The 72,089-nt window shown below is 35.6% G+C and overlaps 5 protein-coding genes and 1 pseudogene across 6 annotated transcripts in view; all 6 read right to left on the bottom strand.

Moving 5' to 3' along the window:
- The window catches only part of LOC149021697 (subtilisin-like protease SBT4.3), a 12,233-nt gene extending 5,453 nt beyond the window's left edge, over positions 1 to 6,780 (bottom strand). Inside the window, exon 1 of one of the 2 annotated variants that reach the window (XM_089147161.1) lies at positions 6,742 to 6,780. Coding sequence is in view for 1 of the 2 variants with exons in the window: in XM_089147160.1 (XP_089003286.1) it covers positions 172 to 267 (96 nt within the window). In the remaining variant the exon portion in view is untranslated. Of the gene's footprint in view, positions 1 to 171; positions 268 to 6,741 lie in introns of those variants that run through there. The other variant, XM_089147160.1, reaches the window with a different exon arrangement.
- Positions 6,781 to 13,020: 6,240 nt separating this feature from the next.
- LOC149021696 (cationic peroxidase 1-like) lies at positions 13,021 to 16,077 on the bottom strand. The gene is made up of 4 exons (XM_089147477.1): positions 16,029 to 16,077; positions 14,016 to 14,185; positions 13,668 to 13,859; positions 13,021 to 13,575 (listed from the first exon to the last, which is right to left on the bottom strand). The coding sequence occupies exons 1-4, from the start codon at positions 16,075 to 16,077 to the stop codon at positions 13,021 to 13,023; spliced, it is 966 nt and encodes a 321-aa protein (XP_089003603.1).
- Positions 16,078 to 19,311: 3,234 nt separating this feature from the next.
- Positions 19,312 to 25,222, bottom strand: LOC149021695 (subtilisin-like protease SBT4.3). Its single transcript, XM_089147476.1, is given in 13 exon segments — positions 19,312 to 19,422; positions 19,425 to 19,475; positions 19,477 to 19,614; positions 19,616 to 19,857; positions 19,944 to 20,157; positions 20,246 to 20,357; positions 21,053 to 21,265; positions 21,454 to 21,551; positions 22,379 to 22,871; positions 22,987 to 23,233; positions 23,316 to 23,407; positions 24,659 to 24,750; positions 25,127 to 25,222. Coding segments are annotated over 13 exon segments (2,199 nt in total).
- An 8,232-nt stretch (positions 25,223 to 33,454) lies between these two features.
- Positions 33,455 to 44,983, bottom strand: LOC149021694 (cationic peroxidase 1-like). Its single transcript, XM_089147475.1, has 5 exons — positions 44,736 to 44,983; positions 40,760 to 40,779; positions 34,450 to 34,619; positions 34,102 to 34,293; positions 33,455 to 34,009 (listed from the first exon to the last, which is right to left on the bottom strand). Exons 1-5 carry the CDS (start codon positions 44,981 to 44,983, stop codon positions 33,455 to 33,457), a joined length of 1,185 nt encoding a protein of 394 aa, XP_089003601.1.
- Positions 44,984 to 46,369: 1,386 nt separating this feature from the next.
- On the bottom strand, positions 46,370 to 51,489 carry LOC149021693 (subtilisin-like protease SBT4.3). Its single transcript, XM_089147159.1, is given in 11 exon segments — positions 46,370 to 46,911; positions 46,999 to 47,212; positions 47,301 to 47,412; positions 47,594 to 47,715; positions 47,717 to 47,807; positions 47,994 to 48,091; positions 48,684 to 49,176; positions 49,284 to 49,530; positions 49,613 to 49,704; positions 50,926 to 51,017; positions 51,394 to 51,489. Coding segments are annotated over 11 exon segments (2,199 nt in total).
- An 11,250-nt stretch (positions 51,490 to 62,739) lies between these two features.
- On the bottom strand, positions 62,740 to 68,334 carry LOC149021692 (cationic peroxidase 1-like; annotated as a pseudogene).
- Positions 68,335 to 72,089: the final 3,755 nt, after the last annotated feature.

The following is a 72,089-nucleotide window of genomic DNA, read 5'->3' as shown; positions in this document are numbered from 1 at the left end:
ATGATAATGTCTCTATCAATACTTATATGTAATTCTCCGTATCATATTGATTAAATAATTTGCCCTCAAGATCAGCATAAGAACCATTAACATAGATAAAGATTTCACATCTTACAGGCTCATTGGATAGAAAAGTGCAAGGATCATAATAGAGATTCAGATATTACTTGCCTTTCTATCTTCTCCGATGGCACCACACAAAATGCATATTGCACAAATGAAAACCGCAAGAAAAGGAGAAAATGATGGTGCAAGGAAGTAAGCCATTCCTAAGGGTCTGCTCAATGCTCAATTAGAACAAGCTTAAAAGCATTCAATGAGGAGATTTATTTTTTTAAAGGGGCGAGGTGCTCATATATAGTAGACAGAATATCGTTTGGTTGGTAAGTTGGCGCATTTACAATCCCTTCTGTTTTTCCTATTTTAGTTTAAGAATATTGTTTGGTTGGTAAGTTGATGCATTTACAATATCTTCTGTTTTTTCTATTTTAGTTTAAGAATATTGTTTGGTTGGTAAGTTGGTGCATTTACAATCTCTTCTGTTTTCCCTATTTTAGCTTGTCATCCGTACCCATATATTGCTTTATTGCCATATTTTTTATCAATCAAATATCAGCCTACTTTGTATATACTCCCAAGACATTAACTACTATATATATTTATCAAATTTTTAGCAGTAAAATAAAATTTATTATTAGATCAGAAAAAATAAAATCTATTTGAAAAGGCACATGCTTGACACAAGGTACATGATTGTTTAGTGGATCTCATAACTAAAGAGTGGAGTTGGGCTACAATGTAGTTCAAGCTAGGGAAATAGAGGAATTTCCCACAAAACTCAATTCTTTTAGTCCAAAATTAAACACACAATCTTCAAATTTGCTAGCAAGCACATCATTTTTTTTTAAATGAATTCAACAACCACATCTATATCCTCCACAATACACCGGATCCCAAGTGGGCTTACTGTCAAACCACTTTATTTGTAATTGCAACAGAGGTGTTAAGTATTTCTTTGTTTTTTAATTTTAATTTATTGGAAGAAGTTAAACATTTCAGTTCATTTTGAGTATTATCATTAACATATATATATATATATATATATCTAGATTTATGGGGAAAACATCCTCTACTATGGCATCCTCCGCTATGCACGTGCACATATATACCAAATGATTGGCTGAGAAAACAAAGTAAATACAAGACTATTGAGGATTTTTAAAATTTAAAACTAAGCTTTTAATCTCAGCCAGTCATTTGGTACAAAAATGCACTGTTGTGCATAACAGAGAGATTAAAAGGTTAATAATTTTAAAATTTAAAAATCCTCAATAGTCTTGTATTTATTTTGTTTTCTCAGCCAACCATTTGGTATATAAGTGCACTGCTGTGTAGAGCAGAGACTTGTGCACAATAGAGGATGTTTTTCCAGCAGAGGATTTCCATCAATTTGTAACCAAAATTGAATTTCAAATCCAAAACCAAACCAAATTAACTAGGCTAGACCTAACCAAATTAAATTGAATTGGATTTGGATCAATAAATTGCAATCTTAATCGAGGATTCAGTTCAAATAGGGGTGTCAAAACCTAACCCGAACCGTTAAAACCGGACCGAACCGGCCCGTTATAGCCCAAACCGGCCCGCACCGAAGCTCAATGGGCTGTGTTTGGGCTGAAACCTCAGCCCGCAATGGTTCGGGCTGGGTCGGGCTAGTCCGTGTGTGGCCCGCTAGCCCGAACCGTTTGGCCCGAAATCGGCCCGAACCCGAACCAAACCGTTAAATCCGTTATAAATAAATTAAATAAAATAAATTTAAATGTAAAAGACAAGAAAAGCCCCAAGTTTCTATTTGTTTTCTTAATTGTTTTACTTTGGAATATGCAAACAACAAGCCTATCAAGGCCTTCACCATTTGGAAGACGGACTTAGTAAATATTTAGCAAGTGTATTATCATTTGAAAATTTTTTAATGTTTTATTTTGATATATTTTTACAAGCGTTAAGAAGGGAAAGGAGAATAAGCAAATACAATCCACTAAAATTCATCAAGATGCTAGCTTTCTTTTGTGTATTTGTTCTATAATTTTTACTTGTATATTGTAGAAAAAAAGCTTTTGGTTTTGAACACCCAACACAAGAGATTTGAAGAGAACTTAATGCTTACATGTGTTTATATGCTCTTGATAAATTCCACACATCAACAAGGTACTCAAAACATAGTGCTAGTAAAGTTAAACATCAATCTCCTCTGAGCGGTCTCACTCACTCTCCCTCACAGCACTAGAGCACGTCTTTTGGGTTCTCCGCAATAGTTGGGTAAAGTCATACAAATCCACGGTTGGGGGTGTAAGTCACCACTCTCTCACATCACCGTTTGGCATGAGATTTAACACGTATTAAGAACAACTCTAGGCCCAATGCATAGTCATACAGTCTTGTACTACATATGGTCCAGATATTTCCCCTCATGCCTAGTGCCCTTTAGGTTCAATATCCTTCCCCACCTAGAAATGGTATCCTCAGTGGGAGGCATTTTTGGATTCTATTCCCCAATCCAATGGTCATCCACATATAATAGACAAGATGTTCTCCATTTCCTCTCACGAGTTGGGTACCGGTCTTGAGCGTCTATGAACCCTTATCTATTATATGCAACTCTACCATTCCATGATAACAGTGGGCATGTTTGGTAATCACAGGATCTAGCAATTGACATCACGGGTTAACGGTTTTAATACTCCTACCGAAAGGGTAGTAGTACTCATATGGTTATCTAGCCAAACACTTCTAGACACCTAATATTCATGTACCTAGGTCTAGATGCACATTTATATAAGGTCACTAGGGTAATGGGCGAACCCACAATCCTAATTGGTAATTAGAAATAAGAGAACTAAGTCTCAAACCAGTCCCACACATTCTTATATCATCCACCACAAGATTCGAAAAGAAATAGAAATAACCATACATTCTTACCTTTCATTTGTGCAAAAGTCACACACACAATCACATGATAATAAATATAATAAATAAAGCAAGATATCAATAATGGAATTGAAGTAACATTATCAAAAATATAAGATATGGTTAAGTATATTCCTCACCTTGTAAGTTAGTTACGCTCTCCAAAGTCTCACAAGGTGCACCCAAGAGTATGTAATTAGACCCAAAATAACCCTAGTTGCATAAAAGGAAAACTATGTATTAATTGGGAACCAATTGGGGTTCAAAAGAGGTCCCAAAAATACCTCCCGGATATGACCCGTTGAATGGTAGGTTGCATAGACTTACAAGACTAGTTGAACGGCCGATCAACCCAACATCAACCTAGTTTTGAGTAAAAATTCATATTTTGCCTCTGATTCGAAATTGGAGGCCAATCAACCGGTTCTTGTTTGCCCCCCTCCCCCCTCAGCTGGGGCCCGATTTCAGTGATTTTTTGTTGAAAGAAAGGTCTTTCAAGGGCCAACGTTTGAGTATAATTATCTCATCATTTGGATTCTCCTTCATCGGTTTTACGGATGTGCCAAAATCCCTTCTAACACCCTCGTGGTGGACTTTCTCTCTCCTCCTAAATTTAAAAGAGTGGTCATGTCATCAATGGGGTCATCCACTACCATGGGATACATTTTCGATCCTTTGTGCTCGATTTGAATGGTCCACAATTGTTGCCTACAAGAGTTCTGGGTTCGTGGTCCTGAAACCATGGGTAAGAGGGTTAGAAATCTAGGGAATTTCACACCATGACCCTCTAACTATGGAGTGTGAGTATGGATTAGAAGAGGTGCAAACAAAATTGCATGAATTAAATTTAGCTAAGCCCTTTATTAGGCAGCTCGCACCTTGCCTATCTAAATTAATGAAAGGGAAGGTCAAAACCCAAACCTTTTAATTGAGGAACATAGCTTGTAACTTAATCACTACTTTGGAAGTGGCTTCGACCAATAGAAGTCACTCCTATCGTTGATGTTTGTGAGGCAACCCAAAATTTGAGCCTTTATCCTTCTTCTTCTTTTTTCTTTCCTTCTTTTTTTTCTTTTAGTTTCTTTTCTTTTTTTCTTCTTTCTTTCCTTTTTTTTTCTTTTCTTTTCTTTTCTTTCTTTCTTTCTTTCTTTCTTTCTTCTTCTTTTTTCCTTTTTTTTTTTTTTTTTTTTTTTTTTTTGATATTCTTTTCCTTACGTTGCTGTTTGTTTCTTTTTCTTTTCTTTTTTTCTCTTATTTTTCCAGATTTTTTAGGGAATGTAGAGAAGAGAGCAAAGTTGGACTAAAACCAACTTAACTAGGCAAAACCTAAACAAGTTAACTTTACCAAAAAAAAAAAAAAAAAATAATACAAACCTAAACAAATTAACTGGGCTAAAACTAACCAAATTAAATCAGATTGGATTTGGATCATTGGATTGCAATCTTAATGAGGATTTGGTTCAGATCCGGCTATAATCTAGAACCTAACTAAAACCAAATTGAATAACCAAATTGATTTGACCTATTCTATGTTTTTTTCCAGAGGAATATTAATGTATTACCATATTGAATCTATATCGTATCCTTCAATTGTTTCATTAACTAATTGAAATTTCAACAAATATTTTAATTAAAAAGTATAATTAGTGGCTAACTATCTTAATCTTTTAACTTCAAATCAAGAGTTCGAATACCCTCGGGGCTAGGGGTGAAGCCTATCTTATATTTAAGTTATATGTAAAACCTTAATGAGGAAGAAATCTAGCAAGAAGGTGGCCATGGCCATCAAGATTAATCTTGAAAAAGCCTATGATAGAATCAAATGGAGTTTCATTGAAAAATCTCTTCTTGCAGTGGGTATTCCCAACAAGTTAGTAGATGTAATAATGCTTTTTATTACAACTTCCAGCATGAAAATACTTTGGAATGGGATTCCAATAGAAAGTTTCAGACCTTCAAGAGGCATTCATCAAGGTGACCCTCTTTCTCATATTTTCATCAAGTGCATGGAACGGCTAACCCACTGTTTCCAGGATATTGTAGCTAGTGGTCAGTGGAAACCTCTGCAGGTAAGGAAATAGGGACCCCAAATTTCCCATCCTATGTTTGCTGATGATATCGTATTGTTCACAGAAGCAAATAAAAGCGTGGAAGTGGTGCGAGATTGTTTACATAGATTTTGTGGAGCATCTAGGACTAAGGTTAGTGGTGCAAAGACGAGGATTTTTTTTTCTCTAAAAATATTAATAGGGGTTATCTCGCGATATTATCTCTCCTAGTGGATATACTGATACAACCGATATAGGTCGATATTTGGGTGTGTTAATCTGGAATGGAAGAAACACCAAAGATAATTATAGTTATATTCTATCTAACATGAGAGATCGTCTGTCTAATTGGAAAGCTAATTCACTCTCTATGGCTAGAAGAATTAGTCTAGCCAAGGTAGTTATTATGTCAATTCCCATTTATTCTATGTAGTCAGGATCCATACCAAAAGGGGTGTAGCAGGAGGTTGATAGGGCTGGATGAGGTTTTATATGAGGTGATTCTACTAAACAACACAAATCACACCTATTAAGTTGGGACGAATTGTGCACCAAAAGAGGGTGGAGACCTGGGATTCAAGTAGTCTCATGAAATGAATGAAGCATTCCTTATGAAGTTAGCTTGGAATTTCTATGGGGGACAATATCCTCATATGTGAGCTACATGCATGACATTCATGCAGGATTATAGGAGGCTTTGAGGTGTAGTTTCATGATGGTGGAGGTTGGGTCTCCTTCGCTTAATGCGGTTCAAGGCCTTAATAGTGGCTTTGTCGTTCCCTAGTTTGCCATGGGGGTTGTGGAAGACATTAGGAGGTTGATGGATTCTTTGGTCAAAGTGCCAAGTGGTTCACCAAATGCATGAGACTAATCAATGTACTGAGATTTTTAACGAGCTTAGATGCCTTCGGGGATTCCCTTGGACATGAATGGTCTGCCTGATAAGCTTCATAGGTTGGTCTGTGAAGAAGCATGGGGTATGCGGTTCTTCCACTACTAGTATTGTAATCTTAAGTATTATTATATAATATATTCTCGCCTTTGTCCAAAAATGTTGCTTTAAAATGAAAACATCAATTTACCCAAAAAAAAAAAAAAAAAAAAAATGAAAACATCAAGCAATTCTGCTATCCATCGCTGATCCCCCAAAAAAAAACTAAACTACTCTGCATCCATTATAGTGATGGTGTTCTCTATGGGCAATGGGTCATTTGTGTGTATATAAGAAACAATCGAAACAAGCACATTAGCATTGTGACAAGGAGATTCACCTTTCATAAGGTGAGGCTGTCATATATGGAAGACAAGTTATTATTTGGTTGCCTAGCAGGTCATACTCACAAGCTGCTTTATATCCTCTTGTGCTTTCCCTGTTTGAGTTTATCATCTGTATCCATATATTGCTTTCTTGCCATATGCTCTTCCAAATCAAATATCACCCTACTATGTATAAATTATTGTACATGTTTAATCATTGTTTTTGCAATGAAACATAATTTTTTAGAAAAGGAACATTGCTATGCACAAAGTATAGGATTAAGCTCGAGGGGTTGCTCAGTTGGCAAAAGACCAGCGCCTCATAGTATGAGGTAGAAGTTTGAATCCTCTTGGAGCCAAGGGCAAAGTGTCACACCCCGCCCGCCAGGCCTGGGTTACCCGCCGGACAACCCGTGGGTGCGATCCGTCACAGGATCCATGGTTTTAGTCTATCAATAATAATAAATACAAATACATGAATCAAGAGCAAGAATAGTATAATAATCAATAAAAAGGTTACAGGAGTCCAAATACTCCAATAAAAATCCAAGAACGAACGAAAGAAGGAAGATCAAGAATCAAAAGTAACATCGAGTTCAGCGGAAGCAAAATAAGTAACTAAATAATCTTCATCTTCAGGAGGCTTCATGCTTTGCAAGTTCATGTATCACTGTCTGTGCCACATCAGCTTCAAACGAGAAGGCTCTTTCATACGAATCATCTCCAACTTCTGACGTTGTGCAACCATCTGTACAGTTTATATAATACATACAATGAAAGGAATGAGTTCCAACGAACTCAGTAAGGAACAAGCAATTCTCATATATATGTCAATACAATCCACGAATGCACATATGAAATGATATGGATGATATGCAGAAATATGAATGCTACTAAGATCTAACTATGCAAGTCTCTAATGGCTGACATGCTTTAAGATATACACCAGCCCTCCTTTGGGTAAGTCTCATCACTCCGATCCGGCAAGGACCGGTTACCTCTGTAGGGATCCCGGGCAAAGGGGTAAGTCCACACCGGCTCTCAAAACCGTGGCTGGGGGTTAAGTCAACACTCTCTCACCACGACCATTGGCAATGAGTACTGGCGCATGTCGGGGTTTCTAATCCAATGCAAGGTCATAATGGTAACATACTATATGAAGTCCAGATACTTCCCCTATGGCACCAACCAACTCGGTTCAGTATCCTTTGCAACCTAGGAGTAAGAATCCTCACGGATGCGCTACCTCTGTTGGACTCCACTCCTTAACCCTATGGTCATCCACATATTATTGGGGCGGATGCTCTCATGACTCCTCGCGACACCCGGTCCGCTCCTTGGACGTCCATGAGCCCAACCCTAACATATGCAACCCTACCATTACATGACCAATAGTGGACCACTGAGTCTCCGCACGGACTGGTTACCGCTGTTGGATGAAACATAGTCACGTCACCATTGTCACGGGTCACCCGGCTTCAATTCCCCTGCCGAAAGGGTAATAGCATGTGGGGTACCTAGCCATGCAATTCTAGACTCCCTAAGTATGTCATCAAGTAATCATGATAGTGCTGGAGACATCAGCGAGGCATGTGTCCCATTCCACAAACCTTCGATATCCCAAGCCAAGATATCCCAAAGGAATACCCCTTCCATCACAACTACACTACAATCACTCTTTATCATACCATGAACAGTTGTGCAATATCATAAAAGATGAAGTACATCAAAGAACACCACTAACAGCAAGTATACAATAAGATTCACATGCTTTATACAATTACAGCAAGTTACATGATCAAAGAATAGTAAATAGAACAACTGAATCATCATGTATATGTAATTGCATATAAATAAGAATGCATGTCCTTACCTGTAATTTAGTAGAAGTCCTCTAACTTGCAATCCAAAAACTATTATAAGACTTTTATTTGAAACAGAGAACACCTAGGCATAGGGTTACAAGAATGTATAAGAGTCAAGAGTCAAAACAATTCAAAAATCAAACCTACACGATTCTTCGGAAACCAGCCGGTTGCTTGTGGCGGTTGCTTAAGTTAAGCGACCTCCACAAGCGACCGCCTGCTTCTTTCAGACAGTTTCCAACTCCGAAAATCAGACTTTTTATCATCCGATTTCAATCCGTTTTGGGATGATCTTAGTCCGAAATTCAAGCTTAATAAGTCTAGAACAAGGGGGTAACAAGAAACCCTAGAATTAACAAAGATTTATTACCCAAATCATTCCCCTTGATGGGATCCATCCATTAAACAAATGCGGGGATTCGTTTTCTGGACAGGATCTCATCAAGAACATTGAAAAGGGAGATACAACAAATCAATTGGGTAACCACCAACAAAAAGGGGATGGGTTCAAATCAATTAGAGGTTAAAAGAAGAGAATTGCAGATGGAGATTCATTACCTTAATCAGAATCACCAAGAATAGAAGAGAAAAGGTTTTATATCACTAACAGCACTTCAGACCTGAATCCTGCACGATTCCACTGCCGCCTAATCGCCCAAAATAGCAATCCCGAACATAATAATGCATTAATAGGGCGAGGGATGCTATTTATAACGAACAGGGGGCAAAAGAGGGCATTTTCCCGCAAGCAGAACCGGGCGGTCGCTTAAGGCGGTCGCTTGGTTTAATCAACCGCCACTAGTAACCGCCCCCAAGTATATTGCTATACAAGGGTGCTTTGCTCATGGGGTTGAAGACCAAGTACAACCAAACCCAAATGAAGACATGGGGGAGATCATAGTCCGAAAAATCAATCATAATAGGTTTGTAACAAAGAGGTTAGGGTTTCATCATAATATATGGCTCATGAAAAGGTTATGATCACGGAAAGAGAGGGAATGATTGTTATCAAGAAAATAACAAGAAATCATAGGAAATCTAGTTTATGTTAACAGAAACATTACCCATGAGGTTTCCCTCACATGGAAGGTTACAAGAGGTTTCCAGAAAGATCATTCAAGGGTTAGGGTTAAGGTTTCAAGAATCTATTAGCTAGGGTTAAGATCATGATAATGATCATAGATCTCAAAGAATAGAATGAGATCATGGAATAGATGGTTGCAAGAATGCATCATCTTCTTCCTGATCTCAAAAAGAACAAGAACGAAGAAAGAATAATTAGAAATCCTAATTAGGTTAAACATGGATCATGAAGAAAATATAGTGATCAAGTTTAGGTTAACACAAATATCACCCAAGGGAAAGAGAAACAAAGAATGCACAATCTGAAAAAGTGTTGGGAAGTTTCCAACAAATAAAAGAACAATAGGGTTTCATATATGGTTACCTCTCATGAGAGTTGGTTACCTCCCATGAGAGTTACCCATAATTAATTCTCATAAAAACAACCCAAGATAGATAAAGGAAAATCTCATTAGTATTTCAAAATAAAGAATGGAATTAGAAAGGGTCTACTAATGAGAGAAAATAAGGTTCTTAATTAAAGTGAAGGGAAACAAATTCAAATCATACAATTAGGGATTTACTAACAAGAATCCGTGTATCCCACGAAAAGACTAAGGAGAATAAAGATTCACCCTTAGGGCAAGGAATTTACAATCAAGAAAGGTTTTGGGGAGGGTCCAATGAATTAATAGAAAATAAAAGGGTTGCCAATTGTTCCAAAGAAAAACAAGGATCAACTCCTCAATCATGAGGACACAAGGGAAGGTCATGGTAATAATATGAGACCTTCCCCACAATAATAAATATAGGTAGGAAATTAGGGAAAGTATCATTAAGAGCTTTGGTGGAATCAAATTCAAGGATCATCGCCATATGGCTTCAAGATCATAGAGTGAATTGGGGGATTCACTCTAGGGCTAAAAGAATTAAAGAAGAGGTCATTACAGTAGTGTAATACCCTTCTCATGATCAGAAAATCAGAAGTAGAGAAGAAAGAATGAATTAAAGAAGAAGCAAATTGAATACCAACCTTTTAGAAGAGAAACCGCTGAAGAAATCAGAACAGATGCTTGAGGATCTTTCTTGGATTCGAAGGAGAGGATCTAGGGATCTTCCCACGTTCTCCCAAGGCTTAGAAACAGATTGAGAGTGAAACACATGGAGTTCCCCCTTTTAAATAGCACAAAGAGTTCAAGAGTTACTAGGGTTTCACCAAACTGACCAAACTGACCCTGTTGGTTGATTGGTTGCCAAAGAGGAAGTTCAAAGGTCGATCCCATGCTATCAAGAGGTTTAGAAACATGGTGGGAATAGTTTACCACGAAATTAAAAGAAATAAAGCTTTTGAAAACCTTCAAAACAGATATTTACCAAAATGCCACTGCCTGGACAGCTTATTCAAAACAAAGGATTTAATGGGCCAAACTTCAATATTTTTGGATGGGCTTCTTTCAATACATCGTACTACTTACCTAGTATGGAGGGATGTCTTCAAACTAGGTCCAACTAAGCTTTAGGTCCATCAACCAAGTTCTTCTTCACAAATAAATAGTTCAACACCAAATCAAATAAGGTTTCCATAAGGAAACACCATCATCAATATCCATGGGTTTTGGGTCAAACACCATATCTTCTACTGAGATGGCCCACAAAGACATCTTCCTAAGATTTTAAAAGATAGTAAAACTGAAATCACGGTCAAACTTCGAAGTCAACATTAAACAAAACCTACTTCACGCAAAACAGATCGGGTTTCCGGGCTAGATTTGGGCTGGGTGTCACACAAAGTCCCACCTAAATTATATGTAAAAATTACCCCTCTGCTTTGAGGATGTAGTCAAGGTGTGTATAAACTCGCATGGGTGATCCTCATGTAAATAAATAAATAAAAGACGCAAGGTATAGTATTATCTAGAAAATCCTATAGACAAGGAGTATATTGGGCACAATGTCTTGCAAGCCCCAAAACAATCCTTCGAGTCAGGAATCATCTACAAAGTTCAGTTCTCTTGGCACAAAAATAAACACATGATCTTCAAATTTGCCTCCAAACACATCTATATCCTCCATGAACAAATTCGGCCCAAATGGGTTTCCTGCGGCCAAGTTAATTGAATTGTAAATGCAACAGAGCATTGAGTATGTCTTTGTTATTTATTCTGCAAGAAGTATATTTCAATTCATTTTTGGCATAATATATTAGGGTGTAACTAAATCCAAAACCAAAAAAAAAAAAAATTAACCTGATTCGAGACCTAACCAAATTAAATTGGATTGAATTTGGATCAACAAATTGCAATCTTTCCATTGATTTATAAACTAAAACTAAATTGAATAATTGAGTTCACCCGAAAAACAAAAAATTTAATAATCGAACTAATTTGACTTATTCAATGTTTTATTTTTTGAAAAGCTTTTTTCGCTAAAAGGGTCATTTTATAACGAAAATAAGAAAAATAAAAGAAATACAAGCAATTAGTAACTACCTTGCTCACCCGCAACAACAATTTGCCCCCCAATACACCTTTCCTCACTGGTTCCTACTCATAATTGACAACAACTAAGTCATCAGAAACGAAATGTAGGACGTCTAGATGCATCCAAATCAAGATTTTTAAGAAAAGCTTCGTAACAATAGTTACATAGCAGCACTATCCTTTCCCAATGGGAGGGTCTGATGCACTATGGATACTTTCGCTAAAACCGCATCTACCTTCTTGAATTCCTCTCGCTATAGAAACCTTTTTACTTGTTACTACTTTCTTCACTGCGTGAGCCTTTTTTTCTTCGGACGACCAGGTTTCCGATGAGGAGAACCTTCAGCCCGCACTGATATAGACGAAGACGAAAGTGGAAGAACTACGTTCAATTGCAAAGTTTCATCATTGGCCGCCTAAATAACATGTTAACAGAACTTCATCTTATCCTTTGAAAAGCATTAATTCATTGCCAATTAAGTCTAATTCTTATCCTTTAAAATGTTAACAGAACTTGATCTTTTTTATGGTGTGAGTACAAGACACTCCATAATAGTGAGGCTCAATACTTGGTGGTATTCTTTCCCCAAAAAAAAACAAAAACAAAAAATACATGGAGGGATTGATAATGCTTTTTCTGAAAATACTTCCGGTTCTCATCAATCAAAACCCATTTTCCTTCTCTACTATCAATCCTTCTCTCGTATTTCCATTTTTAAATCTATCCTTAACTTTCAAAACCAACTCATTCTCGATTATGCTTTCCACAATGAACAAGCCAGCTTTTGAAATACTTCCCTTGGCCAACGATCACGTTCCAAATTTGGAATGACCTAGAACAGAAATGTTGGAAAAGTTAAGAAGCTATCTCAAGTTTTTCATTCTGGTTACTTAATTTCAACCTGATTGCATGCTTTTGGTTTGAGGAAAAAAAACATTTGGATTCATTTTATGAGCCAAAATTAACCGAAAAAATTTCTTATTCGCTGTGTTGTTCCTCAGTGCTTGCTGACTTTGCTAGGCTCGTCTCTGTTTCGCTCTCTTATATTCTCCCTCCCTCTCCTTTCCTTGCTTTGGTTATGAACTCTTTATTCATGAAGAAAACAAAAATGAATACCTTAATATTAAATATATACTTAAATTTGGAATTTGATCCAGAGGCCTTCAGCAGTTGAGCTTCTATTTATGGATCTATACGCGAATAGAAAATGCAAATTAAGTCTCATTCTGGGAGCAATAAACACAGTTTAATAAACCCTTATAATATTAACTACATATATTGTTTCAGTTCATGCAGTTACAATCGCATTATTTATAAGTAGACAACAAGACTTTATACTACTAATGATTCGTCTTCCTGCAGTTGTTTCTGATCTCCCCATCAGTACCAGTGAGTGGACCCAGATCTCCCATTTTCAGGATTGCATTCGCAAAATCAAACAAGAAAGCAGACGAGTTGGCACCGTAGGTGATGACCTGAAAGTCTGCAGACCCACCATTGTAGAGCTGCTGATCAGAATGCAGCAGGCCCTTCAAGCTCAGTAGGTCCTTGTAATAAGCATTGTCAAAAGTTCTTTTGCTTATTTTATCAAGAGGAGACAGATTCTCGTCACCCCCGGTAGCTGGGCAACTACTCTTCAGGGATGAAGCGAAGGATCTATCAATGTTTTTCTCCCCGTAGATACGAGCTCTAAAATTTAAACACCTAGCTTGTCCTATGGTGTGAGCTCCTGAAAGAGCCACCATTTCCTCCATAGTGAAGCCTTTGTTGGAGAAACTAAAGATGAGATCACTCAGATTCGATGCTGGGGAAGGGAGGTCAGTGTTTGCTGTGCTAAAGCTTGCTGTAGTCGAATCTCTTCTTCCCAACTGAACCGTCCATGGAAGCCCACCCAACTGCAAGACATGCACAAATCTTGATAAATATGAAAGCATATACATACGAAACAACCACTATAAGCTAGCTAGAGGTGATGAGTGATGCTTACAGCTACAACCGAGTCGCGAGCAGCAACGGCGACAATATCAGCACACGAGACCACACCAGGGCAGATGCTCTCGACTTTGGATTTTATGATGTCTATCTCATCAAACCCTCCAAGTGAATTATTGTTTGGCTTAGCAGTCTTCTCTCCAGTGAAGGTTGGGGTGTCGTCCAAAAGGACAGATGCATCACAACCCTGTAGCACATACACGTAAACATGCAACATACACTGCTGTTAATATCTCTGAAGTGCACTGTAATGAAAATATATACTGGAGAAACAGAAGGAATGGAAAAGAAATGCTAAAAAAGAACGAAGATCGATCGATGGAGGTAGGGTAGAAAAACTTGCATTCACGAAGCAGTCGTGAAAATGCAGGCGTAGAAAGTCAGCACCCGTCTGAGCTTCTTTGAAAAGCAGGTCCTCCACAGCGGACTTGATGGTTGACAGAGCATTGGGACATGAAGAGTCATAATAGTTGGGGGATAGCTTAGCAGAGGCCACCCCCAGAACCAGAAACACTGAGAAAATTGCGACCAAAGAGGAAGAAATACAAGCCAAGACTTATGAGTCTCAAAGAGAAGGAAAACAGTGGATGAAAAGCACTGCCTCAGAATCCCATTATTTATAGACCCTGCGCGAGGGAGAGGGAGAGAACCGATCACAGTTGGCCTATCGGGCTACTCTCAGTTGGATAGATATACTGATATAGCACTGAGGAAGTTGAGTGGAAATTTCCTTTTTACAAAAATAGATAAAATAAATGGAAATTAAGAAGAGAAATCACCCCTCACAAACATTGTCACTTAATGCAACATTATCTCTTCTACTGTATCGGCTAAAAATAGTTCAGAGGAAGTGCAGGAGGAGATAATTTCCTATCTACAAAGATAGATCAATTAAATAAATGTTAGGAAAAGACACTACCCCTCACAAACATCGTGACTTACAAAATCATCTCGTCTACTGGATGAAAATGTTGCTTTATTTGACATCCATGATCGAATCATTGGTAGTTTTGATAATTGTTTTAATTTCTTTATTTATTTTTTTGAGTTTCTTACATGGGTGTGTAATGGTGCCAATTTATTACTCTGACCAATCCCAGTCAATTTGAGTATGCAAAGCAGAAAGTTCAATGTCAGCTGATGTCTCATAACGGATAATTGGTGTTAATTTATTTTAGTTTCTTGCATCACTTTGCTTCCAGTGTGGGTTTGATTCTCCATTTAAGTATATGAGAGAATAAGTTATCCATACCATTGAGGATATTATGGTTTTACCAACTATTTGAATTGTAGTCAAAATTACTATATTATCTCTCCATAATGCTTTTATGCATGTTTTCATTGGCCTCTGCATGCATAAAAGAGATCATCACACCAATGTGAATCACCTACTTTCAAGGATATTATTGTAAACTACCTTTTATGTATACTCTTTACCACAAAATCACATATAAATCTCACCTTTGAAATTGGATAATTAAGGTAGGATTGATCACCCTAAAGTATGGTGACTTGAAAAAGAGCTATTCATATGACATCAGAAAATAAAACTAATTCCAAAATTGTTTTCTACCTTTTTATTTATTGTCCAACCCAACTAAGGGAAGTGAGTTTGTTTTGTGTCATTCTCATGCAATAACCATCTACCTACACATAGGCATTTTCTTTTTCTTTTTTTTTGTTGAGGGGGGGGGGGGTAAATATCTACACGTAGGTTGATGACTATATAAGTCACCTTCAACATTAAACTATTAATAATTTTTTTAAGGAATAATTAAGTTTATCTTATATATTCATTCAAATGGTTGTTTTGAACCAACCAATCAGGAAAGGCAAGAATTCTCAATGCATTCTAATTATGGACCAAATGTTTTATCTATGAAGAAGATTTTGAAGAAAAATCAACTTTGAAGTGAAGAAAAGCATGTGGGGACACAAAGATGATGCAAAGCAATTATGCCTTAAGTTCTCTTCGTAGTAGCAGTAGTACACTAATGCTAGTATATATGTGGCTAATATCCTAGTTTAATGGATTTGTCCATTCATCTTATTAATTCCAAATAACTTTAAATCTTATGTTTACAAGATGTATGAATATTATTCTGACCAACTAGTTGGATCGGATCACCCATTAATCGAGAGTCAGACTGGACTTGATTGTGTTCAAAAACAAAAAAAGTCAGAGTGAGCTAATCGTGTTGATCGACAAAGCCACCTTTATTGCCAAACTTAAATTGTGAAGCAATACCATTAGCATTGCGGTTTTAAGAAATCAAAGTGCTTAGACAATTAGGAATTTAGAGTTAGGAGTGTGTACTGTGCATTGCATTGATGGGGATATTTCTACTCACCTTACTTATAGTAAACGTGTAGGACACATAAGGCTCCCGTCTGATTGTCCACATAAGACAAGGTACAATGGATGAAGAGTTTGATATGAAATGACATGCAAATGATGTTAAAGATTAATAAGTCTAGATGGATATATATATATAATACATGAAAGGAAAGAAAATTAATTACGTTAATCTAAATTCAGGTTTTTAAGGGTACTGTTGAGGAGTACTTGATCTTACACTGCATGTGAACTTCCATCATCTTTGGTAGATAATAAATGACTTTAAATAAATGCAGTTTTCCTTCACCTAATGTACAGGAGAATCTTTTACAATAAAGAACATTGCCTCAATTTAGTCTACAAAATCAGATATGAGATCAACTTGCTTGGTTAATTCAAACAATCCAATTCTACTTTTAGAGTTGTTCTACCCAATTTTTTCAATCAAGTTGATCAGTAAAAATCTCATCATAGTTAATGCATGTGAAAATAATTGGAGCTCTTAATGGAGAAGCATCTCTCTCAATAATTGGAGCTCTTAATGAAAAAGCATATATCTTTCTTTCATATTAATCGAAGAAATTTTTATCTTTTATATCTTGGCCATGGAAAGAGTGGGGCTGTCTTTTGAATTTTAAAATTTATATATATACTAAGATGTATAGCACCATACGTATGATATTAGTCCTACACGAGATGGATGGGCCTTCCTAGCCAAAGCATCAACAAATGAGTACGATGCTCGTAAAACATGTTGAAAATAACAGCAAAAAAGTGCTCAATGTCTAATAACTTCATCCAACACGCATCTCACATCCATAGGTATCAAAATAGTATGGGCACACAGATAATTGCTTGGGAGCTATCTGAAGAGACCAAAACACGAGATTTTTATTTGTTGCAGCAGCTGCACCCTGTAGCCAACCGTATGAAAAATGATCCAATGGTCTCAATATCAATTGGCGGGGTATATTTATAGAGATAACTTTTTATTTTTACATTTAAGGATTTAATCTTGTACAAATTTACAAAATAAAGACCCTGACTCTACCCGATCCCAAACTCCTATTTCTCAAGCCCTAGTTGGATAGTTGGAGAGTAATATTTGACTGAGTTCTTTTATTCAAGAATTAGCAATTCACCCATACTCAGAGATTAAACCTCATTTTCTCTAAGAATCGACGGATTAAATACAATCTCTAAATTAACATAAACCTGTGTAATTTTCGCACGGGATCTTAATTTGTTCACTGTCTAACTTAACCATAGGAGGCGGTTGTCCGGCATACGAGCCGGCCCGCGTCTAACCTTTCTTGTAGGACTCATCGTCTTGGGAAATAGAAGGAGCTTAGTCAGCATCATAATAGTAACTGAAACGCATCAGTAAGAGGTCTTAAAATCAGAAATGGGGGGCCAACCATATCACCCATCTCATGTTTGTGGATGATACAATCCTCTTTTCTGAAGTCAAGCTTGCTATGGTGAGAAACTTAAAAGGTTGTATTGACATTTATTGCAAGCAAGTGGTTAAGTTGTGAATCTTAAGAAGTTTACACTTGGCTTCAATGCCAATACTCATACAAAACTCAGACGTTGGTTCTCTAGGGTGCTTAAGACATGAGATGGGGCCGAGAAGTACTTCGGTTTACCCTCTTTGAGAGTGTAGTCAAGGTGTGCGTAAACTCGCCCGGGTGATCTTCAGTTAAAAAAAATAAAAAGAATAAATAAAAAAAAGGTATAGGATTATCTAAAAAAATCCCATAACCATGGAATATATTATGCACAATATCATACATGCTAACAATCCAACCCTCCTAGCCAGGGAGTCATCGACAAAGTTTTGTTTTCTTCTTACGAAAGTAAACATGTGATTTTCAAATTTGCTTGTGAACACATCTATATCCTCCGGAATACACCAAATCCCAATTGTTCCTTCGAATTAAGTTAATTGAATTGTAAATGCAACAGAGTCATTGAGTATTTCGTTGGTATTTATTCTGGAAGAATTTGAATTCATTTTTATAATTGATATATTTAGGGTATCAATTTGTGACCAAATTCAAAACTAAACCAAATTAACCGGTCCAGACTTAACAAAATTAAATTAATGGAATAAATTAACCGATTGCAACCTTAATCGAAGTCTGATTTATAAACTAGGACTGTTGGTTCTAACTAAAAATCCTTTAAACTGAATAACAGATCTGATTTACCAACTTAGAATGAACTGGAACAGGAATGTTGAAAAAACTAGAAAGCTATATATGTCAAGGTTTATGTTCTGGTTAATTAAATTAAACCTGATTCATTTTGGTTAGAGGATAAAAGCATATGGACTATAGAGCTTTAAAGCATAGTTGCACAGGTGTGGCAGAATCTTGAGAGTGACTTGACTTGTAGCTCAAACCTATTTGAGCTTCCATGGAATCTTCAAACTCAACTGCTGCAATTCTTATCAGGGTTTTCCACTTGATCTGCGTCCATGGAAATCTTCTTGTAACTTCAATTTTCTGGAACTATGTAACGGATAAACATACACACCCAACTCCAAGTCCAACTCCATAGTCTCACTCAGTAGAGTCTACATTTTAATTGCTGTCTCACCCTATTGAAGTGTTGTGATTTAATAGAATCATATCTAACTAATCTCATCATAAATATAGGATCTCGTCGTTTTCTAAGGGCCTGTTTGGTTATTTGAGTCTGTAGATTTCAAAAATTTAGAGATTTCAAATCTACAGACTTCAAATCTCTAGAGTCATGGTTCGTCAAATTAACTGTTTGGTTAGTTTGAATTTTTGGAATGAAATTTCTAGATTTATCCTAAAAAAATATTTATTGAATTATGGTTCAAATCTTTAACGCTTTGATAGTATGGGTGAAATCTCTGGATTTCACCTCATACCCATAAATCTACAGATTCACGTTTTTAGTGTAAAAATGTGAATCTCTAGATTTCATGAATCTAGGAATTCACACAACCAAACAGGTAAAAATCTCCCATTTGTGAATCCAGAGATTTGAAATCTCTGGATTCACTTAACCAAACAGGCCCTAAAACATTCTTCCAGATCTCCAGTTTTTTCTAGCTATATTGAAGCCAAGATGAACGATGCTTCAATACCATGTTGGTCTAGCTAGTTCATTATCTTTTTGTTCGTAGGATCAATTTCAACCTAAGGAAGCAGTTGCATTACAGTATGCCCATAAATAATCCAACTGTTTATCATAGACCATGAGATGGATTACAGAAAATAATAAAAACACAAGCAAAATATTTGTTAATATCATGAATATGAAGTTAGAAGCTGTTAATCGAGTGAACAACAACCGGACTTCTGACAGTATGAGTGCCATCTGACCACTCCAGGGAAGCAAACGCAGCAAAAGATATCTGGAAATTTGGTCCCGAAAAACAGTGACCATAAATGATTTAACCCGACTCAATGACTCGAAATGTAGAACAAGTAGGATTAACCGTGACATTAAACACAGACTGGGAAGTGATGGATGTCTTGTATGTGGAGTTTGCTGAGCCAACATTCTTAACTGTCCTTGTAAAGTTACGAACAAAAGGCTCATCTTGTTGAAGAAAAGCTGTCATTGCTTGGATAATTGAGATCCAGCTCCGTTCCATTAGTTCCTGCTGCTTCACAAGTAGTGTTGTTATCTCCTGCTAAAAGTCTTACTCTCTTGGTATCCCAGCCTATATTGCAGAGGAATTTGATATAATCATCTTCTACAATTTCATATACCAGACCCGGATTTATTGCTTTCACGGGATCGATATTCCCAGCCCCATATGCAAACTCAGCATCTGGGTTCTTGGTGGCATTCATCCGCAAAGCTGTAGAGATTTTATGAGAAAGAAAAGTCGGATTAAAGCCAATAAATACAGCAAGCAAATTAATATAGATAGAACAAGCGTATCACCAGTGGTCATGAGTGCAGATTTGATGGCGGAGGGCGACCAATCCGGGTGAATGGATTTAACATAAGCAGCAGCCCCAGTAGCATGAGGGCACGCCATGGAGGTTCCAGATATTATACTGTACTTCACACTCCTTTCATCACCTTCAACGGTTGATGGTGAAGCAATAGGTGAATATGCAGCCAAGATATCTACCCCTGGGGCGCTTATATCTGGCTGTAAGATTAGAGAGGGAGACCTTGTGATCAGAAAGATATACTAAATGAATGAGAGGCAATGAAGCAACACAGAGAAAGAGAGAGACCTTGAGAATAGATGGTGTAATGCCATTTGGTCCACGAGAAGAAAACGAAGCAACTTCTGGAGCAGATGAATCGTGTATCGCCTCACTCTTCAAGATGTTTGCAGTAGGATTTCTATAGATTAAAAAGTATAAAAATGCTAATTAATTGTGCTTAACTAATTATCCTAATAAAATCTTAAAAATATCTACTAGTCTAGAACCCACATATTGACCAGCTTTACCTATGTGGCGATCGAAGAGCAATTTTCACTAAGTGAAATGTTCCAAGGTCCATTTCAGGGACTAAACATGCTTGGGTGGTCGATTTTTTATCTTGGCGATTCCTGTATTGGCATGGATCTTGTTCAGAAATTTGAGTTCTTCAAATTGACTAGTTGAGGAGGTCATGTGTTATCCATTTTGAAAATTTTTGGGTACAGGGGTATTTCAGTCTTTCTACTGCTTAAAGCCCACATACTGACTAGTTCTACCTGTTGTGGTGAAGACCAATTTTTATTCTGTCACCGTGTGAAATGTTCCAGGGCTCATTTCGGGGCCTAAACTCATCCAGATGGTCATTTGGTAGCCACGGCTAACAAGGTTAGAGCCTTGTTCAAAATTTCAAGTTTTTCGAAATGACTGGTCATGGACATTATGGAGAGGTCATGTGTTGTCCTTTTTAGGTGTTTTTGGGTTTTAGGTGCATTTGGCTCTTTCTATCTACAGGTCTAAAACCCACTTGTTAACCAGTTTTACAGGTTCCCAAAACATCACCAAATAACCAATATTGATCATTAATTCATACTCAAATCACTATTTTGAACTTACATTGTGGAGTTAATGTAGGCCTTGACCTGATCACCCTTTTGGAGGATCAAATGTGTTGCAGCAATAGGAAATACAGAAGAGAAGTCAGAAAATGCATCATTTAGTACTATTGTCCCTGAAGCACCAGCTCGAAATGGTTCTTCCCCCAAACTCAATTCATCACATAGCACAATCTTTCCTGTCACATTCGTCAAGCAGTTACCCCTGCAAAGTCTGAAACACAAAAGAAAGTAATCTTTGCATATTATTGTCAAGTAAGATCTATACACAATCTACGCTTCCTTGTTTTGATTCTTTCATAACAAAAATGATCCGTTTAGATTTTTTTTTCTTTGTGTGTGTGTGGGGGGGGGGGGGGAGGAAAAAAGAGAGGTAATCCAAGGGGTTAGTAAATTCATTACCGTGCTTCCCTTTCATTACATGGTCGTGATATTGCATCTTTTCCATATACTAAAGGAAGACTTGTTCCATTCGAAGTAAAAGAATTAATTGCCATACCCTGACAACAAAAAAGACAACACTTGAATGTGACCATTATAAATTTGAAGCCTACAACTTTTGGTAATTGACTCTTCTCCCAGGAGGAAACCTCCTAATGAGTGCCCAATGAGATATAGATTCAACCATATATAATATTCTAATCCAAGAGTAGTTATTAGATTTGTCATAACTCTAGGATTAAAATATTACATGCGGATGAATTCTCTGACACATTGAGCACTCATTCTGTTGCTCAATGAATATCTGAAGTAAAACAGAAATTTTTATAAGTGAGCAATAAAAGATTAAAAATAAAATAAAAGCCACAATAGATTTGGTAGGCATGATTTCTTGATTATCGTCTGCCTGTAGTGCACTTTGTTTCTCCCATTAATGCCATGTAGAGGGTGGGGTATGGAATTCCACTGTAAGTGTTTTTATTGAGCTTGCCAAATTATTAGTATTATATATATATATATATATATATATATATATATATATATATATATATATATATATATATATATATATATATATAGGGTATGGAATTCCACTAAGTGTTTTTATTGAGCTTGCCAAATTATTAGTATTATACATATATATATATATATATATATATATATATATATTAATATATATATATATATATATATATATATATATATATATATATATATATATATATATATATATAACTATTATTTTTCCCTCTAATAATGAAGAATAACATATGGTCACTTAGATAGTGCTAGTACCTGAATATAGCAATAACATTCATCCCCACCCTCCCTAAAGGATAAAAAGAAATAGAAAAATTGCTGATCAAAGTTGCATAATGCTTCTTACCTGGATGACCTTTCCATTCCCAAGAACAACCTCATTAAATAAACGCCGGTCAGTATTACTTGCTGCAACAGATAGTATCCAAGGTGCCACACTTGCTATTGTTCGCCTGATAGGACCACTATTTCCACCAGCCTGTGATGTGAGGATTCCTTTCTGCATCGCATGAAATGCCCCTATTGAAATAGGATCAGCATCGAATTGATCAAATAAACCCGGTCCTAACGAAACTGAGATGATATCCACTCCATCCGCAATGGCATCATCAAAACCTGCTAAGATATCACTCGTATCACAACCAGTATCTACGCAAACTTTGTAAGCTGCAATCCTTGCTGATGGTACACCACCCTTTGCATTCCCTTGTGCCAATCCATAAAATCCCACATCATATACCAAGTTACCAGCAGCTGTGGAAGCAGTATGTGTTCCATGTCCATCTAAATCCCTTGTTGAGTTATTTTTCTTGGCATAAAATCGAGCACCAATAATCTTGCTGTAGGAGATTAATCGAAAATTGTTACAATACATATGCTTTCTTACAATGGACTAATGGAGATAATATATTATAATCGACTAATATTAATGGACTATTAGACCAAGAGATTTACTTGTTGCATGTAAAATTAAAGCCACCTTGACAAGCACCCTTCCATTTCTTCGGGGGAGCACTAAATCCTTTATCACTGAAACTTTCTGATTCTGGCCATATTCCAGCATCAAGAATGCCAATAATTAGATCACTCTCAGCTTCAGGTTTTCTTATCACAGCACTAGAAAAACCAATGAAGTCCCAAGATCTGGTTGTTTGTAATTGGAGAGTGCTACTAAGAAAAACGGATACCACACCTTCTTTGCCTGTCATTTCAACAAAGATATTATGATGATATTGTCAAAAACTGAAATCTAATTTATAAATTAAAGTTCTTTGGTTAATAACTGGCAAGCCTTTCTCTTTCTTGTTCATTGAGCTTTGCTGCAAAGCCATTGAAACTTCTATGATAGCTTCGCACAAAGCTATTTGTTATAGAGCTGCACAAAAAGGTTGATATATTGATAAGAATTTTATAATATTTTTTTAGGTTAATTTAATTGTAGCAAACCATGGACATACATAGCTGTATCCTCAAATAAACCACTTAATTATTATATATGAAATGAAAAATCTTTATCAAGAAGATTTGATTGTTGATTACTTTGCTACAATTTTGTATTAAGTTGACATTCCCATATAACCATTTTGCTCATATTCTTTTATGCTCTAGATTTCATGTGGCTTCTATGAAATTTCTAAAAGAAATAAATTGATCAAATTTCATTCCAAAACCTGAAATAAATAAGAAAGCATATTCCAGAATGGCATTAGGTTCATCAACAGAAATATAATTGTAAAAAAAAATGCTTTGGGGAGGAGACTTATGGTTAAGATTTTGATTGATCTATCCTATATTTTTCCCAAAGGAAAATAAGGAAAAAGACTAGACTCAACTTATCTATACCTTTGCTTATTCTCTATATACCTTTACTCCTCACTTGAAAGTTTTAACTTTGATTCCCTCCAAATAAGGAAGTCTTGCATATTCTTCTCCTCTAATGTTTTAAAATGGCTAAATTACCTTCAAATTTTATCCCCTTTGTCAATTGAAGTAATTCTTTCTATTTTTTGTGTTTCCCTTCCTCACTTTTTCTATATATGACTAGCTATGTTTTTATTTCCATTTGATGGCTTCTAATAAAAGTGGGGGGGGGGGGGGGGGAGTACATCTAATGTTGCTTAAAGGGTTCTGATAAAAGGAAGTAAGAAAAAGAATTACATTTAATCGCATTGGATGGAATCTTGTTAAATAAGGAGACAAGAAAACTAAAAAAAAATAATAAAAAATAAAATCCTAAGAAGGAGGAAGAAAAAAATATAAAAAACGAAAACTTATATCCTCGTTTAATATTCCATTAAAGGAGGGAGAAAATAAAATAAATAATGTATCAAAATAACCAATTAAGAGGGTAAAAATACGAGGTAATTTGGCCAAAATATTAAGGGAAAAAAAGAGAGGTATCATACATTTTTCCCAGGGGGAGGGGGTGGTAGTAGTGAACTTTTGAGAGTGAAATTAGAGTAAATAGAGAACAAGTACAAGGGAGAGATTGAAAATTTTTCACGGAATAATAATCAACTTCTCAAAGAATTAGCATCTCAAAATGAAGAACAAAGATCACCTAATATTGCTTGAACATGCATGATTGATAGTGAAAAACATTTTAGATAATTTTTAAAAGTATTACCTTTCCTCGAGAACTTCTGCCAGCATGCTTAGGTGGTTAGATGTAGGAGAATATGCTCCTTTAGGAAGTGCACCCATGTACACAATATAGATCTGCACAGATTATCAATATATGCATGCTGATCAACAACATGATAGAGCCATGAATACAATTTTATTCATCAAATGCATAATATCCATTCTAACTTAGTTAAGATATGATGAATTATATCAACTAGTACTTAAGGATACCACTAATCTCATCAAGTAAATATTAGTGACATTGGCCACATAATTCAGCATGATCAACAATCCTACAATGATAATGTCTCTATCAATACTTATATGTAATTCTCCGTATCATAATGATTAAATAATTTGCCCTCAAGATCAGCATAAAAACCATCAACATAGATAAAGATTTCACATCTTACAGGCTCATTGGATAGAAAAGTGCAAGGATAATAATAGAGATTCAGATATCACTTGCCTTTCTATCTTCTCCGATGGCACCACACAAAATGCATATTGCACAAATGAAAACCGCAAGAAAAGGAGAAAATGAAGGTGCAAGGAAGTAAGCCATTCCTAAAGGTCTGCTCAATGCTCAATTAGAACAAGCTTAAAAGCATTCAATGAGGAGATTCATTTTTTAAAGGGGCGAGGTGCTCATATATAGTAGATAGAATATCGTTTGGTTGGTAAGTTGGCGTATTTACAATCTCTTCTGTTTTTCCTATTTTAGTTTAAGAATATTGTTTGGTTGGTAAGTTGATGCATTTACAATCTCTTCTGTTTTCCCTATTTTAGCTTGTCATCCGTAACCGTATATTGCTTTCTTGCCATATTTTTTATCAATCAAATATCAGCCTACTTTGTATATACTCCCAAGACATTAACTACTATATATATTTATCAAATTTTTAGCAATAAAATAAAATTTATTATTAGATCAGAAAAAATAAAATCTATTTGAAAAGTCACATGCTAGACACAAGGTACAGGATTGTTTAGTGGATCTCATAACTAAAGAGTGGAGTTGGGCTACAATGTAGTTCAAGCTAGTGAAATAAGGAATTGCCCACAAAACTCAATTTTTTTAGTACAAAATTAAACACACAATCTTCAAATTTGCTAGCGAGCACATCATTTTTTTTAAAATAAATTCAACAACCACATCTATATCCTCCACAATACACCAGATCCCAAGTGAGCTTACTGTCAAACCACTTTATTTGTAATTGCAACAGAGGTGTTAAGTATTTCTTTGTTTTTTAATTTTAATTTATTGGAAGAAATTAAACATTTCAGTTCATTTTTAGTATTATCATTGACATATATATATATAACAGTATCAATTTGGGGAAAACATCCTCTACTATGCACAGCGGTGCACATATATACCAAATGATTGGCTGAGAAAACAAAGTAAATACAAGACTATTGAGGATTTTTAAACTTTAAAACTAAGCTTTTAATCTCAGCCAGTCATTTGGTACAAAAATGCAATGTTATGCATAGCAGAGAGATTAAAAGGTTAATAATTTTAAATTTAAAAAATCCTCAATAGTCTTGTATTTATTTTGTTTCTCAGCCAACCATTTGGTATATAAGTGCACTGCCTGTGCAGAGCAGAGACTTGTGCACAGTAGAGGATGTTTTTCCAGCAGAGGATTTCCATCAATTTGTAACCAAAATTGAATTTCAAATCCAAAACCAAACCAAATTAACTAGGCTAGACCTAACCAAATTAAATTGAATTGGATTTGGATCAATAAATTGCAATCTTAATCGAGGATTCAGTTCAAATAGGGGAGTCAAAACCTAACCCGAACCGTTAAAACCGGACCGAACCAGCCCGCACCGAAGCTTAATGGGCTGTGTTTGGGCTGAACAACCTCAGCCCGCAATGGTTCGCGCTGGGCCGGGCTAGTCCGTGTGTGGCCTGCTAGCCCGAACTGTTTGGCCCGAAATCGGCCTGAACTCGAATGAAACCATTAAACCCGTTATAAATAAATTAAATAAAATAAATTTAAATGTAAAAGACAAGAAAAGCCACAAGTTTCTATTTGTTTTCTTAATTGTTTTACTTTGGAATATGCAAACAACAAGCCTATCAAAGCCTTCACCATTTGGAAGACGGACTTAGTAAATATTTAGCAAGTGTATTATCATTTGAAAATTTTTTAATGTTTTATTTTGATATATTTTTACAAGCGTTAAGAAGGGAAAGGAGAATAAGCAAATACAATCCACTAAAATTCATCAAGATGCTAGCTTTCTTTTGTATATTTGTTCTATAATTTTTACTTGTATATTGTAGAAAAAAAGCTTTCGGTTTTGAACACCCAACACAAGAGATTTGAAGAGAACTTAATGCTTATATGTGTTTATATGCTCTTGATAAATTCCACACATCAACAAGGTACTCAAAACATAGTGCTAGTAAAGTTAAACATCAATCTCCTCCGAGCGGTCTCACTCACTCTCCCTCACAAAGACTAGAGCACGTCTTTTGGGTTCTCCGCAATAGTTGGGTAAAGTCATACAAATCCACGGTTGGGGGTGTAAGTCACCACTCTCTCACATCACCGTTTGGCATGAGATTTAACACGTATTAAGGACAACTCTAGGCCCAATGCATAGTCATACAGTCTTGTACTACATATGGTCCAGATATTTCCCCTCATGCCTAGTGCCCTTTAGGTTCAATATCCTTCCCCACCTAGAAATGGTATCCTCAGTGGGAGGCATTTTTGGATTCTATTCCCCAATCCAATGGTCATCCACATATAATAGACAAGATGTTCTCCATTTCCTCTCACGAGTTGGGTACCGGTCTTGAGCGTCTATGAACCCTTATCTATTATATGCAACTCTACCATTCCATGATAACAGTGGGCATGTTTGGTAATCACAGGATCTAGCAATTGACATCACGGGTTAACGGTTTTAATACTCCTACCGAAAGGGTAGTAGTACTCATATGGTTATCTAGCCAAACACTTCTAGACACCTAATATTCATGTTCCTAGGTCTAGATGCACATTTATATAAGGTCACTAGGGTAATGGGCGAACCCACAATCCTAATTGGTAATTAGAAATAAGAGAACTAAGTCTCAAACCAATCCCACACATTCTTATATCATCCACCACAAGATTCGAAAAGAAATAGAAATAACCATACATTCTTACCTTTCATTTGTGCAAAAGTCACACACACAATCACATGATAATAAATATAATAAATAAAGCAAGATATCAATAATGGAATTGAAGTAACATTATCAAAAATATAAGATATGGTTAAGTATATTCCTCACCTTGTAAGTTAGTTACGCTCTCCAAAGTCTCACAAGGTGCACCCAAGAGTATGTAATTAGACCCAAAATAACCCTAGTTGCATAAAAGGAAAACTATGTATTAATTGGGAACCAATTGGGGTTCAAAAGAGGTCCCAAAAATACCTCCCGGATATGACCCGTTGAATGGCAGGTTGCATAGACTTACAAGACTAGTTGAACGGCCGATCAACCCAACATCAACCTAGTTTTGAGCAAAAATTCATATTTTGCCTCTGATTCGAAATTGGAGGCCAATCGACCGGTTCTTGTTTGCCCCCCTCCCCCCTCAGCTGGGGCCCGATTTCAGTGATTTTTTGTTGAAAGAAAGGTCTTTCAAGGGCCAACGTTTGAGTATAATTATCTCATCATTTGGATTCTCCTTCATCGGTTTTACGGATGTGCCAAAATCCCTTCTAACACCCTCGTGGTGGACTTTCTCTCTCCTCCTAAATTTAAAAGAGTGGTCATGTCATCAATGGGGTCATCCACTACCATGGGATACATTTCCGATCCTTTGTGCTCGATTTGAATGGTCCACAATTGTTGCCTACAAGAGTTCTGGGTTCGTGGTCCTGAAACCATGGGTAAGAGGGTTAGAAATCTAGGGAATTTCACACCATGACCCTCTAACTATGGAGTGTGAGTATGGATTAGAAGAGGTGCAAACAAAATTGCATGAATTAAATTTAGCTAAGCCCTTTATTAGGCAGCTCGCACCTTGCCTATCTAAATTAATGAAAGGGAAGGTCAAAACCCAAACCTTTTAATTGAGGAACATAGCTTGTAACTTAATCACTACTTTGGAAGTGGCTTCGACCAATAGAAGTCACTCCTATCGTTGATGTTTGTGAGGCAACCCAAAATTTGAGCCTTTATCCTTCTTCTTCTTTTTTTTTTTTTCTTTTCTTTTTTTTTTTCTTTCCCTTTCCTTTTCTTTTCTTTTCTTTCTTTTCTTTCTTCTCTTTTTTTTTTTTTTTTTTTTTTTGATATTCTTTTCCTTACGTTGCTGTTTGTTTCTTTTTCTTTTCTTTTTTCTCTTATTTTTCCAGATTTTTTAGGGAATGTAGAGAAGAGAGCAAAGTTGGACTAAAACCAACTTAACTAGGCAAAACCTAAACAAATTAACTTTACCAAAAAAAAAAAAAAAAAAAAAAAACCTAAACAAATTAACTGGGCTAAAACTAACCAAATTAAATCAGATTGGATTTGGATCATTGGATTGCAATCTTAATGAGGATTTGGTTCAGATCCGGCTATAATCTAGAACCTAACTAAAACCAAATTGAATAACCAAATTGATTTCACCTATTCTATGTTTTTTTCCAGAGGAATATTAATGTATTACCATATTGAATCTATATCGTATCCTTCAATTGTTTCATTAACTAATTGAAATTTCAACAAATATTTTAATTAAAAAGTATAATTAGTGGCTAACTATCTTAATCTTTTAACTTCAAATCAAGAGTTCGAATACCCTCAGGGCTAGGGGTGAAGCCTACCTTATATTTAAGTTATATGTAAAACTTTAATGAGGAAGAAATCTAGCAAGAAGGTGGCCATGGCCATCAAGATTAATCTTGAAAAAGCCTATGATAGAATCAAATGGAGTTTCATTGAAAAATCTCTTCTTGCAGTGGGTATTCCCAACAAGTTAGTAGATGTAATAATGCTTTTTATTACAACTTCCAGCATGAAAATACTTTGGAATGGGATTCCAATAGAAAGTTTCAGACCTTCAAGAGGCATTCATCAAGGTGACCCTCTTTCTCATATTTTCATCAAGTGCATGGAACGGCTAACCCACTGTTTCCAGGATATTGTAGCTAGTGGTCAGTGGAAACCTCTGCAGGTAAGGAAATAGGGACCCCAAATTTCCCATCCTATGTTTGCTGATGATATCGTATTGTTCACAGAAGCAAATAAAAGCGTGGAAGTGGTGCGAGATTGTTTACATAGATTTTGTGGAGCATCTAGGACTAAGGTTAGTGGTGCAAAGACGAGGATTTTTTTTCTCTAAAAATATTAACAGGGGTTATCTCGCGATATTATCTCTCCTAGTGGATATACTGATACAACCGATATAGGTCGATATTTGGGTGTGTTAATCTGGAATGGAAGAAACACCAAAGATAATTATAGTTATATTCTATCTAACATGAGAGATCGTCTGTCTAATTGAAAAGCTAATTCACTCTCTATGGCTAGAAGAATTAGTCTCGCCAAGGTAGTTATTATGTCAATTCCCATTTATTCTATGTAGTCAGGATCCATACCAAAAGGGGTGTAGCAGGAGGTTGATAGGGCTGGATGAGGTTTTATATGAGGTGATTCTACTAAACAACACAAATCACACCTATTAAGTTGGGACGAATTGTGCACCAAAAGAGGGTGGAGACCTGGGATTCAAGTAGTCTCATGAAATGAATGAAGCATTCCTTATGAAGTTAGCTTGGAATTTCTATGGGGGACAATATATATCCTCATATGTGAGCTACATGACATTCATGCAGGATTATAGGAGGCTTTGAGGTTGTAGTTTCATGATGGTGGAGGTTAGGTCTCCTTCGCTTAATGCGGTTCAAGGCCTTAATAGTGGCTTTGTCGTTCCCTAGTTTGCCATGGGGGTTGTGGAAGACATTAGGAGGTTGATGGATTCTTTGGTCAAAGTGCCAAGTGGTTCACCAAATGCATGAGACTAATCAATGTGCTGATTTTTAATGAGCTTAGATGCCTTCGGGGATTCCCTTGGACATGAATGGTCTGCCTGATAAGCTTCATAGGTTGGTCTGTGAAGAGGCATGGGGTATGCGGTTCTTCCACTACTAGTATTGTAATCTTAAGTATTATTATATAATATATTCTCGCCTTTGTCCAAAAATGTTGCTTTAAAATGAAAACATCAATTTACCCAAAAAAAAAAAAAATGAAAACATCAAGCAATTCTGCTATCCATCGCTGATCCCCCAAAAAAAAACTAAACTACTCTGCATCCATTATAGTGATGGTGTTCTCTATGGGCAATGGGTCATTTGTGTGTATATAAGAAACAATCGAAACAAGCACATTAGCATTGTGACAAGGAGATTCACCTTTCATAAGGTGAGGCTGTCATATATGGAAGACAAGTTATTATTTGGTTGCCTAGCAGGTCATACTCACAAGCTGCTTTATATCCTCTTGTGCTTTCCCTGTTTGAGTTTATCATCTGTATCCATATATTGCTTTCTTGCCATATGCTCTTCCAAATCAAATATCACCCTACTATGTATAAATTATTGTACATGTTTAATCATTGTTTTTGCAATGAAACATAATTTTTTAGAAAAGGAACATTGCTATGCACAAAGTATAGGATTAAGCTCGAGGGGTTGCTCAGTTGGCAAAAGACCAGCGCCTCATAGTATGAGGTAGAAGTCTGAATCCTCTTGGAGCCAAGGGCAAAGTCCCACCTAAATTATATGTAAAAATTACCCCTCTGCTTTGAGGATGTAGTCAAGGTGTGTATAAACTCGCATGGGTGATCCTCATGTAAATAAATAAATAAAAGACGCAAGGTATAGTATTATCTAGAAAATCCCATAGACAAGGAGAATATTGGGCACAATGTCTTGCAAGCCCCAAAACAACCCTTCGAGTCAGGAATCATCTACAAAGTTCAGTTCTCTTGGCACAAAAATAAACACATGATCTTCAAATTTGCCTCCAAACACATCTATATCCTCCATGAACAAATTCGGCCCAAATGGGTTTCCTGCAGCCAAGTTAATTGAATTGTAAATGCAACAGAGCATTGAGTATGTCTTTGTTATTTATTCTGCAAGAAGTATATTTCAATTCATTTTTGGCATAATATATTAGGGTGTAACTAAATCCAAAACCAAAAAAAAATAAAAATTAACCAGTTCAGACCTAACCAAATTAAATTGGATTGAATTTGGATCAACAAATTGCAATCTTTCCATTGATTTATAAACTAAAACTAAATTGAATAACTGAGTTCACCCGAAAAACAAAAAATTTAATAATCGAACTAATTTGACTTATTCAATGTTTTATTTTTTGAAAAGCTTTTTTCGCTAAAAGGGTCATTTTATAACGAAAATAAGAAAAATAAAAGAAATACAGCAATTAGTAACTACCTTGCTCACCCGCAACAACAGTTGCCCCCCAATACACCTTTCCTCACCTGGTTCCTACTCATAATTGACAACAACTAAGTCATCAGAAACGAAATGTAGGACGTCTAGATGCATCCAAATCAAGATTTTTAAGAAAAGCTTCGTAACAATAGTTACATAGCAGCACTATCCTTTCCCAATGGGAGGGTCTGATGCACTATGGATACTTTCACTAAAACTGCATCTACCTTCTTGAATTCCTCTGCTATAGAAACCTTTTTACTTGTTACTACTTTCTTCACTGCGTGAGCCTTCTTCTTCGGACGACCAGGTTTCCGATGAGGAGAACCTTCAGCCCGCACTGATATAGACGAAGACGAAAGTGGAAGAACTACGTTCAATTGCAAAGTTTCATCATTGGCCGCCTAAATAACATGTTAACAGAACTTGATCTTATCCTTTGAAAAGCATTAATTCATTGCCAATTAAGTCTAATTCTTATCCTTTAAAATGTTAACAGAACTTGATCTTTTTTATGGTGTGAGTACAAGACACTCCATAATAGTGAGGCTCAATACTTGGTGGTATTCTTTCCCCAAAAAAAAACAAAAACAAAAAATACATGGAGGGATTGATAATGCTTTTTCTGAAAATACTTCCGGTTCTCATCAATCAAAACCCATTTTCCTTCTCTACTATCAATCCTTCTCTCGTATTTCCATTTTTAAATCTATCCTTAACTTTCAAAACCAACTCATTCTCGATTATGCTTTCCACAATGAACAAGCCAGCTTTTGAAATACTTCCCTTGGCCAACGATCACGTTCCAAATTTGGAATGACCTAGAACAGAAATGTTGGAAAAGTTAAGAAGCTATCTCAAGTTTTTCATTCTGGTTACTTAATTTCAACCTGATTGCATGCTTTTGGTTTGAGGAAAAAAAAACATTTGGATTCATTTTATGAGCCAAAATTAACCGAAAAAATTTCTTATTCGCTGTGTTGTTCCTCAGTGCTTGCTGACTTTGCTAGGCTCGTCTCTGTTTCGCTCTCTTATATTCTCCCTCCCTCTCCTTTCCTTGCTTTGGTTATGAACTCTTTATTCATGAAGAAAACAAAAATGAATACCTTAATATTAAATATATACTTAAATTTGGAATTTGATCCAGAGGCCTTCAGCAGTTGAGCTTCTATTTATGGATCTATACGCGAATAGAAAATGCAAATTAAGTCTCATTCTGGGAGCAATAAACACAGTTTAATAAACCCTTATAATATTAACTACATATATTGTTTCAGTTCATGCAGTTACAATCGCATTATTTATAAGTAGACAACAAGACTTTATACTACTAATGATTCGTCTTCCTGCAGTTGTTTCTGATCTCCCCATCAGTACCAGTGAGTGGACCCAGATCTCCCATTTTCAGGATTGCATTCGCAAAATCAAACAAGAAAGCAGACGAGTTGGCACCGTAGGTGATGACCTGAAAGTCTGCAGACCCACCATTGTAGAGCTGCTGATCAGAATGCAGCAGGCCCTTCAAGCTCAGTAGGTCCTTGTAATAAGCATTGTCAAAAGTTCTTTTGCTTATTTTATCAAGAGGAGACAGATTCTCGTCACCCCCGGTAGCTGGGCAACTACTCTTCAGGGATGAAGCGAAGGATCTATCAATGTTTTTCTCCCCGTAGATACGAGCTCTAAAATTTAAACACCTAGCTTGTCCTATGGTGTGAGCTCCTGAAAGAGCCACCATTTCCTCCATAGTGAAGCCTTTGTTGGAGAAACTAAAGATGAGATCACTCAGATTCGATGCTGGGGAAGGGAGGTCAGTGTTTGCTGTGCTAAAGCTTGCTGTAGTCGAATCTCTTCTTCCCAACTGAACCGTCCATGGAAGCCCACCCAACTGCAAGACATGCACAAATCTTGATAAATATGAAAGCATATACATACGAAACAACCACTATAAGCTAGCTAGAGGTGATGAGTGATGCTTACAGCTACAACCGAGTCGCGAGCAGCAACGGCGACAATATCAGCACACGAGACCACACCAGGGCAGATGCTCTCGACTTTGGATTTTATGATGTCTATCTCATCAAACCCTCCAAGTGAATTATTGTTTGGCTTAGCAGTCTTCTCTCCAGTGAAGGTTGGGGTGTCGTCCAAAAGGACAGATGCATCACAACCCTGTAGCACATACACGTAAACATGCAACATACACTGCTGTTAATATCTCTGAAGTGCACTGTAATGAAAATATATACTGGAGAAACAGAAGGAATGGAAAAGAAATGCTAAAAAAGAACGAAGATCGATCGATGGAGGTAGGGTAGAAAAACTTGCATTCACGAAGCAGTCGTGAAAATGCAGGCGTAGAAAGTCAGCACCCGTCTGAGCTTCTTTGAAAAGCAGGTCCTCCACAGCGGACTTGATGGTTGACAGAGCATTGGGACATGAAGAGTCATAATAGTTGGGGGATAGCTTAGCAGAGGCCACCCCCAGAACCAGAAACACTGAGAAAATTGCGACCAAAGAGGAAGAAATACAAGCCAAGACTTATGAGTCTCAAAGAGAAGGAAAACAGTGGATGAAAAGCACTGCCTCAGAATCCCATTATTTATAGACCCTGCGCGAGGGAGAGAGAGGAGGGAGAGAACCGATCACAGTTGGCCTATCGGGCTACTCTCAGTTGGATAGATATACTGATATAGCACTGAGGAAGTTGAGTGGAAATTTCCTTTTTACAAAAATAGATAAAATAAATGGAAATTAAGAAGAGAAATCACCCCTCACAAACATTGTCACTTAATGCAACATTATCTCTTCTACTGTATCGGCTAAAAATAGTTCAGAGGAAGTGCAGGAGGAGATAATTTCCTATCTACAAAGATAGATCAATTAAATAAATGTTAGGAAAAGACACTACCCCTCACAAACATCGTGACTTACAAAATCATCTCGTCTACTGGATGAAAATGTTGCTTTATTTGACATCCATGATCGAATCATTGGTAGTTTTGATAATTGTTTTAATTTCTTTATTTATTTTTTTGAGTTTCTTACATGGGTGTGTAATGGTGCCAATTTATTACTCTGACCAATCCCAGTCAATTTGAGTATGCAAAGCAGAAAGTTCAATGTCAGCTGATGTCTCATAACGGATAATTGGTGTTAATTTATTTTAGTTTCTTGCATCACTTTGCTTCCAGTGTGGGTTTGATTCTCCATTTAAGTATATGAGAGAATAAGTTATCCATACCATTGAGGATATTATGGTTTTACCAACTATTTGAATTGTAGTCAAAATTACTATATTATCTCTCCATAATGCTTTTATGCATGTTTTCATTGGCCTCTGCATGCATAAAAGAGATCATCACACCAATGTGAATCACCTACTTTCAAGGATATTATTGTAAACTACCTTTTATGTATACTCTTTACCACAAAATCACATATAAATCTCACCTTTGAAATTGGATAATTAAGGTAGGATTGATCACCCTAAAGTATGGTGACTTGAAAAAGAGCTATTCATATGACATCAGAAAATAAAACTAATTCCAAAATTGTTTTCTACCTTTTTATTTATTGTCCAACCCAACTAAGGGAAGTGAGTTTGTTTTGTGTCATTCTCATGCAATAACCATCTACCTCCACACATAGGCATTTTCTTTTCCTTCTTTTTTTGTTGAGGGGGGGGGGGGTAAATATCTACACGTAGGTTGATGACTATATAAGTCACCTTCAACATTAAACTATTAATAATTTTTTTAAGGAATAATTAAGTTTATCTTATATATTCATTCAAATGGTTGTTTTGAACCAACCAATCAGGAAAGGCAAGAATTCTCAATGCATTCTAATTATGGACCAAATGTTTTATCTATGAAGAAGATTTTGAAGAAAAATCAACTTTGAAGTGAAGAAAAGCATGTGGGGACACAAAGATGATGCAAAGCAATTATGCCTTAAGTTCTCTTCGTAGTAGCAGTAGTACACTAATGCTAGTATATATGTGGCTAATATCCTAGTTTAATGGATTTGTCCATTCATCTTATTAATTCCAAATAACTTTAAATCTTATGTTTACAAGATGTATGAATATTATTCTGACCAACTAGTTGGATCGGATCACCCATTAATCGAGAGTCGACTGGACTTGATTGTGTTCAAAAACAAAAAAGTCGAGTGAGCTAATCGTGTTGATCGACAAAGCCACCTTTATTGCCAAACTTAAATTGTGAAGCAATACCATTAGCATTGCGGTTTTAAGAAATCAAAGTGCTTAGACAATTAGGAATTTAGAGTTAGGAGTGTGTACTGTGCATTGCATTGATGGGGATATTTCTACTCACCTTACTTATAGTAAACGTGTAGGACACATAAGGCTCCCGTCTGATTGTCCACATAAGACAAGGTACAATGGATGAAGAGTTTGATATGAAATGACATGCAAATGATGTTAAAGATTAATAAGTCTAGATGGATATATATATATAATACATGAAAGGAAAGAAAAATTAATTACGTTAATCTAAATTCAGGTTTTTAAGGGTACTGTTGAGGAGTACTTGATCTTACACTGCATGTGAACTTCCATCATCTTTGGTAGATAATAAATGACTTTAAATAAATGCAGTTTTCCTTCACCTAATGTACAGGAGAATCTTTTACAATAAAGAACATTGCCTCAATTTAGTCTACAAAATCAGATATGAGATCAACTTGCTTGGTTAATTCAAACAATCCAATTCTACTTTTAGAGTTGTTCTACCCAATTTTTTCAATCAAGTTGATCAGTAAAAATCTCATCATAGTTAATGCATGTGAAAATAATTGGAGCTCTTAATGGAGAAGCATCTCTCTCAATAATTGGAGCTCTTAATGAAAAAGCATATATCTTTCTTTCATATTAATCGAAGAAATTTTTATCTTTTATATCTTGGCCATGGAAAGAGTGGGGCTGTCTTTTGAATTTTAAAATTTATATATATACTAAGATGTATAGCACCATACGTATGATATTAGTCTAACCATACGTTGACGTTAAGCCTCTATTATGTCACGTGTTTTAAAAGAAAAGGAGGTTTAAGACTGATGTGACCATTACATGAACTCATGCAAGGATTAATAATTCATTTTACTTGAAACTGATGGTGGTGTGATAGGTAGGGAGTTAAATTTCTTAAGTGTAAACATAATAGTTTGTCACTGAAAGGATATATATAATATATATATATATAATTTGTTTTTTCTATATATTTTTATGTAACCCAAATATTATTAATAACTGAGGTAGCTGAAATTTGTGGAGCACTACCTCAAACTCCCATTACTTGTAGATCTCAATTCTTAATGATCGAGAGAGAGGGAAGACAAAAGGCAATCACAATTGGACCATAATTGGCCATGAAAGCATATTGAGCTACGCTAGTCAGCCTGTCACAATGAGGAAGCTATAATAATAACTAAATCAAGAGAAAGTTTTCTTTTTATAAAAATAAATAATCAGGAAAAGAAAATTCCACCTATAAATATTGTGGTTTGCATGTCCATTTCTCTCGTAGGGTAGATTAAAATTTTGGTTTCTAACCCAATTACTGTAGTTTTGAAGTTCTTTAGATTAAAAAAAAAAAAAAAAAAAAAAAAAAAAAAAAAAAGGCTTCTTGCAAGGATTGTAATGGTGTCAATGGGTTAGTCTAGACCAATTCAATTTAATTTTTAGTATGAGAAGGAGAGAACTCAACATATGATATCCCATATAGAATGGTCAATTTAGTTTTGATGTTAGTTTCGTTTCTTGCATTACTTTGCTTCCACTTCGGGTTTGTTTTGGGTTTTATTTGCCATACATATATATGGGAGAAAAAGGTCTCACATACCACTTAAGTTATATCCAACTTATTCACTTTCAAACAAGAGAATTTATTTAGCATGTGAAATTTTCTTTGAATTTTTCCATGGCAGGGTTATTTGGAAAGCAATGAAGGTGACCCATAATTACTAGTTTTCATCCCATGAGTAGCGGGAAAACATCATCTATTGTGCACAACAATGCACATATATACCAAATGATTGGCTGAGAAAACAAAGTAAATACAAGACTATTGAGGATTTTTAAAGTTTAAAATTAAGCTTTTAATCTCAGTCAATCATTTGGTATCGACATAAAAATGCACTGCTGTACACAACAGAGGATTTTTTTTTTCTTCCCGTGAGTAGCACCCGTTGTTATCCCCTTGATATTTCCTTAAATGGTAATTTTATTGAATCTCCAATCTTTTTAATTATGTATATAGTGAATACATAAGAGATTGTAAATACTCTTAAACTAAAATAGGGAAAACAGAAGAGATTGTAAATGCACCAACTGACCAACCAAACAATATTCTTAAACTAAAATAGGGAAAACAAAAGAGATTGTAAATACACCAACTTACCAACCAAACAATATTATTTCTTCCATATATGAGCACATCAACCTTTAAGAAGTGAATCTCCTCATTGTAATGCCTTTGTGCATGTTCTAACTGAGCATTGAGCATACCTTGAGAATGGCTTACTTCCTTGCACCTTCATTTTCTCCTTTTCTTGCGGTTTTTATTTGTGCAATAAGCATTCTGTGTGGTGCCATCGGAGAAGATAGAAAGTCAAGTAATATCTGAATCTCTATTATTATCCTTACACTTACCCTCAAGATCAACATGAGAACCATCAACATAGATAAAGATATCACATCTTACAGGCTCATTGGATAGAAAAATGCAAGAATAATAATAAAGATTCAGATATTACTAGCCTTTCTATCTTCTTCGATGGCACCACACAAAATGCATATTGCCCAAATGAAAACCGCAAGAAAAGGAGAAAATAAAGGTGCAAGGAAGTAAGTCATTCCTCAAGGCATGCTCAATGCTCAGTTAGAACATGCGCAAAAGCATTGCAATGAGGAGTTTCATTTTTTAAAGGTTGAGGTGCTCATATATGGAAGCAAGAATATTGTTTGGTTGGTAAGTTGGTGTATTTACAACTTCTTCTGTTTTTCCTATTTTAGTTTAAGAATATTGTTTGGTTGGTAAGTTGGTGGTTTTACAATCTTTTCTGTTTTCCCTCTATTAGTTTGTCATCCCTACCCACTTATTGTTTTCTTGCCATATTTTTGATCAATCAATATCACCCTACTTTGTATATGCTTCCAAAACATTAACTATTACATACATTTATTAATATTTTAGCAGTAAAGTAAAATTTATTATCAGATAAAAAAAAAAATTATTATCAGAAAAGACACATGCTAGATGTAAGGTACAAGATTGTTTAATGATTCTCATAACCAAGGAGGGGAATTCTAAGCTAGGAAAATAGGGAATCACTTACAAAATTCAATGCTTTTAGTAGAAGTAAACACACAATCTTCAAATTTGCTATCAAGCACATCCATTTTTTTTTAATGAATTCAACAACTACATCTATATCCTCCACAATTCACCGGACCCGAGTGGGATTAGTGTCAAACCACTTGATTTGTGATTGCAATAGAGGTGTTAAGTATTCTTTTGTTTTTTAATTGTAATTTTTTTAGGAGAAGTTAAACATTTCAATTCATTTGCAGTATTATCATTAAGATATATAACAATATCAATTTGTAACCAAAACTGAATACCAAATCCAAAACCAAACCAAATTAACTGGGCTCGACCTAACCAAATTAAATTGAATTGTATTTGGATCAATTGATTGCAATCTTAATCGAGAATCTATTTCAGATCCGATTTATAGACTAGAACCCTTGGTTTTAACTAAACCCTAATTGAATAACCGAAATGATTTGGCCTATTCAATGTTTTATTTTCAAAGGAATATTAATGTATTACCATATTAGGTTTAAACCTTATCCTACAATTATGTCATCAACTAATTCAAATTTGAGCAACTCTTTTAATTTAAAAAAATATATAATTAGTAGTTGACTATCTTGATTTTTAAACTTAAGATCAAGAATTTGAATCTCCTCGGGACCAGGGGTGAAGCTCGCCTTATATTTAAGTAATATGTAAAATCTCCCCCTTTCAGCATACAATCAAGGTGCGCCCAAGGAAAGAAATTTCGGCGAATTTCGCCAGAGGGCGAAACAAAAATGCGGTCGAAACCCGATATTACAATATTTCTGGCCGAACTTCCAAATTTCGCCGGAAAATCGTCGATTTTCCGGCCAAACTTCGTGGGTAGCAGGCTCTCCGCTGAAAAACCCTGAAGAAATTTCCTAACCCTAAACAGAAGATAAAATCCTACCCACAACCTAAAATTTCAAACCCAGATCTCACACCAAACATATTCAACAGAACCCAACAAGAAATCAAAAATCACCAACATGCATCCGATGTTTCTTTCCCTTATACAAACAAACAGGAACAGCAGAGACTTTTAAACTCTTAGATCTCACGAACTCTTGCCGGCCTAGATACCGAAAATTAAAACACAAGAATAAAAATAAAAGAAAATAGGAGAGTATACGGCTAACTTTGGCGAAATCAAAATTGATATTAGAGTATACACACCGATTTAAGCGAATGGGATTGAAATGCTGCAAACGGGAACGAAATTTTTTTGCAGCTTCGTTGGCTCGTGTTTGGTCCGTGATTCTGCAGACACAAGAGTGTGAAAGAGAAACTACAATTCCCATAATCACTCAAACTCACAAAAAAGGTTTGAACGAGAAGAGAGAGAAAGTGAGAGCGGTTCCCTTGTTGATACTGAAATCCTAACCTCACAGGCTGCAAAACGTGGGGCGCCAGGGGATCCGGAAAACCCAAAAAAAAGAGAGAAAGAGAGAAAGGGAAAGAAATCCCGACGAACTCTCCCCCGGATCTCGGCGATATCGCCATTTCGCCGGGGCCGGCGACCATCGGCTCGTCCCGGGTGCGCCTATGGCAAATTGGAGAGGGAGAGAACTGAAGTAGAGATAGTGGCCAATTTTGGTGGATTAATCAAAATTTTTTTTAAATATTACAAATTTTGAAAAATAATATTATATTTATATTATTATTATTTATTCATTTTGAGGTAAAGGTGTTGGATTCTAGTTTAGTTATTTTTTTTTTGGTAATTAGAGGTGGTTAATTTTGTCTTAGAATGATTATCAATAAAAATGAGAACTATGTTTTAGATTGGACAAATGTCACACAAGCAGTGTGTGGATTGAATTTTTTTTCTTTCAATCCATGTGGGTAGAGCAGGGGTGTAAATGGATAATCAAAATTCGCTTCCGAATTTGCATTTATATCCGATAGGATATCTAAATCCATCCAATTACTAATAGGACGCGAATTGTTTACCCAAAAAAAAAATAGGACGCGAATACAGTAATACCTTTTCCAACTGATTATTATCCGTCTAATAGAATTATCCTAATTAAATTACTTTATGGGATGCGTCTTCCTACTTTTATAAAATTTGTACTTAAGATTTGTGAATATATTCTAAAGTTTCTAGTAAAATAAATAAAAAGGATAAATAATGGTGAAGAAATTTAAGAAAATAAAAGACTAAAATGAGCAATTTTTTTTTGTTAAATTCTTAAATATCAAACTTAATCCGCACAAATAAAATGGTAAAGATATCAACAGGTAATCAAAAATTTGTATTCAATCTGTATTCATAACTATTTAGAAAATTCTATTTTAAAAATAATTATTCAAATATTATAGAGTCCATCCGAAAACTAATAGGATATTATCGGAATCCTTGTGAATATAAGAGGATATGGATATACTATTATCATTATCTGGTCTGAATCCAATCTGTTTACATCCCTAGGGTGGAGTATCCAGACTTAGGAGATGTTTGCCAATTTTACATATTTGTGGGGTGTCTTTGCTTATTACCATATATATCGGGGTGTTCTTGATATTGTCACTTTTGTTTTTGATTTTTGCTAATTATACTTTCAATTTTAATTTTTAAATACATTTTTCCAAAATTTTTAATTTATTTTCTAGTTGGTTTATAAATTTATTAATACTTATACTTTACTTCCCAAATTTGAGTCGGTGTAAGATTGGTGAACTTTAGGGCATCATAAATTTTATGTAAAAAAGGAATCAACTAATTTGTGCTAGAATTTTTTAAAACAAGTGACATGCGTGCTGATTAGAATAAGACATCAAAGCAGTGGACTAGCCAAATCGTCTCACAGACCCAATCGGCCTTCATATCCTCGAGACTATTCTCAGATAATTTGCAATAAGCACATGAAATCTACCATTTCTTGAGAAAGAAAAAGAATGGTAAATCAAAATTTCTGGCTCTTAAGATAGACATGAAAAAAAGCCTACGACCGCTTGAAATGGGCTTTCATTGAAAGAGTTTTTTAGGGCCTGTTTGGTTACATGAGTCTGGAGATTTCAAATATCTAGAGATTTCAAATTTATAGATTTCAAATCATGGAGTTATAATTTAAAAATTAGATGTTTGGTTGGGAATGAAATATGATCAACTAAAAACTATTTGATCGCGTGATTTTGTGATGTTCAATGTAGCTTTTTGAAACTCCGTTTCATCCCACCCATAATCTACAAATTCCGTTTTAGTGAAAGTGAATCTCAGATTTCATGAATCTGTTTTCCCGGGTTATTTCGATTCTGATTCCGCTCTCGTTCTGTACCCGCCCTTGAATGGTTTTTAGTGTTTGGTGGATCCAAAGAGTTGTAGCATGTATTACATAAGCAAGCTTCCAAGTTTTGATCAATGGAGTGGCCGAAGGTGATATCCAGCCAACGAGAGGCATTTGTCAAGGGGACCCACTCTCTCTATCAATCTTCATTTTTTGCGCTCAAGCACTTTCAGCAGTGATCACTGATACAGGTGGTTTTCTACCTGACCAGCTTTAGACTTGGGTGGGGGCTGAACCAAACACTCGGTCGGGACAGTTACCGGCTATCTAAAGTAGAGCGTCATTTACGTTGGACCTACATGGCAAGAACGTTATAGATAGAAGGTAACTACAAGGATGATTGAGCGAGACGAATGACAAGGAAGAGTAGTCCAGGGAGAGATAGCAACTCTCGACGAGAGACCCGCCCAGCACAGAAAAGGTAATACATACTTTATAAAAGCAAAGACTCACCCCTCTGGTAAGCATCCAATAAATTCTAAACATAACCCTGTGTAATTTTCGCACGGGATCTTAATCTGTTCATTGTCTAACTTAGCCATAGGAGGCGGTTGCCCGGCATACATGCCGACTCGCATCTAACCTTTCTTACGGGACTCATCGTCTTGGGAACCAGAAGGAGCTTAGTCGGCATCACAATAGTAACTGAAACGCATCAGTAAGAGGTCTTAAAATCAGAAATGGGAGGGCCAAGCATATCACCCATCTCATGTTTGTGGATGATACAATCCTCTTTTAAGCTATGGTGAGCAACTTAAAAGGTTGTATTGACATTTATTACAGGCAAGTGGTTAAGTTGTGAATCTTAAGAAGTTTACACTTGGCTTCAATGCCAATACTCATACAAAACTCAGACGTTGGTTCTCTAGGGTGCTTAAGACACGAGATGGGGCCGAGAAGTACCTCGGTTTACCCTCTTTGAGAGTGTAGTCAAGGTGTGCGTAAACTCACCCGGGTGATCTTCAGTTAAAAAAAAATAAAAAAAGGGTATAGGATTATCTAAAAAAATCCCATAACCATGGAATATATTATGCACAATGTCATACATGCTAACAATCCAAACCTCCGAGCCAGGGAGTCATCGACAAAGTTTTGTTTTCTTCTTACGAAAGTAAACATGTGATTTTCAAATTTGCTTGTGAACACATCAATATCCTCCGGAATACACCAAATCCCAAGTGTTCCTTCGAAGTTAATTGAATTGTAAATGCAACAGAGTCATTGAGTATTTCGTTGGTATTTATTATGGAAGAATTTGAATTCATTTTCATTATTGATATATTTAGGGTATCAATTTGTGATCAAATTCAAAACTAAACCAAATTAACCGGTCCAGACTTAACCAAATTAAATTAATGGAATAAATTAACCGATTGCAACCTTAATCGAAGACTGATTTATAAACTAGGACTGTTGGTTCTAACTAAAAATCCTTTAAACTGAAAAACAGATCTGATTCTTTTTTGGGTAATTTTCATCTGGACCCCTGAGGTTTGGTTTATGTCATTTTTAGTCCAAAAAAATTGAAACTTTGCATCTGCCTCCCCTGTAGTATAGAAAAAGTCAATTTAAGGACAAATTATCACTTTTATGACAAATTTGCCCTTCTTTTTTTTTTAAAAAAAAATTTAAACAAAACATGAAGAAAAAAATTCAAATTCAAATCTTTGAACCAGAGAAATGCGATTGTTAGCATTCGAAATCAAAAGAGTTGTTTAAGATCGAAACATCATGCCATTCAAAATCAAAAGAGTTGTTTAAGATCGAAACACATGCCATTCGAAATCAAAAGAATTGTTTAAGATCGAAACATCATGCCCTTGAACCTCGCGTCGAAGCTCTGCCACTTGAAGTTTTCTTAACCCTTCGAGCCATGGAATCACATCTTTCTTATCGTCGGAAGTTTCAGATTTGTCTTCTCCGACACAGTCTTATCTTCGAGCCATGGAATCACATCTTTCTTATCGTCGGACGTTTCAGATTTGTCTTCTTATCGTCTTTCGTCATGAACCGGTGTTTAAGGTCATGATACTTCAGTTTATAGTTCTGTGGCTTCAGAAGACGAAGAGAAGTGTTTCGGTTCTGTATTTCCATAGCCATAGAGTCCCAGCTATTGGTTCCATGATGGTTAATGGCACATGCCAACAACAACTTCTCCCAAATCCCCAATGATTGCTTCACAACATCTTCGACTTTAGCCATGGTTTCTCATATCTGACGCTCCATCAACCTTTCTACAATTCGTAGATAATTTTTTTTTTTTCAAAACTAGGGTTTTTTTCCCTTTTTATTTCTCTTCGGATTTCTCGTCAGTTAATGAAAATTTACTTTTTTCAAATTCTTGAATCTTGTTTCCACTTACCTGAGTTTTCCAAAGTAGCCCCGTGAAGCAAGAGAGTTTAAGCTAAGGATTCAAAGTTTAAATGAGTTGAATGAAGAAACATTCAAGTGTTTGATGTTCTTAGAGCAGTTGTGGTGTTTCGCTACAGTTCTGAAGAACGGGATTTTGAGAATCACAAATGAATATTAACTTCTTCTTCTTTTTTTTTTCATTTTTATTTCCTATGTTTTTGTTTAAATTAAAAAAAAAAAAAAGGGTAAATTTGTCATGAAAGTGATAATTTGTCCTTAAATTGACTTTTTCTATAGTACAGGGGAGGTAGATGTAAAGTTTCAGTTTTTTTGGACTAAAAATGACATAGACCAAACCTCAGGGGGTCCAGATGAAAATTACCCTTCTTTTTTATGGTGTGAATACAAGCGCTAATCCTTAATAGTACCCACCTGAATACATGCTGGAATTGATAATGTTTTCCTTTTCCACTCTCAATCCTCCTCTCGTAGTTACCTTAATGTGGTCAAGGATCACATTAATTACCAACTTAAAATAAACTGGAACAGGAATGTTGAAAAAACTAGAAAGCTATATCAAGGTTTATGTTCTGGTTAATTAAATTCAACCTGACTCATTTTGGTTAGAGGATAAAAGCATATGGACTATAGAGCTTTAAAGCATAGTTGCACTGGTGTGACAGAATCTTGAGAGTGACTTGACTTGTAGCTCAAACCTATTTGAGTTTCCATGGAATCTTCAAACTCAACTGCTGCAATTCTTATCAGGGTTTTCCACTTGATCTGCGTCCATGGAAATTTTCTTGTAACTTCAATTTTCTGGAACTATATATGGATAAACATACACCCTCAACTCCAAGTCCCAACTCCATAGTCTCACTCAGTAGAGTCTATATTTTAATTGCTGTCTCACCCTATTGAAGTGTTGTGATTTAGTAGAATCATATCTAACTAATCTCATCATAAATATAGGATCTGCAGATCGTTTTCTACAACATTCTTCCAGATCTCCAGTTTTATCTAGCTGTATTGAAGCGAAGGTGAAGCGATACTTCAAAACTATGTTGGTCAAGCTAGTTCATTATCTTTTTGTTTGTAGGATCAAATTCAACCTAAGGAAGCAGTTGCATTACAGAATGCCCATAATAATCCAACTATCTATCACAGACCATGAGATGGATTACAGAAAATAATAAAAACACAAGCAAAATATTTGTTTATATCATGAATATGAAGTTAGAAGCTGTTAATCGAGTGAACAACAACCGGACTTCTGACAGTATGAGTGCCATCTGACCACTCCAGGGAACCAAATGCAGCAGAAGATGCTGGAAATTTGGTCCCAGAAACAGTGACCATAAATGATTTAACCTGATTCAATGACTCGAAATGCAGAACAGTAGGATTAACCGTGACATTAAACACAGACTGGGAAGTGATTGATGTCTCGTATGTGGAGTTTGCTGAGCCAACATTCTTAACTGTCCTTGTAAAGTTACGAACAAAAGGCTCATCTTGTTGAAGAAAAGCTGTCATTGCTGGATAATTGAGATCCAGCTCCGTCCCATTAGTTCCTGCTGCTTGACAAGTAGTGTTGTTATCTCCTGCTAAAAGTCTTACCTTCTTGGTATCCCAGCCTATATTGCAGAGGAATTTGATATAATCATCTTCTACAATTTCATATACCAGACCCGGATTTATCGCTTTCACGGGATCAATATTCCCAGCACCATATGCAAACTCAGCATCTGGGTTCTTGGTGGCGTTCATCCGCAAAGCTGTAGAGATTTTATGAGAAAGAAAAGTTGGATTAAAGCTAATAAATACGGCAAAGCAAATTAATGTAGATAGAACGAGCGTATCACCAGTGGTCATGAGTGCAGATTTGATGGCGGAGGGCGACCAATCTGGGTGAATGGATTTAACATAAGCAGCAGCCCCAGTAGCATGAGGGCACGCCATGGAGGTTCCAGATATTATACTGTACTTCACACTCCTTTCATCACCTTCAACGGTTGATGGTGAAGCAATAGGTGAATATGCAGCCAGGATATCTACCCCTGGGGGCGTTATATCTGGCTGTAAGATTAGAGAGGGAGACCTTGTGATCAGAAAGATATACTAAATGAATGAGAGGCAATGAAGCAACACAGAGAAAGAGAGAGACCTTGAGAATAGATGGTGTAATGCCATTTGGTCCACGAGAAGAAAACGAAGCAACTTCTGGAGCAGATGAATCGTGTATCGCCTCACTCTTCAAGATGTTTGCAGTAGGATTTCTATAGATTAAAAAGTATAAAAATGCTAATTAATTGTGCTTAACTAATTATCCTAATAAAATCTTAAAAATATCTACTAGTCTAGAACCCACATATTGACCAGCTTTATGGGTTCCCAAAACATCACCAAATAACCAATATTGATCATTAATTCATACTCAAATAACAATTTTGAACTTACATTGTGGAGTTAATGTAGGCCTTGACCTGATCACCCTTTTGGAGGATTAAATGTGTTGCAGCAATAGGAAATACTGAAGAGAAGTCAGAAGATTCATCATCTAGTACTATTGTCCCCTGAAGCACCAGCTCGAAATGGTTCTTCTCCCAAACTCAATTCATCACACAGCACAATCTTTCCTGTCACATTCGTCAAGCAGTTACCACTGCAAAGTCTGAAACACAAAAGAAAATAATCTTTGCATATTATTGTCAAGTAAGATCCATACACAATCTACGCTTCCTTGTTTTGATTCTTTCATAACAAAAATGATCCGTTTAGATTTTTTTTTCTTTGTGTGTGTGTGGGGGGGGGGGGAGCGAAAAAAAAGAGTAATCCAAAGGGTTAGTAAATTCATTACCGTGCATCCCCTTCATCACATGGTCGTGATATTACATCTTTTCCATATACTAAAGGAAGACTTGTTCCATTCGAAGTAAAAGAATTAATTGCCATACCCTGACAACAAAAAAGATAACACTTGAATGTGACCATTGTAAATTCGAAGCCTACAACTTTTGGTATTTGACTCCAGTCCCAGGAGGAAACCTCCTAATGAGTGCCCAATGAGATATAGATTCAACCATATATAATATTCTAATCCAAGAGTAGTTATTAGATTTGTCGTAACTCTAGGATTAAAATATTACATGTGGATGAATTCTCTAACACATTGAGCACTCATTCTATTGCTCTATGAATATCTAAACTGAGCAATAAAAGATTAAAAATAAAATAAAAGCCAAAATAGATTTGGTAGGGCATTATTTCTTGATTATTGCCTGTCTGTAGTGCACTTTGTGTCTCCCCTTAATGCCCATGTAGAGGGTGGGGGTATGTAATTCCACTATATGTGTTTTTATTGAGCTTGCCAGATTATTATTATTTTTTATATATCTTTTTCTATTTTTCCTCTAATAATGAAGAATAACATATGGTCACTTAGATGGTGCTAGTACCTGAGTATAGCAATAACATTCATCCCCACCCTCACCTAAAGGATAAAAAGAAATAGAAAAATTGCTTACCAAAGTTGCATAATGCTTCTTACCCGGATGACCTTTCCATTCCCAAGAACAACCTCATTAAAGAAGCGCCGGTCAGTATTGCTTGCTGCAACAGATAGTATCCAAGGTGCCACACTTGCTACTGTTCGCTTGAACGGACCCTCATTTCCACCGGCCTGTGATGTGAGGATTCCTTTCTGCATCGCATGAAATGCCCCTATTGAAATAGGATCAGTGTCGAACGGATTAAATAAAGCCGGTCCTAACGAAACTGAGATGATATCCACTCCATCGGCAATGGCATCATCAAAACCTGCCAGGATATCACTCGTATCGCAACCAGTTGCTGTGCAAACTTTGTAAGCTGCAATCCTTGCTGATGGTACACCACCCTTTGCATTCCCTTGTGCCAATCCATAAAATCCCACATCATATACTAAGGTACCAGCAGCTGTGGAAGCAGTATGTGTTCCATGTCCATCTAAATCCCTTGTTGAGTTATTTTTCTTGGCATAAAATCGAGCACCAATAATCTTGCTGTAGGAGATTAATCGAAAATTGTTACAATACATATGCTTTCTTACAATGGAGATAACATATTATAATTGACTAATATTAATGAACTATTAGACCAAGAGATTTACTTGTTGCATGTAAAATTAAAGCCACCTTCACAAGCACCCTTCCATTTCTTAGGGGGAGCACTAAATCCTTTATCACTGAAACTTTCTGATTCTGGCCATATTCCAGCGTCAAGAATGCCAATAATTAGATCACTCTCAACTTCAGGTTTTCTTATCACAGCACTCGAAAAACCAATGAAGTCCCAAGATCTGGTTGTTTGTAATTGGAGAGTGCTACTAGGAAAAACGGATACCACACCTTCTTTGCCTGGCATTTCAACAAAGATATTATGATGATATTGTCAAAAACTGAAATCTAATTTATAAATTAAAGTTCTTTGGTTAATAACCGGCAAGCTTTTCTCTTTCTTGTTCATTGAGCTTTGCTGCAAATCCATTGAAACTTCTATGATAGCTTCGCACAAAGCTATTTGTTATAGAGCTGCACAAAAAGGTTGATATATTGATAAGAATTTTATAATATTTTTTTAGGTTAATTTAATTGTAGCAAACCATGGAAATACATAGCTGTATCCTCAAATGAACCACTTAATTATTATATATGAAACGAAAAATCTTTATCAAGAAGATTTGATTGTTGATTACATTGCTACAATTTTGTATTAAGTTAACATTCCCATATAACCATTTTGCTCATATTACCATTTTGCTCATATTCTTTTATGCTCTAGATTTCATGTGGCTATATGAAATTTCTAAAAGAAATAAATTGATCAAATTTCATTCCAAAACCTGAAATAAATAAGAAAGCATATTCGAGAATGGCATTAGGTTCATCAACAGAAATATAATTGGAAAAAAAATGCTTTGGGGAGGAGACTTATGGTTAAGATTTTAATTGATCTATCCTAAATTTTTCCCAAAGGAAAATAAGGAAAAAGACTATAGATTCAACTTATCTATACCTTTGCTTATTCTCTATTCCCTCCAAATAAGGAAGTCTTGCATATTGTTCTCCTCTAATCTTTTAAAATGGCTAAATTACCCTCAAATTTTTTCCCCTTTGTCAATTGAAGTAATTCTTTCTATTTTTTGTGTTTCCCTTCCTCACTTTTTCTATGTATGACTAGCTATGTTTTTATTTCCATTTGATGGCTTCTAATAAAAGTGGGGGGGGGGGGGGGGGAGTACATCTAATGTTGCTTAAAGGGTTCTGATAAGAGGAAGTAAGAAAAAGAATTACATTTAATCGCATTGGATGGAATCTTGTTAAATAAGAAGGAGACAAGAAAACTTTAAAAATAAAAAAATCCTAAGGAGGAAGAAAAAAATATAAAAAATGAAAACCTATATCCTCGTTAATATTCCTATTAAAGGAGGGAGAAAAGAAAATAAATAATATATCAAAATAACCAATTAAGAGGGTAAAAATACGAGGTAATTTTGCCAAAATATTAAGGGAAAAAAGAGAGGTATCATACATTTTTCCCAAGGGGAGGGGGTGGTAGTAGTGAACTTTTGAGAGTGAAATTAGAGTAAATAGAGAACAAGTACAAGGGAGAGATTGAAAAATTTTCACGGAATAATAATCAACTTCTTAAATAATTAGCATCTCAAGATGAAGAACAAAGATCACCTAATATTGCTTGAACATGCATGATTGATAGTGAAAAACATTTTAGATAATTTTTAGAAGTATTACCTTTCCTCGAGAACTTCTTCCAGCATGCTTAGGTGGTTAGATGTAGGAGAATATGCTCCTTGAGGAAGTGCACCCATATACACAATATAGATCTGCACAGATTATCAATATATGCATGCTGATCAACAACATGATAGAGCCATGAATACAATTTTATTCATCAACTGCATAATATCCATGCTAATTTAGTTAAGATAGGATGAATTATATCAACTAGTACTTAAGGATACCACTAATCTCATCAAGTAAATATTAGTGACATTGGCCACATAATTCAGCATGATCAACAATCCTACAATGATAATGTCTCTATCAATACTTATATGTAATTCTCCGTATCATAAGGATTAAATAATTTGCCCTCAAGATCAGCATAAGAACCATCAACATAGATAAAGATTTCACATCTTATAGGCTCATTGGATAGAAAAGTGCAAGGATAATAATAGAGATTCACATATTACTTGCCTTTCTATCTTCTCCGATGGCACCACACAAAATGCATATTGCACAAATGAAAACCGCAAGAAAATGAGAAAATGAAGGTGCAAGGAAGTAAGCCATTCCTAAAGGTCTGCTCAATGCTCAATTAGAACAAGCTTAAAAGCATTCAATGAGGAGATTCATTTTTTTAAAGGGGCGAGGTGCTCATATATAGTAGATAGAATATCGTTTGGTTAGTAAGTTGGCGCATTTACAATCTCTTCTGTTTTTCCTATTTTAGTTTAAGAATATTATTTGGTTGGTAAGTTGATGCATTTACAATCTCTTCTGTTTTTTCCTATTTTAGTTTAAGAATATTGTTTGGTTGGTGAGTTGATGCATTTACAATCTCGTCTGTTTTTCCTATTTTAGCTTGTCATCCGTACCCGTATATTGCTTTCTTGCCATATTTTTTATCAATCAAATATCAGCCTACTTTGTATATACTCCCAAGACATTAACTACTATATATATTTATCAAATTTTTAGCAGTAAAATAAATTTTATTTTTAGATCAGAAAAAATAATTTATTTTTAGATCAGAAAAAATAAAATCTATTTGAAAAGGCACATGCTTGACACAAGGTACAGGATTGTTTAGTGGATCTCATAACTAAAGAGTGGAGTTGGGCTACAATGTAGTTCAAGCTAGGGAAATAGGGAATTGCGCACAAAACTCAATTCTTTTTGTACAAAATTAAACACACAATCTTCAAATTTGCTAGTGAGCACATCATTTTTTTTAAATGAATTCAACAACCACATCTATATCCTCCACAATACACCGGATCCGTCAAACCATTTTATTTGTAATTGCAACAGAGGGGTTAAGTATTTCTTTGTTTTTTAATTTTAATTTATTGGAAGAAGTTAAACATTTCAGTTCATTTTGAGTATTATCATTAACATATATATATATATATATATATATATATATATAATTTATTTTTTTTTTTTTTTTTTTTTTTTTTTTTTTTTTTTTTTTTTTTTTATTTTTCGTTTGGGGAAAACATCCTCTGCTATGCACAGCGGTGCACATATATACCAAATGATTGGCTGAGAAAACAAAGTAAATACAAGACTATTGAGGATTTTTAAAATTTAAAACTAAGCTTTTAATCTCAGCCAGTCATTTGGTACAAAAATGCACTGTTGTGCATAGCATAGAGATTAAAAGGTTAATAATTTTAAATTTTAAAAATCCTCAATAGTCTTGTATTTATTTTGTTTTCTCAGCCAACCATTTGGTATATAAGTGCACTACTGTGCAGAGCAGAGACTTGTGCACGGTAGAGGATGTTTTTCCAGCAGAGGATTTCCATCAATTTGTAACCAAAATTGAATTTCAAATCCAAAACCAAACCAAATTAACTAGGCTAGACCTAACCAAATTAAATTGAATTGGATTTGGATCAATAAATTGCAATCTTAATCGAGGATTCAGTTCAAATAGGGGTGTCAAAACCTAACCCGAACCGGCCCGTTATAGCCCAAACCGGCCCGCACCGAAGCTTAATGGGCTGTGTTTGGGCTAAACAACCTCAGTCCGCAATGGTTCGGGCTGGGCCGGGCTAGTCCGTGTGTGGCCCGCTAGCCCGAACCGTTTGGCCCAAAATCGGCCCGAACCCGAACCAAACCGTTAAACCCGTTATAAATAAATTAAATAAAATAAATTTAAATGTAAAAGACAAGAAAAGCCCCAAGTTTCTATTTGTTTTCTTAATTGTTTTACTTTGGAATATGCAAACAACAGGCCTATCAAAGCCTTCACCATTTGGAAGACGGACTTAGTAAATATTTAGCAAGTGTATTATCATTTGAAAATTTTTTAATGTTTTATTTTGATATATTTTTACAAGCGTTAAGAAGGGAAAGGAGAATAAGCAAATACAATCCACTAAAATTCATCAAGATGCTAGCTTTCTTTTGTATATTTGTTCTATAATTTTTACTTGTATATTGTAGAAAAAAAGCTTTCGGTTTTGAACACCCAACACAAGAGATTTGAAGAGAACTTAATGCTTATATGTGTTTATATGCTCTTAGTAAATTCCACACATCAACAAGGTACTCAAAGCATAGTGCTAGTAAAGTTAAACATCAATCTCCTCTGAGCGGTCTCACTCACTCTCCCTCACAGCACTAGAGCACGTCTTTTGGGTTCTCCGCAATAGTTGGGTAAAGTCATACAAATCCACGGTTGGGGGTGTAAGTCACCACTCTCTCACATCACCGTTTGGCATGAGATTTAACACGTATTAAGGACAACTCTTAGGCCCAATGCATAGTCATACAGTCTTGTATTACATATGGTCCAGATATTTCCCCTCATGCCTAGTGCCCTTTAGGTTCAATATCCTTCCCCACCTAGAAATGGTATCCTCAGTGGGAGGCATTTTTGGATTCTATTCCCCAATCCAATGGCCATCCACATATAATAGATAAGATGTTCTCCATTTCCTCTCACGAGTTGGGTACCGGTCTTGAGCGTCTATGAACCCTTATCTATTATATGCAACTCTACCATTCCATGATAACAGTGGGCATGTTTGGTAATCACAGGATCTAGCAATTGACATCACGAGTTAACGGTTTTAATACTCCTACCGAAAGGGTAGTAGTACTCATATGGTTATCTAGCCAAACACTTCTAGACACCTAATTTTCATGTACCTTGTCACACCCCATCCAGCCGGATCCGGTCATTACCCGAATGCCCGTGGGGGTGATACACCGCAAGATCTAGGTTCAGTAACAAATCCATACAAAACATGATATAGCATAATTAAATGGACAAGAATAAATCAAGTTTATCATACTAAGTTATCAAAACCGAAATAATGGTTACAATCATCCATTACTTCAAAATAAAAATATAACATCAAAGTTTTGAAAATAAAAGAGAGTAATTTTCAACGCAGCGGCAAACTAAACTAAACTAGTTCTCTAATGGAATCCCACCCAAAAGAACAGTCTTAACACTTGCATGAAGCTCCATGTGCGTCCACTTCTTCTTCGGTCACTCCTTCAAGAAGATATACTAGCAACGAATCCTCCATTTGGAAGAAGTCCTCATAACCTACAGCATAATCTAATAGAAAAAGACATATAAAAGGAATGAGTTCAACAGAACTCAGTGAGGTCAACTCAACATCATATCACACATTCATTCTCAAGATTCCACACCACACATATAACATGAATATCAATAATGTAATTAATGACAATGATATGATATGTGAATGATTATGCTCCTAACTCTATCATGAAGTCTCTATGGTAGACACGCATTAAGTCATACACCAGTCTTCTTTGGGCGGTCTCATCACTCTTCCCTCACGGCTCTGATGCACGTCTGTTGGGTTCTCCGCGGTTATTGTGTAAAGTCCTGTCAAGCCATGGTTGGGGATTAGGTCACCACTCTCTCACATCACCATTGGTATAAGATCTGGCGCGTGTCAAGGATAATCTTAGGCCCAATGCAAAGTCATATAGTCTCGTACTACATATGGTCCGGATATTTCCCTCACGCCTAGTGCTCTGTTGGTTCAATACCTTCCCACCTATGAATGGAATCCTCAATGGAGGCATCTCGTTGGACCCCATTCATTAACCCAAGGGTCATCCACATATAATGGACAGGATGATCTCCATGTCCTCTCACGGGTCATTTCACCGGTCTTGAGTGTCCATGAGCCCTTATCTATTATATGCAACCCTACCTCTCTATGATGATAGTGGGCCTCGCTTGACATACACAGACCCAGCCACTAACATCACGGGTTAACCGGCTTCAATACCCCTGCCGAAAGGGTAGTAGTACTCATGAGGTCATCTAACCAAACACTTCTAGACATGCCCTAAATATGTAAATTAGTAATCGGGAAAGAGCCAAGGGCACCATAGGAATGCGTCCCATACCGCCTCCTTTGGTATCCTATGGCAGAAATGCCCAAAGGGCATTCCCCATTCCCAACCACAATATAAGCAATCATATAATATCACTAGGGTAATGGGTGAACCCACAACCCTAGTAGAAAATACAAGGTAGAAGAAATAATAATATTTCTCCTCTCATACAATCACATTCCATTTCATAACAACAATAATAGATTTCAAAGCAAGAAGCAACATCATAAGTAATAATAAACATAAATCATAGCAATTCATATTTAACAAAAGACATAAAATAACCACAAGATAATACTAAAGCAATACAAGATATCAATAATGAAAAGTAACTGACATCATTATACATGTAATATAAAGTTAAGTATATTCCTCACCTTTTACTTTGTTCTTCCTCCAAATCCAAGAATCCACTCCCACAAATTAGTGATTAAAGATATATTAACCTATTTATGCAAAAGAAATAATTATCACAAATTAGAGCCAATTTGGGTTTCAAATGATATCTTAAAATCCTCCCACAAAAACCCAAATCTGAAAACTAGGTTAAAAAGGGTAGTTTTCAACCTCACTAGTGAATGGTCACTAATTTGCCACCAACTCGAAGTTTATAATGAAACAAAACTTTGGGAAAATCTAATTGGAAACAAAAGGATCCTACAGGTAACTTCAATTTTATTAAATTTGACCAAAATCAAAATGCCCCAAATTTGGCTCTCATAAATCACCCGTGGGTGACCTAGAGAATCAAAATTCTAAAATCTTTTGCAAGAGAATAAAACATTACTCCCAAACTCAAGGGAAATATTAATATAAGAAAATATAAGCATCTAGGGTACCTATCATTATTCCCTTTCATAGATCCCTCAACAGAAGAGAAAAGATATTACTTCCACAAACTAGGAAGGGACATTAAAACAATAAAGGAAAGCAACCAAGATGCCTAACAACCTTCCCTTTCAAGATTCCTCAAAAGGAAAGGAGAGAAAATACTCACAAAATTGTGAGTAAGAGAAGCATTAAAAAAAACTAACCTTTCGTAATGATTTTGCAAAGATTCGGATCACAAACACCTTCGGAAGAATGGAAATCGCTCCTCTTTTTCGTTTCTCCTTTTCTCCAAAGCCTCCGCCTCTTTCTAGCCTCCAGAAATGCGTTTACGGATGAGATAAAACATAAATAGGGTTTAAAAATCCGAATTTCCAATTTTGCTCCTAAATAGAAAATAGGGTGGGGGTTGGTTCACCTAAACGGCTCAAACTTCTGGTCCAAGGTTGGACCCCCAAACGAACTCCGATTTTGATGATCTTTGGCTCGTTGGAAAGGTCTTTCGACGATCTTCGATTTGATATCTTATTTACGTCAATCGGATTCTCCATCACTGATCTAAAAATATTCCAAAATTACCCCTTTTACACTATCGAGACTAATCTTCTCTCTTCACTTAAACTCTAGGAGAGTTTTTGAGTCATTATAAGGGTCATCTACCAACATTTGTTCAATTTCCAATCCTTCGGGCTCGAATTGAATGGTCCACAATTGTCGCCGAATCAAGGCCCAGGTTCTCGGTCTTAAAACCACGGGTTAAAGGGGTAGAAATCTGGGGGATTTCACATACCTAGGTCTAGATGCACATTTATATAAGGTCACTAGGGTAATGGGCGAACCCACAATCCTAATTGGTAACTAGAAATAAGAGAACTAAGTCTCAAACCAGTCCCACACATTCTTATATCATCCACCACAAGATTCGAAAAGAAATAGAAATAACCATACATTCTTACCTTTCATTTGTGCAAAAGTCACACACACAATCACATGATAATAAATATAATAAATAAAGCAAGATATCAATAATGGAATTGAAGTAACATTATCAAAAATATAAGATATGGTTAAGTATATTCCTCACCTTGTAAGTTAGTTACGCTCTCCAAAGTCTCACAAGGTGCACCCAAGAGTATGTAATTAGACCCAAAATAACCCTAGTTGCATAAAAGGAAAAATATGTATTAATTGGGAACCAATTGGGGTTCAAAAGAGGTCCCAAAAATACCTCCCGGATATGACCCGTTGAATGGCAGGTTGCATAGACTTACAAGACTAGTTGAACGGCCGATCAACCCAACATCAACCTAGTTTTGAGCAAAAAATCATATTTTGCCTCTGATTCGAAATTGGAGGCCAATCGATTGGTTCTTGTTTGCCCCCCTCCCCCCTCAGCTGGGGCCCGATTTCAGTGATTTTTTGTTGAAAGAAAGGTCTTTCAAGGGCCAACGTTTGAGTATAATTATCTCATCATTTGGATTCTCCTTCATCGGTTTTACGGATGTGCCAAAATCCCTTCTAACACCCTCGTGGTGGACTTTCTCTCTCCTCCTAAATTTAAAAGAGTGGTCATGTCATCAATGGGGTCATCCACTACCATGGGATACATTTCCGATCCTTTGTGCTCGATTTGAATGGTCCACAATTGTTGCCTACAAGAGTTCTGGGTTCGTGGTCCTGAAACCATGGGTAAGAGGGTTAGAAATCTAGGGAATTTCACACCATGACCCTCTAACTATGGAGTGTGAGTATGGATTAGAAGAGGTGCAAACAAAATTGCATGAATTAAATTTAGCTAAGCCCTTTATTAGGCAGCTCGCACCTTGCCTATCTAAATTAATGAAAGGGAAGGTCAAAACCCAAACCTTTTAATTGAGGAACATAGCTTGTAACTTAATCACTACTTTGGAAGTGGCTTCGACCAATAGAAGTCACTCCTATCGTTGATGTTTGTGAGGCAACCCAAAATTTGAGCCTTTATCCTTCTTCTTCTTTTTTTTCTTTTCTTTTCTTTTCTTTTTTTCTTCTTTCTTTCCTTTTCTTTTCTTTTCTTTTCTTTCTTTCTTTCTTTCTTTTTTTTTTTTTTTTTTTTTTGATATTCTTTTCCTTACGTTTCTGTTTGTTTCTTTTTCTTTTCTTTTTTTCTCTTATTTTTCCAGATTTTTTAGGGAATGTAGAGAAGAGAGCAAAGTTGGACTAAAACCAACTTAACTAGGCAAAACCTAAACAAATTAACTTTACCAAAAAAAAAAAAAAAAAAAACCTAAACAAATTAACTGGGCTAAAACTAACCAAATTAAATCAGATTGGATTTGGATCATTGGATTGCAATCTTAATGAGGATTTGGTTCAGATCCGGCTATAATCTAGAACCTAACTAAAACCAAATTGAATAACCAAATTGATTTCACCTATTCTATGTTTTTTTCCAGAGGAATATTAATGTATTACCATATTGAATCTATATCGTATCCTTCAATTGTTTCATTAACTAATTGAAATTTCAACAAATATTTTAATTAAAAAGTATAATTAGTGGCTAACTATCTTAATCTTTTAACTTCAAATCAAGAGTTCGAATACCCTCAGGGCTAGGGGTGAAGCCTACCTTATATTTAAGTTATATGTAAAACCTTAATGAGGAAGAAATCTAGCAAGAAGGTGGCCATGGCCATCAAGATTAATCTTGAAAAAGCCTATGATAGAATCAAATGGAGTTTCATTGAAAAATCTCTTCTTGCAGTGGGTATTCCCAACAAGTTAGTAGATGTAATAATGCTTTTTATTACAACTTCCAGCATGAAAATACTTTGGAATGGGATTCCAATAGAAAGTTTCAGACCTTCAAGAGGCATTCATCAAGGTGACCCTCTTTCTCATATTTTCATCAAGTGCATGGAACGGCTAACCCACTGTTTCCAGGATATTGTAGCTAGTGGTCAGTGGAAACCTCTGCAGGTAAGGAAATAGGGACCCCAAATTTCCCATCCTATGTTTGCTGATGATATCGTATTGTTCACAGAAGCAAATAAAAGCATTATGGAAGTGGTGCAAGATTGTTTACATAGATTTTGTGGAGCATCTAGGACTAAGGCTAGTGGTGCAAAGACGAGGATTTTTTTTTTCTCTAAAAATATTAACAGGGGTTATCTCGCGATATTATCTCTCCTAGTGGATATACTGATACAACCGATATAGGTCGATATTTGGGTGTGTTAATCTGGAATGGAAGAAACACCAAAGATAATTATAGTTATATTCTATCTAACATGAGAGATCGTCTGTCTAATTGAAAAGCTAATTCACTCTCTATGGCTAGAAGAATTAGTCTCGCCAAGGTAGTTATTATGTCAATTCCCATTTATTCTATGTAGTCAGGATCCATACCAAAAGGGGTGTAGCAGGAGGTTGATAGGGCTGGATGAGGTTTTATATGAGGTGATTCTACTAAACAACACAAATCACACCTATTAAGTTGGGACGAATTGTGCACCAAAAGAGGGTGGAGACCTGGGATTCAAGTAGTCTCATGAAATGAATGAAGCATTCCTTATGAAGTTAGCTTGGAATTTCTATGGGGGACAATATATATCCTCATATGTGAGCTACATGACATTCATGCAGGATTATAGGAGGCTTTGAGGTTGTAGTTTCATGATGGTGGAGGTTAGGTCTCCTTCGCTTAATGCGGTTCAAGGCCTTAATAGTGGCTTTGTCGTTCCCTAGTTTGCCATGGGGGTTGTGGAAGACATTAGGAGGTTGATGGATTCTTTGGTCAAAGTGCCAAGTGGTTCACCAAATGCATGAGACTAATCAATGTGCTGATTTTTAATGAGCTTAGATGCCTTCGGGGATTCCCTTGGACATGAATGGTCTGCCTGATAAGCTTCATAGGTTGGTCTGTGAAGAGGCATGGGGTATGCGGTTCTTCCACTACTAGTATTGTAATCTTAAGTATTATTATATAATATATTCTCGCCTTTGTCCAAAAATGTTGCTTTAAAATGAAAACATCAATTTACCCAAAAAAAAAAAAAAAAAAAAAAAAAGAAACATCAAGCAATTCTGCTATCCATCGCTGATCCCCCAAAAAAAAACTAAACTACTCTGCATCCATTATAGTGATGGTGTTCTCTATGGGCAATGGGTCATTTGTGTGTATATAAGAAACAATCGAAACAAGCACATTAGCATTGTGACAAGGAGATTCACCTTTCATAAGGTGAGGCTGTCATATATGGAAGACAAGTTATTATTTGGTTGCCTAGCAGGTCATACTCACAAGCTGCTTTATATCCTCTTGTGCTTTCCCTGTTTGAGTTTATCATCTGTATCCATATATTGCTTTCTTGCCATATGCTCTTCCAAATCAAATATCACCCTACTATGTATAAATTATTGTACATGTTTAATCATTGTTTTTGCAATGAAACATAATTTTTTAGAAAAGGAACATTGCTATGCACAAAGTATAGGATTAAGCTCGAGGGGTTGCTCAGTTGGCAAAAGACCAGCGCCTCATAGTATGAGGTAGAAGTCTGAATCCTCTTGGAGCCAAGGGCAAAGTCCCACCTAAATTATATGTAAAAATTACCCCTCTGCTTTGAGGATGTAGTCAAGGTGTGTATAAACTCGCATGGGTGATCCTCATGTAAATAAATAAATAAAAGACGCAAGGTATAGTATTATCTAGAAAATCCCATAGACAAGGAGAATATTGGGCACAATGTCTTGCAAGCCCCAAAACAACCCTTCGAGTCAGGAATCATCTACAAAGTTCAGTTCTCTTGGCACAAAAATAAACACATGATCTTCAAATTTGCCTCCAAACACATCTATATCCTCCATGAACAAATTCGGCCCAAATGGGTTTCCTGCAGCCAAGTTAATTGAATTGTAAATGCAACAGAGCATTGAGTATGTCTTTGTTATTTATTCTGCAAGAAGTATATTTCAATTCATTTTTGGCATAATATATTAGGGTGTAACTAAATCCAAAACCAAAAAAAAATAAAAATTAACCAGTTCAGACCTAACCAAATTAAATTGGATTGAATTTGGATCAACAAATTGCAATCTTTCCATTGATTTATAAACTAAAACTAAATTGAATAACTGAGTTCACCCGAAAAACAAAAAATTTAATAATCGAACTAATTTGACTTATTCAATGTTTTATTTTTTGAAAAGCTTTTTTCGCTAAAAGGGTCATTTTATAACGAAAATAAGAAAAATAAAAGAAATACAGCAATTAGTAACTACCTTGCTCACCCGCAACAACAGTTGCCCCCCAATACACCTTTCCTCACTGGTTCCTACTCATAATTGACAACAACTAAGTCATCAGAAACGAAATGTAGGACGTCTAGATGCATCCAAATCAAGATTTTTAAGAAAAGCTTCGTAACAATAGTTACATAGCAGCACTATCCTTTCCCAATGGGAGGGTCTGATGCACTATGGATACTTTCGCTAAAACTGCATCTACCTTCTTGAATTCCTCTGCTATAGAAACCTTTTTACTTGTTACTACTTTCTTCACTGCGTGAGCCTTTTTCTTCGGACGACCAGGTTTCCGATGAGGAGAACCTTCAGCCCGCACTGATATAGACGAAGACGAAAGTGGAAGAACTACGTTCAATTGCAAAGTTTCATCATTGGCCGCCTAAATAACATGTTAACAGAACTTGATCTTATCCTTTGAAAAGCATTAATTCATTGCCAATTAAGTCTAATTCTTATCCTTTAAAATGTTAACAGAACTTGATCTTTTTTATGGTGTGAGTACAAGACACTCCATAATAGTGAGGCTCAATACTTGGTGGTATTCTTTCCCCAAAAAAAAACAAAAACAAAAAATACATGGAGGGATTGATAATGCTTTTTCTGAAAATACTTCCGGTTCTCATCAATCAAAACCCATTTTCCTTCTCTACTATCAATCCTTCTCTCGTATTTCCATTTTTAAATCTATCCTTAACTTTCAAAACCAACTCATTCTCGATTATGCTTTCCACAATGAACAGGCCAGCTTTTGAAATACTTCCCTTGGCCAACGATCACGTTCCAAATTTGGAATGACCTAGAACAGAAATGTTGAAAAAGTTAAGAAGCTATCTCAAGTTTTTCATTCTGGTTACTTAATTTCAACCTGATTGCATGCTTTTGGTTTGAGGAAAAAAAAAACATTTGGATTCATTTTATGAGCCAAAATTAACCGAGAAAATTTCTTATTCGCTGTGTTGTTCCTCAGTGCTTGCGGACTTTGCTAGGCTCGTCTCTGTTCCTCTCTCTTATATTCTCCCTCCCTCTCCTTTCCTTGCTTTGGTTATGAATTCTTTATTCATGAAGAAAACAAAAATGAATCCCTTAATATTAAATATATACTTAAATTTGGAATTTGATCCAGAGGCCTTCAGCAGTTGAGCTTCTATTTATGGATCTATACGCGAATAGAAGATGCAAATTAAGTCTCATTCTGGGAGCAATAAACACAGTTTAATAAACCCTTATAATATATTAACTATATATATTGTTTCAGTTCATGCAGTTACAATCGCATTATTTGTAAGTAGACAAAAAGACTTTATACTACTAATGATTCGTCTTCCTGCAGTTGTTTCTGATCTCCCCATCAGTACCAGTGAGTGGACCCAGATCTCCCATTTTCAGGATTGCATTCGCAAAATCAAACAAGAAAGCAGACGAGTTGGCACCGTAGGTGATGACCTGAAAGTCTGCAGACCCACCATTGTAGAGCTGCTGATCAGAATGCAGCAAGCCCTTCAAACTCAGTAGGTCCTTGTAATAAGCATTATCAAAATTAGTTTTGCTTATTTCATCAAGAGGAGACAGATTGTCGTCACCCCTGGTAACTGGGCACCTTCTCTTCAGGGATGAAGCGGAAGCATCTATCAATGTTTTTTTCCCCGTAGATACGAGCTCTAAAATTTGAACACCTAGCTTGTCCTATGGTGTGAGCTCCTGAAAGAGCCACCATTTCCTCCATAGTGAAGCCTTTGTTGGAGAAACTAAAGATGAGGTCACTCAGATTCGATGCTGGGGAAGGGAGGTCAGTGTTTGCTGTGCTAAAGCTTGCTGTAGTCGAATCTCTTCTTCCCAACTGAACCGTCCATGGAAGCCCACCCAACTGCAAGACATGCACAAATCTTGATAAATATGAAAGCATATACATACGAAACAACCACTATAAGCTAGCTAGAGGTGATGAGTGATGCTTACAGCTACAACCGAGTCGCGAGCAGCAACGGCGACAATATCGGCACACGAGACCACACCAGGGCAGATGCTCTCGACTTTGGATTTTATGATGTCTATCTCATCAAACCCTCCAAGTGAATTATTGTTTGGCTTAGCAGTCTTCTCTCCAGTGAAGGTTGGGGTGTCGTCCAAAAGGACAGATGCATCACAACCCTGTAGCACATACACGTAAACATGCAACATACACTGCTGTTAATATCTCTGAAGTGCACTGTAATGAAAATATATACTGGTGAAACAGAAGGAATGGAAAAGAAATGCTAAAAAAGAACGAAGATCGATCGATGGAGGTAGGGTAGAAAAACTTGCATTCACGAAGCAGTCGTGAAAATGCAGGCGGAGAAAGTCAGCACCCGTCTGAGCTTCTTTGAAAAGCAGGTCCTCCACAGCGGACTTGATGGTTGACAGAGCATTGGGACATGAAGAGTCATAATAGTTGGGGGATAGCTTAGCAGAGGCCACCCCCAGAACCAGAAACACTGAGAAAATTGCGACCAAAGAGGAAGAAATACAAGCCATGACTTATGAGTCTCAAAGAGAAGGAAAACAGTGGATGAAAAGCACTGCCTCAGACTCCCATTATTTATAGACCCTGCGCGAGAGAGAGAGAGAGGGAGAGGGAGAGAACCGATCACCGTTGGCCTATTGGGCTACTCTCAGTTGGATAGATATACTGATATAGCACTGAGGAAGTTGAGTGGAAATTTCCTTTTTACAAAAATAGATAAAATAAATGGAAATTAAGAAGAGAAATCACCCCTCACAAACATTGTCACTTAATGCAACATTATCTCTTCTACTGTATCGGCTAAAAATAGTTCTGAGGAAGTGCAGGAGGAGATAATTTCCTATCTACATGCAAAAGTATATCTATTAAATAAATGTTAGGAAAAGAAACTAGCTACCCCTCACAAACATCGTGACTTACAAAATCATCTCATCATCTACTGGATGAAAATGTTGCTTTATTTGACATCCATGATCGAATCATTGGTAGTTTTGATAATTGTTTTAATTTCTTTATTTATTTTTTTGAGTTTCTTACATGGGTGTGTAATGGTGCCAATTTATTACTCTGACCAATCCCATTCAATTTGAGTATGCAAAGCAGAAAGTTCAATGTCAGATGATTTCTCATAACGGACAATTGGTGTTAATTTATTTTAGTTTCTTGCATCACTTTGCTTCCACTGTGGGTTTGATTTTCCATATAAGTATAGGAGAGAATAAGTTATCCATACCATTGAGGATATTATGATTTTACCAACTATTTGAATTGTAGTCAAAATTACTATATTATCTCTCCATAATGCTTTTATGCATGTTTTCATTGGCCTCTGCATGCATAAAAGAGATCATCACACCAATGTGAATCACCTTCTTTCAAGGATATTATTGTATACTACCTTTTATGTATACTCTTTACCACAAAATCAAATATAAATCTCACCTTTGAAATTGGATAATTAAGGTAGGATTGGTCACCCTAAAGCTACTATCGGATCATCCCACATCAACGCATGGTGACTTGAAAAAGAGCTATTCATATGACATCAGAAATTAAAACTAATTCCAAAATTGTTCTCTACCTTTTTATTTATTGTCCAACCCAACTAAGGGAAGTGAGTTTGTTTTGTGTCATTCTCATGCAATAACCATCTACCATTCTACCAACACATAGGCCTCTTTTTTTCTTTTTCTTTTTTTTGTTGGTGGGAGGGGAGGGGGTAAATATATATATCTACATGTAGGTTGATGACTACATAAGTCACCTTCAACATTAAACTATTAATAATTTTTTTAAGGATTAAGTTTATCCTATATTTTCATTCAAATGGTTGTTTTGAACCAACCCAATCAGGGAAGGCAAGAATTCTCAATGCATTCTAATTATGGACCAAATGTTTTATCTATGAAAGAAGATTTTGAAGAAAAATCAACTTTGAAGTGAAGAAAAGCATGTGGGGACACAAAGATGATGCAAAGCAATTATGCCTTAAGTTCTCTTCGTAGTAGCAGTAGTACACTAATGGTAGTATGTGGCTAATGTCCTACTTTAATGGATTTGTTCATTCATCTTGTTAAATTTCAAATAACTTTAAATCTTATGTTTACAAGATGTATGAATATTATTCTGACCAACTAGTTGGATCGGATCACCCATTAATCGAGAGTCAGACTGGACTTGATTGTGTTCAAAAACAAAAAAAGTCAGAGTGAGCCAATCGTGTTGATCGACAAAGCCACCTTTATTGCCAAACTTAAATTGTGAAGCAATACCATTAGCATTGCGGTTTTAAGAAATCAAAGTGCTTAGACAATTAGGAATTTAGAGTTAGGAGTGTGTACTGTGCATTGCATTGATGGGGATATTTCTACTCACCTTACTTATAGTAAACGTGTAGGACACACAAGGCTATCCCGTCCGTGATTGTCCACATAAGACAAGGTACAATGGATGAAGAGTTTGATATGAAATGACATGCAAATGATGTTAAAGATTAATAAGTCTAGATGGATATATATATATATATATATATATTTTTTTTTATATATATATATATATATATATATATATATATATATATATATATATATATATATATATATATATATATATATAATACATGAAAGCAAAGAAAATTAATTACGTTAATCTAAATTCAGGTTTTTAAGGGTGTTGAGGAGTACTTGATCTTACACTGCATGTGAACTTCCATCATCTTTGGTAGATAATAAATGACTTTAAATAAATGCAGTTTTCCTTCACCTAATGTACAGGAGAATCTTTTACAATAAAGAACATTGCCTCAATTTAGTCTACAAAATCAGATATGAGATCAACTTGCTTGGTTAATTCAAACAATCCAATTCTACTTTTAGAGTTGTTCTACCCAATTTTTTCAATCAAGTTGATCAGTAAAAATCTCATCATAGTTAATGCATGTGAAAATAATTGGAGCTCTTAATGGAGAAGCATCTCTCTCAATAATTGGAGCTCTTAATGAAAAAGCATATATCTTTCTTTCATATTAATCGAAGAAATTTTTATCTTTTATATCTTGGCCATGGAAAGAGTGGGGCTCTCTTTTGAATTTTAAAATTTATATATATACTAAGATGTATAGCACCATACGTATGATATTAGTCTAATCCTTTTATGCCCTCAAGGGTGACAGACCTCTCGACTCATATTACTAAATTGAATCATCTTAATACTAGGTTAAAAGAATAACTAGAATAACCAAAACTAAGACTTTTCATTTAGGTTTGACTTCAAATTCACCCTTACAGCCTTACTACAGCTAGAGTGCTTAATTTGATTAACTTAACTAGTTGACAACCCCTAATTTGGAATAATTTGGAAGGGGGGGCGTTGGGTTAAGCCTTTTTATGTCACGTGTTTTAAAAAGAAAATGTGACCATTACATGAACTCATGCAAGGATTAATAATTCATTTTACTTGAAAGTGATGGTGGTGTGATAGGTAGGGAGTTAAATTTCTTAAGTGTAAACATAATAGTTTGTCACTGAAAGGATATATAATATATATATATATATATATATTTTTTTTTTTTTGTTTTTTCTATATATTTTTATGTAACCCAAATATTATTAATAACTGAGGTAGCTGAAATTTGTGGAGCACTACCTCAAACTCCCATTACTTGTAGATCTCAATTCTTAATGATCGAGAGAGAGGGAAGACAAAAGGCAATCACAATTGGACCATAATTGGCCATGAAAGCATATTGAGCTACGCTAGTCAGCCTGTCACAATGAGGAAGCTATAATAATAACTAAATCAAGAGAAAGTTTTCTTTTTATAAAAATAAATAATCAGGAAAAGAAATTTCCACCTATAAATATTGTGGTTTGCATGTCCATTTCTCTCCTAGGGTAGATTAAAATTTTGGTTTCTAACCCAATTACTGTAGTTTTGAAGTTCTTTAGATTATTAAAAAAAAAAAAAAAAAATGAAGCTTCTTGCAAGGATTGTAATGGTGTCAATGGGTTAGTCTAGACCAATTCAATTTAATTTTTAGTATGAGAAGGAGAGAACTCAACATATGATATCCCATATAGAATGGTCAATTTAGTTTTGATGTTAGTTTCGTTTCTTGCATTACTTTGCTTCCACTTCGGGTTTGTTTTGGGTTTTATTTGCCATACATATATATGGGAGAAAAAGGTCTCACATACCACTTAAGTTATATCCAACTTATTCACTTTCAAACAAGAGAATTTATTTAGCATGTGAAATTTTCTTTGAATTTTTCCATGGCAGGGTTATTTGGAAAGCAATGAAGGTGACCCATAATTACTAGTTTTCATCCCATGAGTAGCGGGAAAACATCATCTGTTGTGCACAACAATGCACATATATACCAAATGATTGGCTGAGAAAACAAAGTAAATACAAGACTATTGAGGATTTTTAAAGTTTAAAATTAAGCTTTTAATCTCAGTCAATAATCATTTGGTATTGACATAAAAATGCACTGCTGTACACAACAGAGGATTTTTTTTTTTCCGTGAGTAGCACCCGTTGTTATCCCCTTGATATTTCCTTAAATGGTAATTTTATTGAATCTCCAATCTTTTTAATTATGTATTTAGTGAATACATAAGAGATTGTAAATACTCTTAAACTAAAATAGGGAAAACAGAAGAGATTGTAAATGCACCAACTGACCAATGACCAACCAAACAATATTCTTAAACTAAAATAGGGAAAACAAAAGAGATTGTAAATACACCAACTTACCAACCAAACAATATTATTTCTTCCATATATGAGCACATCAACCTTTAAGAAGTGAATCTCCTCATTGCAATGCTTTTGTGCATGTTCTAACTGAGCATTGAGCATACCTTGAGGAATGGCTTACTTCCTTGCACCTTCATTTTCTCCTTTTCTTGCGGTTTTTATTTGTGCAATAAGCATTATGTGTGGTGCCATCGGAGAAGATAGAAAGGCAAGTAATATCTGAATCTCTATTATTATCCTTACACTTACCCTCAAGATCAACATGAGAACCATCAACACAGATAAAGATATCACATCTTACAGGCTCATTGGATAGAAAAATGCAAGAATAATAATAAAGATTCAGATATTACTAGCCTTTCTATCTTCTTCGATGGCACCACACAAAATGCATATTGCGCAAATGAAAACCGCAAGAAAAGGAGAAAATGAAGGTGCAAGGAAGTAAGCCATTCCTCAAGGCATGCTCAATGCTCAGTTAGAACATGCGCAAAAGCATTGCAATGAGGAGTTTCATTTTTTAAAGGTTGAGGTGCTCATATATGGAAGAAAGAATATTGTTTGGTTGGTAAGTTGGTGTATTTACAACTTCTTCTGTTTTTCCTATTTTAGTTTAAGAATATTGTTTGGTTGGTAAGTTGGTGGTTTTACAATCTTTTCTGTTTTCCCTCTATTAGTTTGTCATCCCTACCCACTTATTGTTTTCTTGCCATATTTTTGACCAATCAATATCACCCTACTTTGTATATACTTCCAAAACAATAACTATTACATACATTTATTAATATTTTAACAGTAAAGTAAATTTTGTTATCAGATAAAAAAATATATATATTATCAGAAAAAAGACACATGCTAGATGTAAGGTACAAGATTATTTAGTGAATCTCATAACCAAGGAGTGGAGTTGGGCTACAATGTAGTTCTAAGCTAGGAAAATAAGGAATCACTTACAAAACTCAATCCTTTAGTAAAAGTAAACACACAATCTTCAAATTTGCTATCAAGCACATCCATTTTTTTTTTAATGAATTCAACAACCACATCTATATCCTCCACAATTCACCGGACCCCGAGTGGGATTAGTGTCAAACCACTTGATTTGTGATTGCAATAGAGGTGTTAAGTATTCTTTTGTTTTTTAATTGTAATTTTTTTAGGAGAAGTTAAACATTTCAATTCATTTGCAGTATTATCATTAAGATATATAACAATATCAATTTGTAACCAAAACTGAATACCAAGTCCAAAACCAAACCAAATTAACTGGGCTCGACCTAACCAAATTAAATTGAATTGTATTTGGATCAATTGATTGCAATCTTAATCGAGAATCTAGTTCAGATCCGATTTATAGACTAGAACCCTTGGTTTTAACTAAACCCTAATTGAATAACCGAAATGATTTGGCCTATTCAATGTTTTATTTTCAAAGGAATATTAATGTATTACCATATTAGGTTTAAACCTTATCCTACAATTATGTCATCAACTAATTCAAATTTGAGCAACTCTTTTAATTTAAAAAAATATATAATTAGTAGTTGACTATCTTGATTTTTAAACTTAAGATCAAGAATTTGAATCTCCTCGGGACCAGGGGTGAAGCTCGCCTTATATTTAAGTAATATGTAAAATCTCCCCCTTTCAGGATACAGTCAAGGTGCGCCTATGGCAAATTGGAGAGGGAGAGAACTGAAGTAGAGATAGTGGCCAATTTTGGTGGATTAATCAAAATTTTTTTTAAATATTACAAATTTTGAAAAATAATATTATATTTATATTATTATTATTTATTCATTTTGAGGTAAAGGTGTTGGATTCTAGTTTAGTTATTTTTTTTTTGGTAATTAGAGGTGGTTAATTTTGTCTTAGAATGATTATTAATAAAAATGAGAACTATGTTTTAGATTGGACAAATGTCACACAAGCAGTGTGTGGATTGAATTTTTTTTCTTTCAATCCATGTGAGTAGAGCAGGGGTGTAAATGGATAATCAAAATCCGCTTCCGAATTTGCATTTATATCCGATAGGGATATCTAAATCCATCCAATTACTAATAGGACGCGAATACAGTAATACCTTTTCCAACTGATTATTATCCGTCTAATAGAATTATCCTAATTAAATTACTTTATGGGATGCGTCTTCCTACTTTTATAAAATTTGTACTTAAGATTTGTGAATATCTTCTAAAGTTTCTAGTAAAATAAATACAAAGGATAAATAATGGTGAAGAAATTTAAGAAAATAAAAGACTAAAATGAGCAATTTTTTTTTGTTAAATTCTTAAATATCAAACTTAATCCGCACAAATAAAATGGTAAAGATATCAACAGGTAATCAAAATTTTGTATTCAATCTGTATTCATAACTATTTAGAAAATTCTATTTTAAAAATAATTATTCAAATATTATAGAGTCCATCCGAAAACTAATAGGATATTATCGGAATCCTTGTGAATATAAGAGGATATGGATATACTATTATCATTATCTGGTCTGAATCCAATCTGTTTACATCCCTAGGGTGGAGTATCCAGACTTAGGAGATGTTTGCCAATTTTACATATTTGTGGGGTGTCTTTGCTTATTACCATATATATCGGGGTGTTCTTGATATTGTCACTTTTGTTTTTGATTTTTGCTAATTATACTTTCAATTTTAATTTTTAAATACATTTTTCCAAAATTTTTAATTTATTTTCTAGTTGGTTTATAAATTTATTAATACTTATACTTTACTTCCCAAATTTGAGTCGGTGTAAGATTGGTGAACTTTAGGGCATCATAAATTTTGTGTAAAAAAGGAATCAACTAATTTGTGCTAGAATTTTTTAAAACAAGTGACATGCCTGCTGATTAGAATAAGACATCAAAGCAGTGGACTACCCAAATCGTCTCACAGACCCAATCGGCCTTCATATCCTCGAGACTATTCTCAGATAATTTGCAATAAGCACATGAAATCTACCATTTCTTGAGAAAGAAAAAGAATGGTAAATCAAAATTTCTGGCTCTTAAGATAGACATGAAAAAAAGCCTACGACCGCTTGGAATGGGCTTTCATTGAAAGAGTTTTTTAGAAAATGGATTTTAGTGTTTGGTGGATCTAAAGAGTTGTAGCATGTATTACATAAGCAAGCTTCCAAGTTTTGATCAATGGAGTGGCCGAAGGTCATATCCAGCCAACGAGAGGCATTTGTCAAGGGGACCCACTCTCTCTATCAATCTTCATTTTTTGCGCTCAAGCACTTTCAGCAGTGATCACTGATACAGGTGGTTTTCTACCTGACCAGCTTTAGACTTGGGTGGGGGCTGAACCAAACACTCGGTCGGGACAGTTACCGGCTATCTAAAGTAGAGCGTCATTTACGTTGGACCTACATGGCAAGAACGTTATAGATAGAAGGTAACTACAAGGATGATTGAGCGAGACGAATGACAAGGAAGAGTAGTCCAGGGAGAGATAGCAACTCTCGACGAGAGACCCGCCCAGCACAGAAAAGGTAGTACATACTTTATAAAAGCAAAGACTCACCCCTCTGGTAAGCATCCAATAAATTCTAAACATAACCCTGTGTAATTTTCACACGGGATCTTAATCTGTTCATTGTCTAACTTAGCCATAGGAGGCGGTTGCCCGGCATACATGCCGACTCGCATCTAACCTTTCTTACGGGACTCATCGTCTTGGGAACCAAAAGGAGCTTAGTCGGCATCACAATAGTAACTGAAACGCATCAGTAAGAGGTCTTAAAATCAGAAATGGGAGGGCCAAGCATATCACCTATCTCATGTTTGTGGATGATACAATCCTCTTTTAAGCTATGGTGAGCAACTTAAAAGGTTGTATTGACATTTATTACAGGCAAGTGGTTAAGTTGTGAA

Source organism: Hakea prostrata, chromosome 3 (genome assembly GCF_041222555.1).
Source record: "Hakea prostrata isolate BN-2017 chromosome 3, UWA_Hpros_2, whole genome shotgun sequence".
Lineage (NCBI taxonomy): Eukaryota > Viridiplantae > Streptophyta > Magnoliopsida > Proteales > Proteaceae > Hakea > Hakea prostrata.
The sequence above is the reverse complement of the archived record's forward strand: the minus strand, read 5'-3'. Positions and strand labels throughout refer to the sequence as shown.

Bases quoted from the DNA above. Each gene is read 5' to 3' on its own strand.
- LOC149021696 (XM_089147477.1), bottom strand. From the start codon at position 16,077: ATGTGGACAATCAGACGGGAGCCTTATGTGTCCTACACGTTTACTATA. The intron at 13,860-14,015 runs GCAAGTTTTTCT...TATGTGCTACAG, and splicing joins TTCACGACTGCTTCGTGAAT to GGTTGTGATGCATCTGTCCT. The intron at 13,576-13,667 runs GTAAGCATCACT...CATGTCTTGCAG, and splicing joins CTCGCGACTCGGTTGTAGCT to TTGGGTGGGCTTCCATGGAC.
- LOC149021694 (XM_089147475.1), bottom strand. From the start codon at position 44,983: ATGGCTAAAGTCGAAGATGTTGTGAAGCAATCATTGGGGATTTGGGAG. The intron at 40,780-44,735 runs GTGATTCCATGG...TGGGAATTGTAG, and splicing joins CGTCCGACGATAAGAAAGAT to TTTCTCTTTCACACTCTTGT. The intron at 34,294-34,449 runs GCAAGTTTTTCT...TATGTGCTACAG, and splicing joins TTCACGACTGCTTCGTGAAT to GGTTGTGATGCATCTGTCCT.